Source organism: Citrus sinensis, chromosome 5 (assembly GCF_022201045.2).
Source record: "Citrus sinensis cultivar Valencia sweet orange chromosome 5, DVS_A1.0, whole genome shotgun sequence".
In the NCBI taxonomy this organism is placed as follows: domain Eukaryota; kingdom Viridiplantae; phylum Streptophyta; class Magnoliopsida; order Sapindales; family Rutaceae; genus Citrus; species Citrus sinensis.
The window spans coordinates 3,181,103-3,253,191 of record NC_068560.1 but is presented as its reverse complement, the minus strand read 5'-3'; the positions used below and the strand labels follow the sequence as shown (position 1 = coordinate 3,253,191).

At 32.3% G+C, this 72,089-nt stretch overlaps 3 protein-coding genes, 2 long non-coding RNA genes and 1 pseudogene across 5 annotated transcripts in view; 2 read left to right on the top strand and 4 right to left on the bottom strand.

Annotated features, from left to right (window-relative positions):
- The window catches only part of LOC127902673 (uncharacterized), a 2,015-nt gene extending 432 nt beyond the window's left edge, over window positions 1-1,583 (bottom strand). Inside the window, exons 1-2 of the mRNA XM_052442410.1 lie at window positions 1,254-1,583; window positions 1-511 (exon numbers count right to left, since the gene is read on the bottom strand). The exon at window positions 1-511 is cut by the window's left edge and continues 432 nt beyond it. Coding sequence (XP_052298370.1) covers window positions 1-511; window positions 1,254-1,300 — 558 coding nt within the window. The 5' untranslated portion in view covers window positions 1,301-1,583. The remainder of the gene's footprint in view (window positions 512-1,253) is intronic.
- A 17,178-nt stretch (window positions 1,584-18,761) lies between these two features.
- On the bottom strand, window positions 18,762-19,214 carry LOC112497492 (histone H3.2-like; annotated as a pseudogene).
- A 5,117-nt stretch (window positions 19,215-24,331) lies between these two features.
- LOC127902084 (uncharacterized) lies at window positions 24,332-25,412 on the bottom strand. Its single transcript, XR_008054558.1, has 2 exons — window positions 24,926-25,412; window positions 24,332-24,798 (listed from the first exon to the last, which is right to left on the bottom strand). It is a non-coding gene; the product is annotated as an uncharacterized LOC127902084 (long non-coding RNA).
- A 10,821-nt stretch (window positions 25,413-36,233) lies between these two features.
- LOC102629987 (tetrahydroberberine oxidase-like) lies at window positions 36,234-38,109 on the top strand. The gene has a single exon (XM_052440512.1). It carries the CDS (start codon window positions 36,454-36,456, stop codon window positions 38,107-38,109), a length of 1,656 nt encoding a protein of 551 aa, XP_052296472.1. The 5' UTR covers window positions 36,234-36,453.
- A 721-nt stretch (window positions 38,110-38,830) lies between these two features.
- LOC127902026 (uncharacterized) lies at window positions 38,831-39,717 on the bottom strand. The gene is made up of 2 exons (XR_008054431.1): window positions 39,014-39,717; window positions 38,831-38,917 (listed from the first exon to the last, which is right to left on the bottom strand). It is a non-coding gene; the product is annotated as an uncharacterized LOC127902026 (long non-coding RNA).
- A 478-nt stretch (window positions 39,718-40,195) lies between these two features.
- On the top strand, window positions 40,196-41,899 carry LOC127902076 (berberine bridge enzyme-like 23). The gene is made up of 2 exons (XM_052440507.1): window positions 40,196-40,200; window positions 41,095-41,899. Exons 1-2 carry the CDS (start codon window positions 40,196-40,198, stop codon window positions 41,897-41,899), a joined length of 810 nt encoding a protein of 269 aa, XP_052296467.1.
- Window positions 41,900-72,089: the final 30,190 nt, after the last annotated feature.

Genomic DNA, 72,089 nt, shown 5'->3' with positions numbered 1-72,089 from the left:
TTAACTAGTTTGATTACGTAAGTAATTGAAACATGGCGCATTTAAGTTGAACCAATTCCTAGTCTTGGTGAAAACCGGCTTGATGAATTTGTTGTAAATCCGACGAACAGGATCCATGATCAATCTGCCACCTTGAAAGACAGCAAGGAAAATAGCTGCGCAGAGCCAACCAATGCTCAAGATGACATAACCGATCACGCGTGGAACAAGGATCGACACCAGTGAGAGTGTAGAAAGCAATCCGAAGACGACAGCAATAAGGCTATAGACGTTGGAAGAAATATCGGTATCAGCAGCAGCTGAATTAGAATTTGATTGACAGATTCGGGAGTTGAAATCAGCAACAAGTGCAACGCAGTACACTCCCATCCCCACAAGAAAAGCCGACATGTTTATGGCATACTCTTCGAACAAGGGCTTGTTTGTGCCTTCAACGTTAGCAGCCACGAGATTGACAAGAACTGGAATGACAAACCCGAAAACAGCAGCGTAGGAAAGGAAAATTCGGTCCCTGCAAATCACAAAAATACCGCAGAGAGTTATATTTTGCTCCCCAGAATCTTAGATTATTCACTTCAATGTAATTAATTAAAAGAAAACATTTTCGTAGTAGGGAGAGAGTAGAGCAATTAATTATATAAGTTAACTCTTGTTAGCCCTTTCAGTCACCCTCGCCTTCGTCCACCCAGGGGCGAAGCTAACAACATTTTTCTAATGGGGGTTAGATTTTTTTCATAATCAAATGCTTTTCTATGCGGATCCGTGCATCTGAAAATTTCATTAAAAAAACTGCACCGATATTATCCGCATCCGACAGCGTCAAGCTAGGATGAGCTTTGACTCGACGGCTGACATAAGAATATTTAGCCTTGAGCCGCTCTTATCTAAGAACCAAGAGTCAACTCCACCCGTACTATCCAACTCTAGGTCACCTCCTGGCCTGGCATTCATGGTCAATGTGAAAGCCATCATCATCATGACCTCTGATCCCCCGCGGAGGCGGCGACTCACCAAAGAATCCGGTCTTCGATTTGCCGATGCCCGAAGCCCCGAGCTCGACGAGCCGAACCCAACGGCGTGACACCCGACGGCACCAAATTCCTCATCGGTCGCCGTAACATAAGGTGCTGGTGATGAGTCGTAGCCGAGTTCATAATCACTCTACTTCACGAAAAGATCATGCCTCCGCATTTACAGAAAACTGAAAGGAAAATGATCATAATTAAGTTGACTGAGTTAGAAAAGAACCATACCCATTATTAGTATGACCACGGCAGTCCTCGCTGTTCGGAATGGGCATCACGTGTGTTTTTTTTTTTTTTTTTTCCAACTGACAAATAGGGAGTTTCTGTTTGTAATTTTTTTCCTTTTTTTGGGTTCAACTTAATCACTCCTATTTATAGTACGAAGGTGCCATTGTGCCATGAGCAGAAACAGAGTTGTCAACCCCCAGATTCTTGTTCATATATATATATATATTTTAATAGTTGAAACTGAGTTGTAATTTACATAAGATTCACAATGGATGGAGGAGGGATTAACGTTTGAAGATTCGATGCTTTCAGCCAACGAAAGACAATGGATGGAGGAGGGAGTAACGTTTGAAGATGCGATGCTTGCAGCCAACGAAAGTGGAGAGAAACTTGTAGCATCAGAGTATTCATCACCAGATCGGCTGTCTTAAATTATTACAAGAATACAAAAACAAACCTGATGTAAATTTTTGTTCCCTTCTTTCTTTTTACGCGTAAGTAGTGAACTTGTTGAGTTTGGAGTTGGGTCCATCATTTTTTTAATTTAGTTAATTAAAACAAAGATAACTATCGGGACATTCAGGGTCAGCAAATGTGCCCCTTATTGAATGATTAATTACAAGTGGTTTAGTATAAACAAGTTTAGCGAATCCACTCCATACACAAACATATTAAATAAACAAGGACTTTGACTTTGTGTTTAGAAGGGAAAAAAAAAAAAAACGCAAAAGTGCAGCAAGTAATGGCGGCTTCAACTCACCGGCCAACACTTTGCCTTTGTGAGGTCCCCCGTTAACGGTTATGAGTTAATTGTATTGGAATCCACTTTGGAAAGTAAAAAGACATTCTTCATCTCACAAAAGCACAAATTGCAAATCTTTATCAAACCCTTAAAATCACAAAAAAAATTCCACAATCTCCCAAAATTGTCACGTAACGTGCTCTCTTTGAACACGTTAGGTGATAATTTGAGAAATTTAATTAAGAAATTCGAGAAAGTTTGCATGGAGAATGCAAAGATATATAATTAGTTATTAGAGCTAATTTTGAAAGTAAGATATACTACTAAGTTCGTAGAGCCTTCAACATTAACAGATCAATATATTAAATTATTAATGTGCACATAAATTCTTGACGAATAAGGGAAAAAGTTAAATCAAAGCAAATCCACGAGAACAAGCCAAATGAGAAAAAAGATGGGATTGGATAATTTAAGTTGATTAATAAAAGAGGAAATTTGATTTTAAAAAAAGAGATAAGAGACAGCGTTGAAAGTAGAATGAATTTTAACTAGGAAAAAGATGGATAAGCTACTGGGTTAATGGGAACATACTAAAAATGTACCAAATTATCTTTTTATAAATTTCATAGCCGAAACAACTGAAGACATCATTGTTTATTCAATTTATACATGTTTGGCCAATGGGCTTGTATCCTATTGGCAACTCATGCCTTCAAAATTCAAGTCGTAATTTTTTTTTTTTAAAAGTCAAAGGTAGATTTCTTTTGTCAAAGGTAGATTTCTTTTCTGCCAATACAGATAGAATAAATTTTCTTTTTTTAGAATTTTTAAGGATAGAGAAATCTATCTAATCTAAAGTTGTCTCAGTAGATCTTTTATTATAAATATCGTAACCTAACATACAAATAACAAAAAATAATACATTCTTGCTTTGAATAAATGTATTGATAAACCATGTACTATATGTATTGATGTTGTTGTTTATTCAATGCATTCGTCATTTAAAAAAATGATGGTCACAATCATACACTATTATTTATGTTTCCTCAAGATTGGTCTTTTCCATAAATAAACAATTTTTTCATGGTGCTGGTGCAAATAGGCCGCACGAGATGTAAAAGGCAATAAAATAAAAAGGTCATGAGCTATCTGACTAGGCCTTTGCTACTATATTAAAAATGTTTTTTAAAGACATTATAAAAATTTAAAAGAAAAAAACAGTGACCAACCGATTTATGATCATGTATTTTATGTTTATTGCAGGAAGTTTTAAGTTTAAATGGTATTTATGTCTCTTAAATGAATAAAATAATAATTAAATGTAATCAAATAAAAAATAACATAATAATAAAAAAATTAGTTTTATATTAAATGACAGTAATTTCAAGTTTGATGGTATTGTTTTCATGTTCATTATACTTGATTGACTTAATTAAATGATTGTAGGTTTATGATCCTATGTTTCATTTTTATTACTGTAAGTTTCAATTTATATTGATTTCATGTTTAATAGTCCCAACATCAAGATTAATGGCATGTGTTTCATATCTATTGCACTGTGATTTGCATGATTTTTATGATTGCAAGATTATAATCTTGTGTTTCATGTCTTTTGTAGTAAGTTTCAAGTTATATTAGTTTCATGTTTAATGATACATACGTCAAGATCAATTACTATAAAAAAACTGATAATAGATGACCGGAAACAACTATCATAAAAGAGGGCGCATGACAAACAACTTATCCGTCATCTATGCCATTGTTTATGACATAATTTTTTCCATCATAATTTTATGATAGTTTTTAGTAGTCACATGTATATCACATCACATTTGAGAGGGAAACTCAAAATTATTTGAATTTTTTTCATTTCTTTTTAATTTTTTGGGGAAAAAAAGGTATTGTTTCAATTAATATTATTTTAAAATATTTATTATTTTTATTTTTATTTATTATAATTTGCATTTTTTTTATTATTATTGTTGTAGTTTCATGAATCCCCAACTACGCAAATTTGCTTTGAGAAATTAAAATTTTAAATCTAAAATTAATGTAAAATATGATATTAGTAATAAAAATCCAATAAATATAAAATAATGAAATATAATATATATTCAAACTTCAATTTTCATTTAACCATACAAACTATAACATCCACCCAAAATCTGAAATTTCCTAATAAAAGTTATGCACATGAGAAGCATCCCCTAAAGACAGTAGTATTTGGCCCAAATAGTACGGCTGGAGTAGAGCCCAAATCTGTTGGCCCAAATCAATTAGCTTTCATTTCACATTTAATTGGTGATAAAGGGTTATTATGTGAAAAATTGTTTAATTTAATTATAGCCTCCCTCTCTTTCTTTTGGGTCCGATGCATGTTCCACGAACTTCCCCAGCGGAAAATTTTACAACATTTACTTATTTGTGCAACTGGATAAGATGGCACAAAACAAGAAAGGGTAAATTCTCATTTAGTTTTGAGTTAGTTTTTCAGCTAATTCTTGTATTTTAAAGAATTATTTTTTTAAAAAAACTCTTCTCTTCTTGTTATATCTATAACTATTGGATCAATAACATAAATGAAAAATATGAATGGACTATATTTGGTTTTTAGGATTAGATTATATTAGATTGAATAATAGATAATATTGTCTTTTGTTTGTTATAAATGTCGGATATGAGTATGTTAAACTTAAATTAATAAAGCTGATAGTATAATTATCTTTAAATTATGCTACTAATTGTTAAATTTTTAATATTTAATCTTCAATATTATTGTACATTAATAATTGAATAATTTTTATGTTTACTATTCAATACTGATTTAAATATTTTATTGAATAAAAATTTGTATATATGATCTTTATACAAAATACTGGTGTAAATAAATTATCTAATTAAAATTTTGATATTAATCTTAAATAAAGTACATGTTAAAATAAGTTAATGAATACATTTAGATACTTAATATAATATAAAATTCTACTTTAAATAAATTAGGCAATTTATTTTTTAAATTTAAGAAACAAATGTTAGATTAAATAAAAAGGGAAAGGCAAGTAAAGAGCTATCCTAAACACATCTTGAAAAGAGGATGATTAATTCTGGAATAATACGTGGACTAAATAGCTAGCGCTGGTGGTAGCCAAACACAACTTACCCGTTAAGTGACATTAAACACGCAAAATTTAGGGGTGAACATGGCTTGGGTTAAGTCAATTCAAAGTAAACCATAAAAATTTAAGTCCAACCCAAACCAATCCAAATATTTTTAACCCAATCCATTTGGATTTAGTTTGAATTTTATAATCAAAATAGTTTTTATTTTGATAAATTTAATTATATCAAAATAATTATTATTAATTATTAAATTAATATTAAAATATGAAAAAATATATAGGATAAAACTTATATATAATAGATTTTATAATAACTTCGTCCTTACATATTAACCATATTACAACATAAATTCTAACAACGCCAATACAAATTAAAATAAGATAAGATATCTCAACTCAAGTATCAAAACAATTCATCAAAATTAAATTAAATCATTCAAATTTATAAATTTAAATCTTTCAAGAAATAAATATAAGATTTATTATAATTAGAAAAAGCTCCAAAATTTTAAATGTAGTAAGAAAAATTAGACATGAAATCTAATTAGATTTAAATTTAATTAAAAAATAACAATAGAATCATATTTTATTTAATAAAATGTTATAATCAATTACATTTTAAATTTTAGTAAGTTACAATACAAATAGGATTTATATTAGAGGATTTCATAAAGTTATTGTCTTAATTATTTATTAAAATATTAATTTAGCTTTTTAAATCAAGTTGAGACTTTAAAAAATTATTGTATAATAGTGTACTGTACAACCAATTACATATGTATATGCCCTACGCAGCACTTCTATTATTATTATATAATGATAATAATTATTAGTATAATTGTTATTATATAATAATAATTTTAATAAAAAAATTATTATTAAAATATTAATTTAACTTTTTATTCGTTTAATTTATTTTTTATTGATATGCCACCTTAAATTTATCTATGACATATGGGTAAACTATAACCAAACCATTATGAAATAATTTTTTACGTAAAACCCCAATAACTTTTTACATAAAAATTCAAATTTAACCCATTTCATATTTTATCCAACGCCAAACCAAATTTATTTAGTTTGGATTCGGGTAAACGTTGTGGGTTTATTTCCACCACTATACGCAATAATCCCAAGTCAAGCCTCCGTGTATAGGGGTGGGCAAAAAAACCGTAGTGTTAAAAAAACCGAACCGAACCGACGGTTTTTTTTAATTCGGTTCGGTTTTTATTTTTTAAAAAAACCGAATATATTGTTTGTAAAAATAACCGAAATGTCGATTCGGTATTCGGTTCACTTAGCTGAACCGAAAAACTGAATTATTTTTTGATTTTATTCAAATCAAACATGTGTTATTTCTCTTTATAACATTATGATTATGTTTATATAGATGAAGTATTGGAGTTTGGTTATGTATTTTGAAATTTTAATATTTCATATTTTGGGAGTATCTTATTAATAGTTAGTAAGATATTAGTGATAAAATGTGTTTTGAATACTTTGTATTTATTGTTAATATTTGTAATAAAATTAGGATAAATTAATTGTTGAAAAAAATTATTACATTCATGAGGCCCAATGGGCTAAAAATTTAAAAATTCAAAATAGGCCCAATAGGCCGAGAACCAAAAAAACCGAACCGAACCGAACCAATCCGAAAAGAACCGTTTGAGTTCGGTTCTTATTCGGTTCTTTTTATAAAATAACCGATTTAAATTGGTTCTACTTAATTTCGAACCGAACTGAACCGTGCCCACCCCTATCCGTGTACTTAAAAAGTGACTCCGTTTATTTTAAGAAAAAAGCGGGGGGCTAAAAAGATATTGTCATGGATCTTTGTTGAGTGGGGTCAACTTGCAACGACACATGTCAGATACGGGTTGGTGTACGCGAAAGTAGAGGTGGACTAAAAAGATATTGTAACGGATCTTTGTTGCGTGGGGTCAGCTTGCAACGACACACGTCAGATACGGGTTGGTGCACATGAAAGTAGGGGAGTAAAAAGATATTGTCATGGATCTAGTTTAGTGGGGTCGGCCTCCACCAAAAAACAATTGAGTTAAACTCTATTGTCAAAAAAAATGCTACAGGGGTTCGCCAGAAGCATACTCACCAGAAAGGAAGAAGAAGAAGAAGAGTTGCATTCAATATGACTCAAACAAGCGGCCACTGCCATCTTCATCTTCAACAACAGCACTTTAATCCTTCAAGGTACTTAAGAACACTTTCATTGCATTTTAAAGTTTGGTTTTGTTTAGTTTGTCTGTTTTCAGTTACATTTTAGAGCTAGTCCTTTTCTTTTTTTGGTTATTATGAACTAAACTTTTCGTTATAGTTCTTTCTTTTAGTCCTCTGATAAGGAACAAAACAACTAAATTATATTTTTAATTTATGTTTTCCATAATAAAGAGCATAAGCTTGGTTACCAGTATCTTGTGACCTTCAGAGTAAAGGCTTGAACTTGATGGTCCCTTGTTAGACTAATGTATGAGATTTGTTCTTGCATTTATCATAATTTACTTTAACTAAAACCCCCTTTTTTATATATCAATTGAAGAAAGTTAAATTTCAGAAATCGTGGCTTTTTTTAAGCCCAATAACCTTATTTTCTCTTCTTTTGGGGTTTGTACAATTAACCATTTTCTCCTTTTCTTTTATTTTGTTCTCTCTGTTTTGGAAGAGCGTGTTGAATACATATGAGCTAATTTAAGCCCAGTAGTATATATGAGATTTGTTTTGGCTTGTTTGCTGCTGTTGCTATTGTTGTTGCTGTTAGAAAATTGATGGGTGAAGCAGACACGCAGCTAAAATAAAATTAGAAGAAAAATAAAGAACAAGCACAAAAGAGAACACTAGAAAATTACGTGGTTCGGCTTTTAGCCTACGTCCACGGGTGAAAACAGAAGAAAATATTTTACTAGTAAAAAGGAGTTACAAGTATTGTAGTATTTTAACTCACTTCCCAAAACCCCAATACACCCAATCTCTCAAATTACTATAACAAAAGCTTATAATTTCAAGCTCTCCAAACTCTCTCTCAAAAATGCTAAATTGCTCTTTCTCTTAATGGAATACTTCAGCTCTTCATCTGCACTTCTATTTATAGCAAAATAGTGGCCAAGAAAATCAACGATTTTAGCCCACCAATTTTGGCTTCAATTTCGTCAATCCACGCGACTTCAATTTGTCAATCTAGCTTTCAAATTTTGTGGGCTATGTCCTCCATTTTCTTTGATTTGCTGGCACCAAAGTCAAGTACCAAATTTGGTGCTGACATTTAGGTGATTGCATTGACATTCTCCCCATGGTTTGGCACCGCCCAAGACTTTGACAGTTGCCACTGTTGTCGTTCTCGCTCTGTTTTTGCAGAGCATGATGAATACCGTAATTTAGTTATTATAATAGTAATAATATGAAGCAATATCATATTCAAATACACCACATGACGAGCGACAGATGATCAATCAACACCCTTTAGGGCCAGCTTGGGAATGCTGTACCTTTTAAAATAATTGATGTTAGTTGTACTGTACAAATAATCAGTTGTTAATAAAATCAATTAAGTTTTAGTAAATTTTATTTTTAAAAGTACTATGAATTTTGAAAGTAATTATGGATGTTTGGTAAATTTTACTGTTAAACTACTGAGAGAAAATAAATAACTAAAATATTCATAATATAAGATAAAATTTACTTATATATATAAAAACACGTACATATAATATTTTTAATTGTGTATTATAATAATTTTTACTTAAAATAAAATCTAATCTCCCACTTGGATATTAGATTGAGAATCAATCAATCTCCACATCATCCTTTCTGTTTCGCCATAATCATGTTGCCTACGTTTCTATTAGGCTACAAGAGGATCTACTCTAGGCAAACTTGTCAGTATTGATTGACTTGGTCAAAACATCTACTAGGTTCTCCTTCGTATGGATTTTCTGTAAATTCACACTTCTGTCTTCCACTACTTCTCGAACGAAGTGATACTGAACTCCTATGTGCTTTGTCCTGGAATGAAATGCTGGATTCCTTGCAATGTGCAAGGCATTCTGACAGTCACAAAACACATAAATTTTCTCTTGTTTGTGCTCGAGCTCCTCTAATAACCATTGTATCCAAATAGCTTCCTTGCAAGCTTGTGTAGCGGCCATGTACTCTGCTTCTGTTGTAGATAAGGCCATAATGGTCTGCAGTTTTGAAACCCAGCTTACAACTGTTCCCACAAGTGTAAACAAATAACTAGTAGTGGATTTTCTTTTATCAAGGTCTCTTGCAAAATCTGAATCCATATAGCCCCTGACAGTAAACTCTGATCCTCCATAACATAATGCAACATATGAGGTTCCTCTGATGCATCTCAGAATCCTCTTCACAACTATCCAATCCTCTCCACCAGAATTCACCATGTATCAACTAACTGCTCCTACTGTTTGTATAATGTCTGGTCTAGTACATATCATAGCGAACATCAAACTTCCCAATGCTGATGCATACGGTACTCGAGACATCTTCTTCCTCTCTGTTTTATTGCTAGGACATATACTTGAGGATAATTTGAAATTAACAGGAAGTGGAGTAGAGATTGACTTACAATCTTGTATGTTGAAGTGCCGTAAGATTTTTTTCAAGTAATTCTTCTGTGAAAGCCAAATCTTCTTGTTATTTTTGTCTCGATGAATTTGCATTCCTAGAATCTTGTTTGCTGGTCCCAAGTTCTTCATTTTAAACTCCCTAGCCAACTGTGCCTGTAATTCTTGGATTCGATCTTTGTTGGGGCCTGCTACCAACATGTCATCCACATACAACAGTAAAATAATTAAATCATTATCTTCAAACCTTTTGTAATATGCACAATGGTCTGAACTGAGTCTGTTGTATCCAAGGCTCATGATGAAGGAATCAAATCTCTTATACTAACACATCGACGCCTGTTTGAGACCGTATAGAGATTTATTCAACCTGCAAACCAAGTTTTCCTTTCCTGTTTCTGCAAAACCTTCTGGTTGGAGCATATATATTTCTTCTTCAAGTTCTTCATGAAGAAATGCAGTTTTCACATCTAACTGCTCAAGATATAAGTCAAATGTATCACACATCGTCAAGACTACTCTGACTGTTGTGAGTCGAACTACCGGAGAAAATATTTTGTTAAAGTCAATACCTTCTTTCTGACCATATCCTTTCACCACCAGTCTTGCACAATACCGCTGCGCTTGGTCATTGCCATCATGTTTGATCTTATAGACCCATTTATTACCAATGGCTTTTCTTCTGTGTGGTAATGGTACAAGTTCTCATGTCTTGTTCTTGTGTAGAGTTTCAATTTTTTCCTGCATTGCTGTCATCCACAAAGCAACATCTATGTTGTTTAAAGCTTCATGGAAAGTTGAAGGCTCTCCATTCTCTGTTTGAAGACAGGATCTCTGTGACATACTCCGAGTGCCACGTTGGCGATCGTTTCTCACGAGTTGACCGACAAATTTCTGGAGCCTCAAACTCGACTGGTTCTTATTCTTCGTGTTATGGTGCTGCTTCAAAAGAACTTGAATCTTCTGGATTATTTTCCACATATACCGGTATAGTCTCTGACTTTTCTTTTACCCTGTTATCATCCTCATCTCTCCTTTGCAGTTGATCTTGTATAAAGATAACATCTCTACGGATGACAATCTTATGGGCAGTGGAGTCCCACAGACGATACCCCTTTACTCCATTAACATACCCCAAGAAGATACATCTTTTAAATTTTGGATCCAGCTTTGTTCTTTCTTGGGCATTGTACATTACGTATACAGGACATCCAAACGCATGTAGGTAGAAATAATTAGCTGGCTTTCCAGTCCACATCTCCATCACTATCTTCAGCCCAATAGCTGTAGATGACGATCGATTTATTATATAACATGTAGTTTTGGCTGCTTCTTCCCATAATGAATTGGGTAGACCAACAGTCCTCAACATAGCTCTTATCCGTTCTGTAAGAGTTCTATTCATCCGCTCTGCCACTCAAATTTGTTGAGGAGTGTATGCCACCGTGAACTGCTTCTAAATACCTTCTTGCTTATAGAAAGCAAAAAACTCGCCGTCCGTATACTCTCCACCATTATCTCTCCTCAAGCACTTGATCTTTTTACCAGATTCAAGTTCCACCCATGCTTTGTATTCTTTAAACACTGGAAATACATCTGACTTTTTCTTAATTGGATACACCCAACATCTTCTAGAATAATCATCAATGAAAGTCACCATGTACTTTACACCTCCTATGGATATATCCGGTGATTTCCAAACATCAGAATGAATCAAGTCTAGAATGCATTTACTTCTAGTAATGGATCTACTGAACTTTAATTTATGCTGCTTACTTGTAACACAATGTTCGCAAAATGGTAAACTTACCGATTTGAGCCCCGAAAGTAATTTTCGCTCAGAGAGAATCTTCAAACTTTGTTATGACATGTGGCCAAGTTTGAAATGCCACATCATTGTTGATTCTTCCCCATTTGACGTGACACACGCATCAACCTCCTGTAATATTTCTCCTTTAAGCATGAATAAATTAGCACCGATCTTTTTTGCCTTCATCAATACAAGCGCGCCTTTAATGATCTTTATAATTTCATTATCCACATGAGTTTTGTACCCATTGAAATATAAGTATGCAACCCAAGAGGGGGGGTGAATTGGGATTCTAAAAAATTATTCAATTTGTAAAGAAAAAGTTAATGCAAATATAATCCAAATTCAAAGCAATAACAATTAAGTTGATCACAATATAAAAAGATAAGGGAAGATGTATTCAAACACAGAGATTTTTACATGGTTCGGCCAACCTCGCCTACGTCCACTCCTCCAAGCTTTACGGGCTTGAAGATTCCACTAAGCAAGCCTCCAAGGCTTCAAATGCTTACACTTGACTTCCAAGGTGTCAATAAACCTTTACAACAAGAGATTATCCCCAATCTCTTAACCCAAGTGTATCCCAACACTTACAATCACTCAAAGTAAAAGATTACAAATTGTTTTGCCTCTCACAATATATAAGATTACACAATGATGCTTAATATGTGAATAGATGAAGCAAGAATGTGTTCTAAGCTCTATGAAGATTGTATTCTCGAATATTTGCTCAATGGTCGTGTTGTGATCAACCCTCTTTGAATTTGAATGAGCTTATTTATATCTGGAGCTGAAAATCTAGCCGTTACAAACTGTCGGTCAGAAAACGGTTCGCCGTTAACCCTAAATGGTTAACCGTTTGGCTGGTCAAAAGTTACCGTTGGGCCAAATTTCAAATAAACGGTTTGCCGTTTAGAATTAACCTTTCGCCGTTAAGTTCGAGAGACTTGCAAGATGAACATCAGTTATCCGTTTATATTAAACGGTTAAGGATTTGTACGAAGTGACTTTTCTGGATATTATCGGTTAACCGTTTGTCATAAACAGTTCGCCGTTTGTCTCCAGTAACCTACAAAATGAACATCAGTTATCCGTTTACATTAAACGGTTAATGATTTGTATGAAGTGACTTCTCTGGATATTATCGGTTAACCGTTTGTAATAAACGGTTTGCCGTTTGTAATAAACGGTTTGCCGTTTGTCTCCAGTAACCTGCAAAATAATTCAGCCTTATCTGGTTTCGTTAAATAGTGCCAGAGGAGGACAACCTTCAATTCTGGAAGTTATTGGTTAACCGTTTAAAATAAACGGTTCACCGTTAAGTTCCAGTAGCCTTTCCATCTTTTGTGTTTTCCCGTTTATCATAAACGGTTAGAGCTTTAGGTAATATGTTGCTCTCTGGTACTAATCGGTTAACCGTTTAAAGGAAAACGATTTACCATTTATTTCTAGAATTACATTTTAAACCAGATTTTGTAGAGAATCTTTTTCTAATTTGAAAGTCCATCTTTTATGAAAAAATGAATGGAATGATTATTAAGGCTTTCGTTTATTAAGAAATAGCTCCAATATTTTTATCAAAAACCATTTAAAATTTGTTATCATCAAAATCAATATTATTAACATATTCATGTTAACACCCATGACTATCCATTTGTCGCAAAAACAATAGATTTTTCTTCAGGCCGTTGACATGTCGTACCTCCCCAATTGTGCGAATTGTACCATCAAATATTTTTATTTTGATAGTACCAATACTAGCGATCTACAAGACATGATCATTACCCATATATATAGATCCTCCTAAGATAGGTTCATATGTGTGGAACCATTCTCTCCGAGAGGTCATGTACCAGGTAGCTCCTGAATTTATAAGCCAGACATCAGATAGTCGTTTTCTGCCTTCTGAAACAGTTGTTGCCTCGCTATAGAGAATTTCGCCATCATCCGAGATACTTGCTACACACCCCTGAGCATTTGACGACTCAAGGTCTTTACCCTCTTTTCTCTTCTGGTTACTCCAACACTCTTTCTTGATGTGCTCTTTCTTGCTGCAATTGTAGCATTTAACATTCTTCTTACTTCTGGATTTTGATCTACCATGATTTTGACTCCCACTAGGGTCACATTCTGTTGATCTTTCTCTCGTCATCGATAGCGCCTTCGCTTGTTGCGAACTTACTTGTCTGTTTTTTTTATTTTTCCACCTGCTCTTCTCATTTAATACGAAGGCTGTAGTATCGTCGAAAACTAGACTATCCATTATATTGTTGTTCGTTAGGTTGATGATGAGTTGATCATACGAATTTGGTAGACTTTGAAGTAGAAGCTCTGCACGTTCATTCTCCTCTATATTATGACCCAACGTTGTGAGTTGTGAAAATAGAGTCTTCAAGGTATTGATGTGGTCAGTCACCATTATAGATTCCGCCATTCGAAGAGTATAGAGTTTCTTCAAGAAAATTTTGTTGTGTAGTGACTTGGCCTCGTACAATTTTGTAAGAATATCCCATATTTCCTTCACTGTATTTTTCTCTGCCACACTGGATAATACTTCATCTGTAAGTGTCAAGTGTAGATCAGAAATTACATTGCCATCTATCTTGTTCCACTTGTCATCAGTTATCTCTATGAGCCTTTTTCCAATTGCTGCCAAGCAATTATATTTCCTTAATACAGCTTTCATCTTTATTTTCCATAATGAAAAATTATTTCAGTTAAACTTCTCAATTTCATACTTCACCGCCATTTTGTTGATAAATACCGCACACAAGTTAATGTACCACCTTGAATAGTTGTGAGTATGTGTGAAAATGTACACTAGGAAAGTTCCCAGGAAAGACTGGAGGGGTCACAATGGTCCCACTTAAAACCCAGACTCCTTAATCTCTTATCGCATTTGTGACAGAACTTTCTTAAACATGTACAAAACCACACAGTTGATTTACTCACACCACTATTCCCTGCTTTGCACCGTAAAGTTCTTGGATTGCTTCCATCGTTTCTTGTAAACAATACCGTATACATTAATAGTATTGAATACGCGAACAATACCGTATATGTGAATAGTACCTTTACTTGAATAGTGCCCAACTCCAAAAAAATACAACCAATAGCTCTGATACCACTGTTAGGAAATTGATGGGTGAAGCAGACACGCAGCTAAAATAAAAATTGATAGAAAAATAAAGAATAAGCACAAAAGAGAACACCAGAAAATTACATGGTTCGACTTTTAACCTATATTCACGGGTGAAAATATAAGAAAATATTTTACTAGTAAAAAGGAGTTATAAGTATTATAGTATTTTAACTCACTTTTCAAAACCCCAATATACTCAAACTCTCAAATTACTATAGCAAAAGCTTATAATTTCAAACTCTCCAAACTCTCTCTCAAAAATGCTAAATTGCTCTTTCTCTTAATGGAATACTTCAGCTCTTCATCTGCACTTCTATTTATAGCAAAATAGTGGCCAATAAAATCAACGATTTTAGCTCACCAATTATGGCTTCAATTTCGTCAATACACATGGCTTCAATTTGTCAATCTAGCTTTCAAATTTTGCGGGCTATGTCCTCTATTTTCTTTGATTTGCTGGCACCAAAGTCAAGTACCAAATTTGGTGCTGACATTTAGGTGATTGCTTTGACATTCTCCCCATGGTTTGGCACCGCCCAAGACTTTGACAGTTGCCACTGTTGTCGTTCTCGCTCTGTTTTTGCAGAGCATGATGAATACCGTAATTTAGTTATTATAATAGTAATAATATGAAGCAATATCATATTCAAATACACCACATGACGAGCGACAGATGATCAATCAACACCTTTTAGGGCCAGCTTGGGAATGCTGTACCTTTTAAAATAATTGATGTTAGTTCTACTGTACAAATAATCAGCTGTGAAGAAAATCAATTAAGTTTTAATAAATTTTATTTTCAGAAGTACTGTGAATTTTGAAAGTAATTATGGATGTTTGGTAAATTTTACTGTTAAACTACTGAGAGAAAATAAATAACTAAAATATTCATAATATAAGATAAAATTTACTTATACATATAAAAACACGTACATATAATATTTTTAATTGTGTATTATAATAATTTTTACTTAAAATAAAATCTAATCTCCCACTTGGATATTAGATTGAGAATCAATCAATCTCCACATCATCCTTTCTACTTCGCCATAATCATGTTGCCTACGTTTCTATTAGGCCACAAGAGGATCTACTCCAGGCAAACTTGTGAGTATTGATTGGCTTGGTCAAAACATATGCTAGGTTCTTCTTCGTATGGATTTTCTGTAAATTCACACTTCCGTCTTCCACTACTTCTCGAACGAAGTGATACTGAACTCCTATGTGCTTTGTCCTGGAATAAAAGGCTAGATTCCTTGTAATGTGCAAGGCACTTTGACTGTCACAAAACACAGAAAGTTTCTCTTGTTTGTTCCCGAGCTCCTCCAATAACCATTGATAGACCAATGATGTGTCATTTCATATATCTTATATCTCATCATATTGCATGCATGAAATATCCCTCAAAAGGAAAAAGAGTCTAAGCACACGACTCAAAGTGTAATGTAAGATAATTACTTTCTTGAACATGTGAAATTCAACTAACTTTATGCGATATAACTCGCAATAAATATTTACCACAAATAGAAAACTCTCAAATCCATACTTGTAAGTTGAAAATTGCCATAATACCCTTAAAGCTGTAAATTACAGTTATACTAAAAAATTCCATACTTCACCTCAATAATTAAATTTTCATATCTTATAATACTAATAAATCATCCACATTATCAAGAATCTCATTAGTAACCATAAACTACTTAAACATAATGTAAAATTATAAACTAATTACATATCGAATTGGGAAAAAGGTAGGGGCCATGTGTCTGTAATTCTACAATGCGTTGTTGGGGGCCCTGTGCACATAAAGTAATCCACCAATTACAAAAATTAGCTTGGGACCAACTTTGCCTATTTGTTGGAAACAAATCCAATTATTAATAAAGTATACTAATCTTTAAGTTAACTTCACTCCCATATAATCAAACTTCAAATAAGATAAAATGACCCCCCTTTAGTGAGAAAACTAACTTGAAAACTTGAATCACTTCCCTTTCATTCAAATCATCTCTTTATACTTCCTACACTTGAATTCTTCTCTAATGGATGCTCCTAAATGAATTTAGAGATAGAAGGATTCTAGAATAGCTCCTAAATCATGCTTGCCAAGGCCCAAACTCAAATTTTAGCTTAATGCCCAAGCTTGATTTTTTTCCCCCATTTTCTTCCTCTTTCCCGTCACTCCTCTTCTAAAAAAATGGATGTGAGGATGTGATTTCATTTTTTTTGGGGGGCTTGATAATATGAAACAAAAGGGCTAATGGGCTTAGCTCATACTTATGTGATAGTTCAGATTTTTGAAGTAGTTTAAGCCCAACACTAAGCAGCGACGATCATGTTTATTGTCTTTATAATAAATTTGCCTTGTCTCTCTCTTTCTACATTACAATCAAAATTCTCATATGATAATGAGCAAGAGAAGGGGGAGGAGATTCAATAATGAGCAAGTCCGTAAGCATGGCCCCATGACAGTAGACTTGATAAAGTCGCTGGACCCTTTTGAATTTTGATGCTACACTTTTTATCTTTTTGTGTGGAAAATTCTCATTTACATGTGCATTAATTACCATCAAAATTCGTGTATATATATATATATATATATATATTAAATCAACAGTCTATCTTGTTTATTATATAATGAATTAAATAATACTTCATTGATTAATTTTATATTTACTCAAGTTCTAGAAACTCGTTCTAGAAACTCATATTATCAGAGTTTATCAACCATAGAAGTGAAACCAAGATTTTGATTTAACAGGAAACCATAATTATATCAATTAAAAGATTTCCAAACTATTAATTTATCAAAATTTGTCTGCAGCTGCAATTTATATATTTACCAGTAAGGGAGTGACACGCCAACTAAATTGTCACCTCAAAGAGAAAACCCCACAATCTAAGAAGACCAATCATTATAATTACGCAAGACAATAAACATTGAAGCCATCGCCGCCACCACAACCATTCCTCTTCCCACTCGTCACAAATGGAGAATTATGCAGTCTATGTCTCTCTGACTGCCAGAGGTTTGTTTATATATATAGAATAATTAACAAGAAAAGAAACTCCTTTAAGAGAGTATGTGTTTATTTATTATTCTTTGTTGGTGTTTATGATGTAATTATAAGTTAGTTAGGACCCTCTTCTTATTTTGGAACATCAACCTTATGCGTACCTTTACTATGAGAGGAAAAAATAATAATAAATTATTTAAGTATATTTCTTTTTCTTAAAAAAAAGTATATTTCTTTTTTTAAATTATTAATTTACTTTTGAGTTGACTAGCTTTATACATTGACTAAAAATTGTAGATAGAAAGTTTTGAACTTAAAATATTTTAGAAAATGATGTTTGTCCCGTGTCAAATCCTGAAATAACTCAAAACGGTGTCGTTTCGTTCTTTTTTTTTCTTTTATACGCTTTGAAACAACGACGTTTCGGCACTGGCACGCTTGCATTAAGAGTCAAGGGAACTAAACTTGGGTATGAGCTAAAGTTTAAGCTTGCAGAGCTCATGGAGGTAATGGGAATACCAAATATTTCAGACATCTTTCCGGTACTTTCATGGTTTAATTCAAGGTGAAGAAAGGAGAACAAAGAAGATTTCTCTATGATTTTAATATATTAAAGCTCTACTATTGAAAGTGTAGAAACAAAGTCTGTTGTTAACGGTGAAGAAGCAGCAGCAGGGAACAATATTACTGAAGGAAGTAATAATGACTTCTTGCAGTTACTCCTGGAGCATCAAGAAAATGAAGACAACGCTTCATTAGCTCAATCCATTTTAAGGACCTGCGCTTGGCGTGTGGGATCACTAAGAAAAAAAGCCCTCAATTCAGAGCTCTACTGTTTTCATTGTATTGGAATTTTTTTCTTTTTTTCCGCGCTATTTATATGCAAAATTTGTTTCAACGATGAGAGAGCTCATAAACTACTTGCTTAAGCAAATGAAAGTGCCCAATAATTCAATTTTTCAAAAACAAGACTTCTAACATTCAACAGACATTTTCACAAGCATTTGGAAGGCACAATCTAAACAAATAAAGAAAAATTCAGTTTATTACATATCAACATCTCAAAAGCAAACCCTAACAACAAAAACAACTCATTAAAATGTTTACATCCGTCATTTTATTCAAGCCCTCTCGCCTCTGATTCTCCTTGCAAGCTGGATATCTTTGGGCATGATAGTGACCCTCTTAGCGTGAATAGCACAGAGATTGGTGTCTTCAAAGAGACCCACCAGATAAGCCTCGGCAGCTTCTTGAAGAGCCGCGACGGCGCTACTTTGGAACCTCATATCGGTCTTAAAGTCCTGAGCGATTTCCCTAACGAGCCTCTAGAACGGAAGCTTCCTTATCAGAAGCACAGTGCTCTTTTGGTACTTTCAGATCTCTCTCAAGGCCACTATTCCCCGCCTGAAACGGTGTGGTTTCTTCACTCCTCCCGTTGCTGGAGCGAACTTTTCGAGCTGCCTTAGTGGCCAGCTGCTTACGTGGTGCCTTTCCTCCGGTGGACTTCCTTGCTGTCTGCTTCATGCGAGCCATTTTGTGAAAGTGTGTTTCTCCGGAACCAGTGGGAAAACTTTAAAGTGATGGCAACGTGGCGACGGAAGACATGTTTAGGGGATAGTTGTTTATATAAGATAGTAAAGCGAGACGTTTGTTTCTGTGAGTTCTAAATCTGGACCGTTCGAAGGGCAATGGGTGTTGTTTCGAAGGGCAATGGGTTCAAAGAAAGGGCTTTTGTTTTGCGTTTTATTATTCTCTAAATGGTGTCGTTTCAAAGCGGAGGAAGGAAAAAAAATTAGAATGAAACGACGCTGTTTTGAGTCGTTTCGGGGTTTGACCCGGGATTTAACCCGTGGCAAACATCAACGCTGAAATATTTTTGTAAGTCTTGCGTGAGTCTGTGGCTTGAAATTAAAAGACATTATTAGCTGGAAAGTTAAAATACTTTTAACCTTTTCTTACCTCATGTTTACTTTTTAAGGTGAATTATTTTGATATTCTTTTTGGAATTTTAATAAAATTATATTTATTAAAACTATTTATTTTTCCATGAATTCATATTATAGTTACTTGGTAAAATATTTTGAATGAAACTAATCTTAGAAAAGAATAAACCTATCTTAAGAGGCCCCATGCATTAATTATTTGGAAAAAAAAAACGAAGAATTCAAGAAAATCTTGTTTGTTTTAAGAAGGGGTTTGTTTAGGGATGGCAATTGTACCCGCAAATCCGCAAATCCGCCCAAACCCACCCGCCAAAACCCGCCCGTTGCGGGTAATTTTACCCATTGCGGGCGGGTTTAGTATTATAAATTAAAACCCGCACATGGATGCGGATGGGTTTGGTATTAACCTTATATCCAGTGGATACCCGCATGGATATCCACCAAACCCGTAATATTTTTTTCAAATATTTTTAATTTAATTTTAATCTAAAAATGTATAAAAAAAATAATGTCATTAATTAAATTACCAAATAGCCAAACGCTCAAAGTTGTGTATGTGTGTATGTGGCCTATATCCTATTCTAAAGTCATAATCTAAAGAAAACTAAAAGCATTTTCCTTCGAATTAGTATTTGAAAATATTAATCTTAATTATTATTATAGGCATTGTGTTGGATGGGTGCTTATGGTGGTGAATGAAATGAATATCTTCTCTTGGAGCTTGTTTTAAATGATAATATGAAATGTAATTATTATTTTTAGATACTAGTTTGTGTTTTTTAAATGGATTTGTGTAATTTATACTTAAATTTGAGAATTTGTGTTGAATTGATGTGGAAATTTTAATTTTTCATTTACATTATTTAAATATAAAATTGAGTATGTTATATGGAATTTGAGGTTATTATTATAAATTTATATATTAAACATTTGTGATTTTAAATACGGAAACCCGCAAAAAATCCGCCGGATACCATTGCGGGTTTGGTAATTGTTAAAACCCGCTGCAGATGGGTTTTTGTAAAAAAATTAAAACCCGCTGCGGGTTGCAGGTGGGTTTGGTAATTTAAATTTTGTGCGGTTTTGGGTTTGGTAATGACAAACCCGCTGCGGGCGGTGCCCATTGCCATCCCTAGGTTTGTTCAGGACGAGCGAATAAGGGTTATTTATATGTAATTAAAAAAGGTGTCAATCGAAATTATGTGACATTTTAATTGTCGAATTAGGACTGTTTAAAAGAGGGGTTTTTAGAGAATAACAAAAGGGTGCAAATAGCACAAACCCATCTTTCTCTGAAAAAGAGAATACTCTTTGTTATTATTGTATTTTTCTGTCATATAATTTTGTTATTTACTGAAAGCTTGCTTATTTTCAGCTTGTTAAAAGGCGATCAAAGGTATTCTTTCTTGTTTCAGTTAAGGCAAAATAACTATACGAGGAGGCATATATATATTACTCCCAAATTTTCTCTGTTGGCTTGGAAGCTCGGGATATGAAAGCTTGTTTCGGCTTCCCCATTGTACGATATCTTGAGTACCATTGACGGTTTCAAAATTTTGGGTTTGGATTGAGTGTGATTACATGCTCAGCATTCTTCATTTCCCCAATGACAGGCTTCCTCTCTCTCGGCCTTTGATTAATTAATGGGAAAACTGTTTATTGATCATGGACAAGATGACAAATATTTTATGGGGCATATTTGAGGAAATAATTAACTATTTCGATTTTGAATTTGTCCCAGGACATTAAATCCTCCATTTATTTATCTTGGAGTGTCTAACAGGCAAATGTATATATGTACGATCAGTGGCATATGACTTGGTATATATTCAGGAAATATTATTGAAATAAATATTTAGAGAATATTTGAGACAAAAGAGCTTTCTGAATGAACATTCAAGTTCTTTTCATGAACCCTTTTCGAAAAAGAAAAGAACGGGTTGTTTCAAATTAACTATTTCGTAGCTACAGGAAATATTTCGTAGGGAATGTTGTGATTTTCTGGGGTTTTGATAAAAAAAATTTATATTTGATAAAAATATAATGATGAAATGTCTTATATAATGTCAGAAATGAGGAACATACCTTCCATGTCCAGCAATCCAACAAAATTTTTATATTTGATAAAAATTTCTGGGCTGTTGTGATTGCCAGAAATTGGCAATGGCTAGCAGCGGCGGAATCAAGATTTTAGCTCAAGGGAAGTCAAAATATAGAAATCATAAATTTGAGTGGGCTAAAACATAAAATCTCTAATATTGAGAGGACCAAAGATGAGTACTAAAATGAAGAAATCATATAACTGGGCGGACTTTAAACATAAAAATAAACAAAAGGGGGCCAACTGTAACTCATGTCTAGGAGTTTGTAAATTTCAGTTCAACCCTTATTTTATGTGGAAAATTTTCCAACCCACCATAAAAATTTGGGTGGCAATGGTCCCTTAGACCTTTAACCGATGAAATATTTCTAAGGATGTAAAAATCTCTGCGGCCCGTATCTGTGGGGCTCGATTCATTCGGGCTGTTTTAATTATCACCCATAAGTTTATACCAGCTTTCATAGAAGAGTTTTAAACTTTGGCAGTTGTAAATTAGTAGGATTAAAAATCGTATATATAAGATCAATAAAAGTCTAAGATTACTATTTTTATTCAGCTACAATAGTGAAAGAAACAGATACAAGTTCATGGTGAAGGCTTATCAAAATAAAAGAACCACAGAAAAAAATTAATTAGTTAATTGTTATCTAAAGCAACTGAAAATGAACCAAATACTATACTGATTAATTAATCTCGGGGCCAAAACTATTCGTTTTCAACTTCAATGCTTTCACTATCTTTTTTTACCAAGTCATATCCTTTTCAAATATTCTGTTGGTCAGCGCTTGCATGTTTCTCCACTTGTAATAAACCTTCGAAAGTCTAATATCAATTTTCAGTATATTTTACATATATAAATATCTTGATTTACAAATTAAGAATAAGTTGAAGTACGATAATCACAAATTAACTATTTCGCTTTTAACTACAGGGGATAAATATTATTTGTTTAAATTTATCAGTAGAAGTACGATAATCACAGATATTGAACGGGCTGTTTCAAATTAACTATTTCGTAGCTACAGGAAATATTTTTCATGATTCATGATTGTCTGACGATTTGGATTACAAAAGTAGATATTACAGTCACATATCCGGTAGCCAGGGAAAATTTTGTGTTTTACTTATATCTTTAGAGTAGGCTTCTTATTGAGTCTACCGGTGCTGACTAGATGACAAACTAGTTACCCGATATTTCGGCTACGGAGCCCGAAACGAATACCCGGCCTTTCTTGGACCAGGACCGGAAGTGGACTGAGTTTCTTCCATAAACCAATATTTCGGTTCTGGTATCGGAAAGCGAAACGCTAACAGCTTAAGCGTAGGGAAAGCTAGTTTTGAAGTGAAACCAGTGGATAATTTTAACTCCCTATGTCAATGTGCAGGAGATATGATGTTACTTTATTTAGTTCTCAATCTATTTCCTTGCATGAGGCAATTAACAACGAGTTAAGAATTTAAAGTAAAAATCTTTGAAAATTTAAAACTATAGCTTAAAGGTGGAGGCGACCGCTTTTGGTGATGAAAATTACTCTGCATTCTCCTAGGGATGTGGTGGGAAGTGGGTATAAAGAAGACGAGGGAGAAGGGGAGAGTACCCACTTGTTATAATGGGTAGCCAAAATTTTTTGAGGTACGGTACATTTTGAAAAATAACGTATAATAAAAGTAGTAGTGTCATGTTGGTCCTTAATTAACACAATTCTTTATAATTTTTGTAAAATCAATGATGATATTTTTAGTCCCTAACAAAAATTCATATATTTAATTAAAGAAATTAAAAAGCACTTGCTTATATTAAAGCCAAGACCAAACTAAAAACATAAAAATCAATTTATTTTATCATATAATGTATTAAAATATGTGTTTTTGGTTCTTTTATTGTGGTCTTAACTTTATTACAATAAGATATACTTGATTGGATGATTATATGAGTTAGGCTATTTAAATTTAAATTTGTGACATGAAATTTTGGCACAAATCTTGAACTATTGGTTTTTAAAAATTCAGTGATAGATGAATAGCCGTCATTAAATGCTATTATGACTATCAACATTTATTATTGAATTGCTTGAAATCAATGGCTCAAAATTTATGTTAAATTTTTAAGTCAAAAATTTTAAGTTAAAGTAACCTCACCCGATATATACTATATTGTTGGCCTTATGAGGAGTCACCTTTAGGACTACAAAGAGATAAAGTTAAATGATTTATTCCATTCTTCAGGCACCAATTAATTTTCAAAGAAATATGGCAACCTTGACTTTAAAACTCCATAGCTAAGCATGTTGAATCTAGAGCAATTCAACTATGAGTGATCTACTAGGAAGTTGCAATAATATGCTCGATCCAACAAGTGGTATCAAAGCTTGGTCACATGTTCAGTAGGTGGGTTAGCATAGTATCAACTAGCCAGTGGTGAGCTAACATTATGGATGGTGAAGGTTGGATTGCAAAATGAAAAATCTTATATTATTGGATTGGTCTATGGATCTGTGTGTTTAGATTCAATATAAACAATCCAAACAATATTTTTTTCTTTATTTTTTAAAAGAGCTACATGTCACTTTTATATTTAAGTGCTAAAAAATAGAACCTAATTTTCCTTAAAAAAATATAACATAACTTTGTATTACTATAAGGATGCGTTTGGCATCCAGCATTACACAGCATTACCATCCCGCATAGCATTAAATTAATACAACCCTATGTTTGGCTAAAAACTGATTTCGTATTATACCGCATAACATTACTGCTGTTATACAGTTAAAGCCGCATTAACTAAACCCGTGGGGGGTATCGGGTTTACGCGTGATTGCTTATAAAGAGAGGAAAAAAAAAAGAGTAATATTTTTTCTTCTTCAAAACACGATTAAGCCACAGAACGCATCTTCTCTTTGCTTCCATTCTCTTCTCAAAACCCAATCTATCGCCGACACCGGCTCAGCCATAACATTTATCACCGACACTAGCACGGCAACAGCCACTTTGAGTACTCGATGCTGTCAATGCCGTCAAGTTCTCCCGCGCGGCACCCCTACTCCAACATCTCTATGCCGCGGGTCCGCAGCCACTGCACGATATCACAACAAATTCATATTAGCATTTTTGCCTTTATCCATAACTTGATGATTTTAAATTATAAAAGCCATTTTTTAAAAAGATAAAAAAGAAAAATCAGATCCTTGTGACAGTGTTACTTATTCTTTTTTGCTTTTTTTCTTTTCTTCTTCGGAAGAAAAGGATTTAAAGGGAGGAAAAATGATTTATCGACAAAATAAATAAATAAATAAATGAAGGATGCAAAGAACCGAAAAAAAAAAAAATTGTGGAATGATAACAAGGGGAGAAAAAAGAAACAGAGGAAGAAAAGAACAGGGAAGAAATTAAAGAGGGTTGAAGGTTGAAGATTGAAGATTTTGTCCTGTAAAAGAGGGAGATAAAGAGATAAGGATGACGTGTCAATGCATAGACACAACTTGTGTTTATTATTTTATAATTTTATTTTACCAATTTTTTTATAGAATTTATTTTACCGTTTGTTTTATTAAACAAGCAAATTATATATTAATTGTTTTGTCATTCATTCTTATTAAATGTATGTTTTATTCTTTATTTATATTGTGATAATTTTTTAAAAGTTATTTGATTAAATTATGTGATTCAATCGTTATTTCAAAGGATATATATTTGGGAAATGCTAAAAAAGAAAATATTATGTCACCGAAAATTTTAGAATTTGTTAGTTTACATATGTTTTATGAATAATTATAATTCTTTTTTACATTTATAATACAAGAAATTAATGTAAAAGTTTTAAAATTTAAAACTTCTATATTTAATATATTTCTAAGTATTAATAAATATTATTTTATAAATATATAATATAAATTAATCACAAAAAATTAATACAGTACAGTGCAACACCAAACATAGTATAATTAAAAATTAATACAGTACAGTGGAACACCAAACATTGTACAACATTATTGTAATACAGTGCTAATGCAATACAGCATAATACAATACACCTGCATTAAAATAATGCAATACAGCATAATACAATACAGTGTACCAAACGCACCCTAAGTGTATAATAATACTGAGTATAAACTACGAGTGCCACCAATTTTTACTTTCAATTTTCAAATTTCAATTGTTCTTTAACCATGTGATAATAAAATACATGAATTGTGAAATATCAAAGCAGTTGATCTTTTTTTTTTCAATTGATAGTAATTAGAACTCTAGAAAGTAATTGATGATTTTTGTTTCAGATTTTTATTTCAATAGGATTGATCGAATCAGATTAATTAAATTGGATTTCACCCTTTATTAATTTGGATTATATTAGATTTTAATTAGTAATTGGATCATATTGAATCCAAAAAAAATGATGGATTGGACTTGCATTTGACAAAATACAATCGATTTGAACCATTGAACACCCTATTGTTTAATTTTTTATTATATTTCTTAATGTTGCGTTGATTTGTTGTGGGATTATTTTCCTTCGTTGTTATAATAATCCTTTATCTTTAATGATTAAAGGTTTAATAATAATAACATATCTTTACTTTTATTATAATAATCCATTATCTTTAATGATTGAAGGATTTATTATAATATCTCAAAAAAAAAGGATTTATTATAATATCATGTCTTTAGGTTTATTATTATTTATGGTTTGATTTTCCCTATAAAAGGCAGTGTGTTTCTGGTGGGAACAGATCATAAGAGTATGAAAACATGAACTGAATTAGAGCATTTTCTCCCTGTGAATTTCATTCTCCCAATTTCTTTCTCTTTCTCCCTGTGAATTTCATTCTCCCAACTTCTTTCTCTTTCTCTCTAATATATTAGTAATTGTAACATCTCTTTCGTTCTTTCTCTCTCACCTTATTTTGATCATAGGTTCTAGCCTTTGATCTTTAAATCTTTTCACTCAGCATAGTTTTTGTATGCGCATTTTAGTTGCCTGGGTATGCATATATTTTCTCTATAAGCTTTATTGATCAGAAGTTCCAAGTGGCAATTAAAGCAAGAGTACGAGCACCACAATTTTTTCCTCTTCTCACTCTTTACAAAAGGAAAATTGTAGTGTCTCCCACAATCACAGATTTGTTTAAAATGACTAAAATTTCTTAATATTCCCTCTTTAATTTCTAATATACCCTTAATTTCACTGGTTAATGTTTTGATACAACAATAAACAATATATATATATTTACCAGTAAGTTTCATTAATAAAACACTAGTGATAAAATTATAAAATTCTCCCCCGTAAAAAAATCCATGTTGTTCTTCCAATTCCTCTCTTTTTGTTTTTCAAGCTCAGCTCTGAGCACAGTATCTAAATCTTTGAAGTAGTAGTAGGTGTGAAACCCTTTAAGAGGACCGGGATTGATGACTTGGCAAACTACTTAACAGCTTTTCCAGCATCAATTTTCAGTCGTATAAAATGTTTGTTGGTAAATATATTTTCTTTAGCTCTTCTAAATAACTACGTGTGTGTGTGTGTGTGTGTGTGTGTGTGTGTAATATTGGCTTCGAAGCTTCTGTAGTTAGTGGTGACTGAATATCATGGTTGTTTCAGCTTGTAGCATCTTTATCTGTACATAGTTTTAACAAAATAAAATATAAATATTTTAATTTTTAAATTTTGTAGCAAGTTAATTTTTATTTGTAACAATTCAATTAAACTATAATTCTATAAATATTTATTTATTTATAATTAATTTTAATAATAACAATAAAAAGTTATTATTGCAATCCAATCTAATCTTGAACTACACCTACCAAATAGTACATGTTAATATTAAATATAATCATATTCTTAAAATAATAGCACACTTATAACTTTAACAAGTAAAAAACTTTAGTTTGAAGCATTTGATGCTGGTTTTGGCTGCTCTGTGGAGAGGAAGGTAGTGGAGAATGATGTTGTTATTACGTTGAAACAATTCCAAGTCTTGCTAAGAACCGGCTTCATGAATTTGTTGTAAATGCAACGACCAGGATCCACGATTAATCTGCCACCTCGATAGAAAGCAATAAAAGCAGCTGCGGCAATCCAAGTCATGCCTAAGATGACATAACCAATCACGCGTGGAACAAGGATGGATACCAATGAGACCGTAGAAAGTGATCCGAAGACGACAGCAATAAGGCTCCAGATGTTTGAAGAATTTTTTTGATGAGTTAGGGAACTTGTATCAGCAGTAGCAGCAGCAGCGGACGAATTTGCTTGATGGATTCGGGATTTGATGTCAGCATCAAGTGCAGCGCAGTACCCTCCTAGTCCCACGAGAAAAAACCACATATTTATGCCATTCTTCTCCAACAAGGGCTCGCTTGTGCCTTCAGCATTGGCAGCCACAACATTGACAAGAACTGGAATGAGAAACCCGAAAATAACAGCGTAGGAAAGGATAATTCGGTCCCTGCAAATCACAAAAACACAGCAGATCAGAGTTATAATTTGCTTCCGAGAATTGTAGAGTATCCACTTGAATGTAATTAATCGAAACACCTTTTGTGATTTTGAGAGGATTTGCTCTTTGAAGAGCATAATACGATAAAATTCGTAAGCTGCGCACGGGAGAAGTTATTGTCTACGGTTTGCCTCTATGATGCGGTCCTGGAGAGACGTGAAGTCCTATAAAAAATGGAAAAAGCCCTACCTTTGACTGCAGTTTGAACTATTAATTTATATAATTGGAAGTAATCAATTAGATTTATGATAAATATTTTTGCTGTAGTGAAATAATACAAAAATTAAATAATTATTTTTTTTAGTATTCTCAGTCATCTTTATTACTGTTCTCTCTCTATATATAGAGATAAATAACTCACTTCTTAGTCTTCGACAACTTTAGGTGTGGAATTAAAATCCAATATTAAAATTTAAGACGAGTTTACAATATTATAAATTGTCTTTTTCATGATTTTACAACATTTTAAACTATAAAAAAAATCTATTTATAATGTTATAAACTCGTGCCATACTTTTAATCCTGTAGTTCGATTGAAATTTTTTTGGGTATATATAAATACACACACACTAATCCTGTAGTTCTTCTTTCAACCCAACACACAGCTCACGATTTTCATTATCAATAACTGAAAAGAAAATGATGACAAGTTAACTGACTTAGAAAATAACCCTACCCATGAGTATGACCACGGCAGTACTCGCAGTTCGGAATCCGCATCTTGTGTCTTGTGTTTGTTCAACTGCAGAAAATAGAGAGAGTAATTTCTGTAGAGGAGGAGAGCAACAGGTGAGACTAAATTCGCAGGGACTCGTTACTTATAGGGGGTGGGTCGACAAATGTGCCCCTTGTTGTGTGATTAACTTACGTGGCAAGCATTAGCTATACTACAAATATTTAAATAGAAAAATTAAATATAAAAAAGGAAGAATGAAGTATAACGTCATACGATATAAAAGGACAAGATAATCAATTAACATTATAATACTGCAAAGTAATATAATTCATTTCATCTTCTGTCATCATTCAGTTTCTTTATCATTTTTCATAAAAAAAATAAATAAAAGCTGCATTTGAAGAGGTGGTGTTCCTGTAATACTATTTTTTTGTTCAATCTTTGTCACACACACACTACATACATACATACATACATACATATATATATATATAATTCATTCTTTCTCGTATTTATACGAGCTCAAACAATAATGATAATATGTATATACATATATCAAATATAAATAGACAAGAAACAATACTTCATGAGTGTCAAAAATCTTCTCATTTCAAAGATTCTAAAAGCACTTGATCCTTAACCACCAACCAGCAGTATGTTTTCTGGTCAACGCAATGGTCTTTTTAGTATTTATAACGACAGATGGCAGCACCTAAAGCGCTTAATTCTAGACATTAGATCGATTCATTGATGTATTCACTAGCCCTAGGATCATTCTTGGATAACAACCCAAAGTGTATAGAGCCTTCAACTCTAGATCGGCTTTCTTAAATTATTAATGTGCATGGAAGTTCCCGGCGACTGGAGAAACAAAAGCTTTTTTCCTTTCTTTCTACGGATTTGTATTTTTCTTTTCACTTTCTGTTTTAGATTATATTATTCTATCTTAAAAAGTTGCATATTCCTTATAATATTCTTTACTGTTATTACTTAAGTCTTTAGTTGTTTTTAAGTCACTCATGATATCGTTGATGTTAATTAAGACAGTAAGAGCTATTGAGATCGAGTTCGTCAATATTTCTCAATGCTTGTAAACATATTTGATGTTAATATTTCTCCAAGTTTATAAGCGTCTTTGAAGTTAATATAATATTGAAACAATAAGAGTTGGAATTATCAAAGTTTTTTTTTTAAATCTATCTCGATGGAATAAGGAAGTATTATTAAAAAGAAAAGTACTTACTACTAATTAGAAGAATACAATAAGTTTTACCTTCTCAAAATAAATTAAATATAAAAAATTCAAATTAAATGACTAAGCTTATATTCTCTTCATGATTTAAATTTAGGTGGCAAATTAAAATTTAAGTTGAGACTACTTAAATAAGAATTGATCAAGATAAGCCAAATCTCAAACTTTGTTAGATCAGAGACTTGATGTAATGTTTGTGATTCAATTTCTCATAGTGATTATTGATTCTTGGAGCTTTGATTTTGGGAAATCACAAAGAAGCTTCAGTAGGGTTTGTCCTGTCTGTGAGTTATCCATTAACAATCTAAATTTAGCACGCAAAATAACAAACCTTTTTTTTTTCAGTTCAATTAAACTTAAAAAAGCGAATGAAAAGAAGTGAACTTGTTGGGTTAGGGCCTGGGTTTGGGTCCATGCGGAATTCTGTTCATGTGTTACAAGCTAACCAACTTCAAATTAGTTTTAAAAATATATACCGAATCCCTTATTGCTTGGGATGAGTAAAAAGATTTTATTAAACAAAATAAACTTCACTCTTATTGATAAAATAGCCTAAAGGTCTAGATAATGGTAAAATACCGATCAACACCCCCCCAACAGAGACGGCGACGACTGCCAATGCGATGACGCGGAGCAAATTAAAATCATATTCTTGTGTTCACTCTTAATTTTTCAATTTTATTTTTTCCAACGCAATTAAAATAATATTGACCCTATGACTCAATTTTCTGGCTCCACCTCTAATCATGACAGATGCATGAACCTTAAATAGAAGAATCTAAAGACTGGTTGCAGCCTTCTTTGATAAGTTAAGAAAAATGTTAAAAAGAATAAAAATTAATAATATAAGTTATTATAGTAGTAATATATTATTTTAATTTTTTCTTTTAAAATATGAGCAAAACTATAATGCAACTGTAGTATCATACTACAGCTGCACCCAACCATTAAATCTATCCTTCAGTTGTCACTATAATTAGATTCAATGACTAGGTACAACTGTGGTATTGCACCATAATTGAACCCTTAAAATATATGTCATTATAGTTCATTTGATTAACGTTTTGTCCAATTTTTCTTTTTCTTTTTCTTTTTCTTTTTTTCCCTCGCAATATCGGTGTTCTGCAATTAGATATTCAAATCCTGGAAAAATTACAGAGCCAAAATTTTCCAATTGCCAATCTGCGGGGAGATAAAGGTGGTGGGGTAAAGGAGCTTTTTCTTCTTATTTTGACCGTCTCTTCTTTCCTCGTCATAGCCGATTAAGTAGTAGGAGAGTGCAAATGCAGAGGGAATCTTTGAGCGTCAGAAAGCTTAGAAAATTTTGGAGAGAGAAAGCCGCAACTTTTGACATTAATTTCTTCTTGTTATATTACTAAAAAGTAAAAACGACAAGGACAGCAAGAAGAAAACTAGACAAGTGCAAAAGATAATATTTTTAAATTAATTATATTACTAAAAACGTCATGTGTGGCGTGTGGGACAATGATTAGGAGGACATGACGGTATTTCGCTCTTTAAATTTTCTTGGGTTTATTATTTGCTTTACATGCTATAAATTATCAAAGTGGGTTATTTTAACCTATTTAGCTTGCAACTTCCGTAAAACACAAACATAATAAATGGAAAAAAAAATTATTAATCATGCAAAATTAGAAATCATGAGCTCATATGATAGAGTCTCTATCATAGATAGGGAAGGCTCTCAGACTAAAGAGAATATTTGACTATGAGTCATCGCGAAGAAAGAGAAAATAAAATTTAACTTATTTAGCTTGTAACTTTTGTAAACATAAACATAATAAATGAAAAGAAGATATTAATCATGCAAAAATAGAAATCATGAGCTCATATGATAGAGTGACTATCATAGAGAGGGAAGGCCCTTGGACGAAAGAAAGAGAATTTTGTACTATGAGTCATCGCGAAGAAAGCGAAAATAAAAAATAAAAAGATAAGTTGTGACTCGTGAGTTTTTATTTCAATGAAATAATTTGAACCGTGAGATTAAATCAAATAACTTAAATGAAAGGAAGAGGGTGGGGTTGTATGTGTGTATATAGTCTTTTTCTAATGAGAGTATCCTCATTCTTTTTCATAGGGATACACTGTTAAAACGTGCGGTTTGATAAAGTCAAATTTTAATGCTATTAAATCACATAATTTTATATTGTACTAGAAATTAACTCTATTAAGTTGTATAGTTTAACAGTGTCTCGATAATTAAAAAATACAGGCATTTGCAGTAGAGAATGATATTTTATACATACATACATATACACATACGTATATATAGAAATGTTCTAATATGAAATTTTAAAGTGCGCGAAAGTTCAGAAAAACGCATAAACCGTGGGGTTTTAAAGGTTTAAAATACTTAAACCACACAGTTTTATAGCTTTCCTAGACTTTTCCTACACCTTAAGATCTCGGATCAGAAAACTACTCTCTCTCTCTCTCTCTATATATATATATATGGATCTAGCTATGGTGCAACGGGTACACCATACCCTTCTTTTTGTGTTTTTGTGCTGCAGATCTCACACAAATGTAGATTAAAGGGCAAGGATGTGTTTGTTTGTTTATTAACAATACAATCCCTGATATTTGCTGAAAATTTAGAAAAGTTAAAGTTTACAAAATTTTGTGCCAATATCTTTTTTTCCCAAATTCTCTTAACACCAATCACTAATCATCATCATTGTGTTATAGTACCTACTTTTGCAAGTTATAATCAAGAGATCAAACATGTCAGATGCATCAAAGACAATAAAAATTAAGACAGATTTTGAAATCTTGTTAAAACTCTCATTTTTTTTTTATCATTCGTTGAAATATTCTTTTTACCTAAGAAAAGAAACTCAATAACATAATAAGAGGAGTTTTACTAATATAACAACAACAGCAACAACAACAACAACAATCCAATTATTAGAAAGTCCTAGAGTTAAGATTATTTAAGGAGAAAATAGAGAGACACATGGAGGAGAAGAAGGAAAGAAGACACGTAGTAAAGCATAAAAAAATTCAATTTACTTACAGCTGAATTTCATTGTATGATTAATAGATTATGTGTACAAAAATGTATTTATATAATTTTCTTTTATATAAAAAGTTCAATTCATTATTGTTTATGTGATATAGGGCAAATGAATCTTAAGGCAACAAGAAAGTAGCTTTAATGACAATTTCAAGTTTCTCTTATTTATTACAATTGATTAATTACATGTTTAATTGAAAAAGGAAAAAAAAATTGGGAAGAAAATAGAGGCGAGGGATTGAAGAAAGAGGAAAAATAAATTACTTTAATAAACTGCAAATATAGAAGAGATTAGGGGGTGCAGTCAAAAAAGACTAAAAGAAGGGGTACGGTGCACGCGTTGCACCGTAGCTCAATCCCTATATATATATATAACAAAATAAGAATACCACTAAAATAAAATAAAAGATTTTAACATATTATTAGACCAAAAGAAACAGAATACAAATGTAGTGAAATCTGAATTTTTTTTTTATATTTCAGTGATATTTTCACTATTATCAAGGATTTTTTTACTAGAGAGTGTATGTGTGCCACAAGGGCCTTTTAAACAAATTAACTTTTTGTAGTCTATATGTTAAAGGGTGATCTCAAATTGTATGTGTGGTCTCGAATTTTAAATAGAGGGTTACTTTTTATAGTCTATCTGTTGAAGTGTGGTCTCAAATTTGAGACCGAATCACAATGTCGTTTATCGTGTGCATCTCTCGTTGTTTTGTCGTCTATTAATTTGTAAACGACCTGTCGATATAAGTCTGCTTATAAACTTGTTCAAAATGACATTGTTATACGTCATTCTACCAACTTAATTAAGTGATGCAGATGCATATTGAATCATTCTTAGTCGTCGGATTGATTTAACACATCTTATAAAATAGTGATGATTGTTCGCAGATAGGATCTCCTTTATTTTATTCTATGCGCCCATACCACACATCACAGGTTTTTCTTCTCCTGCAGAACATTGTTGTTTTGGATAGAATTATATATATATATATGATACACTCTTACCTAATAATCTTCGTTGGGACTCTTACCTAATAATCTTCGTTGGGCGGTTGGTAAGAATGATAATAGTACTACTGGCACCCCTCAGATATCTGCTTAACCCCATTGATTAATATTGTAAGATCCATTATTGCTCTAAAAATGCCTTCCTTCTAAACAATGATTTCTCTCACTCCCAAAGAAAAAAAAAATCAGAAAATTCAATTTTTGTTTTCCTCTTCTCCCTAATTGTGGAGTTTTACTACCCACCATCCACAAATTTACGGATGATAAACGTCTTCAATGCCAATCATTGATTTTAATAAAAAATACATTAACTAGAGATTAAAAACTTTAATGATATGAATAACTAACCTTTAAAGAATTACAAAAAATAGATTGTTATGAAATTTAAGCTAATTAATTGGAAACATGAAATTTTTTCTCTCGTAATGATATTTTGCAGGAAACAAAAAAGTGTGGTTTTGAAGAGAGTTTTAAAAGAGGGAACGTGGCTTAATTAGATTTATATTCGTCTTTGATTGTAATTGGTCTTACCACCTGAACACCGGTTTATATAAGTTTTTCTCCTCGCGATGATACAATTCCCCTCACCCCCCCCCCCCCCTCCCCACAAGAGAAACGAAAAAGTGTTTTGACAAACCTAGAAAATTTATATGCAAACCGCAATTTTTTATTTGGGTGCTTTTTTAGTAAGATTTATACATTGGATCAAGAGCTTTATATAGAAAATTATAAACAGCCCAAAAAGAAAAGAATCCCAATAAGAATGGGACTATTGGCACCGCTTTTTATCTTATAAATCCGCACACTTTTGTAATCACAATAGAGAACAAAATAAAAATCTAAATAAACCTCTACATTTCTCCTTGAAAGAGAAAAAAAAAAAAGTTTTCTCCCTCAGCAAATTCTTTATCCACACCTGAACCCACATGTAAGCATTAAACCTTTCTTTTTTTTTTTTTTTTGCAAATTCTTTGCATCTTTATCAATCTCACTCAAGTGTCAAGATAAAATGGATTTTAAAATGAAGGTGAGTGCTAATAGTAATGAAAAAAAAATTTCAGTATTATTTTATGGAGTTCACTTGAAAATGGGTTCCAAAATTAAGTTGACCGAGTTAGAAAATAACCATACCTATTAGAATAGTGCTAGGGAGAGAGAGAGAAACGAGAGAATCACGAGAGAAATGCTGCCGTTTGGCTTCTCGTTTCTCTCGCCAAAGGAAACAATAAAAAATTAAAAAAATGAATAAAGAAATGGGAAACAGTAAAAGAAAGAAATCCAAACCTTATCTCTAAAGAATAACTTCGTTGTTACAGTTACAACAGATTAAGTCATTAAGAAGCAACAGTTGAAGAATAACACAATGGGCAAAAATAAAAACTGCTACAATGACCAGTGACAACCTAATAAAAAAACCCAAAGCATAGAAATTATACATTAACAACAAAAGAAAATTTTTATGAAGCTCACTTGGTGCAGTATCATGGGTTTGTTAGCAAAATCAACCAGCGGTTTAGGGACACTGAGGGTCAAAGGCCTCAACCGTGTTCCAAATTCTCCAACAAGAATAAGCACTATCATGCTGATACCCTTCACAGCAGAATCTTGTCATCTGAACAAAAATAAATTCAACTTGGCAACAATGCCAGAAAGAGCAAATTTAAAATAAAATCAAAGAAAACGAATTCACAACAATTAATCTTGCTATCCAAAATGCATAAAACTTAAACGGAAACCGTTAAGGAATTGATCAAGAAAGTGAGAGGTAAGCAGTGAGATCAATCGAGAGAAGATGTACGAATATAAAGACTTACAGAGAAGAGTGAGTTTTGGCTCGATCAGCGTTTACCGGACGAACTTTCAAGCAAACGAATTTACAAATCAAAAGAGAGTTAAATTTTATAATTATTATTAATTATAATTTTTGGCGAGTTGGCGTCTCGCTTCCGTATCTAGCATAATGCTGGCATGACTCTTTTTTCTTTGAGTAGTGTTAGGGAGCGAGAGATAAGGTTTGGATTTCTTTCTTTCACTGTTTCTCATTTCTTTATTATTTTTTTATTTTTTTATTATTTCCTTTGGCGAGAGAAACGAGAAGCTAAACTACTGTCGTTTCTCTCGTGAATTTCTCGTTTCTCTCGCTCCCTAGCATTTTCCTAATTAATTTAGCTTTTGGAGTGGCAGATCCATGTGTCCATAAATAAGGGGTGTCTCTTGTGTACTCTTTTGCACCTAATAAACATCAAACGAAAATGAAGTCTCCCTGCTCTTCTGTCATCCCATTGGTCTTTGTTCTTCTTTTATCATATAATAGTTGGGTTAGTTATGCCAACGTTCATGCAACTTCTTCAAAGCCGGCTGATCACCATAATGAGAATTTATTTCTTGATTGCCTTCGCTCTGATAACTCCTCCATTTCTCAAGTGATTTACACCAAATACAGCCCTTCATATTCGTCCGTCTTGAGCTCTTCTACACAGAACTTGAGGTTTTCAACCCCAAACACCCCAAAACCTCAGGTCATCATCACCCCATTAGACGTATCCCAAGTTCAAGCAGCCATTAAATGTTCCAAAAAGCAAGGCTTGCAAATCAGGGTTCGGAGTGGCGGCCATGACTTTGAGGGTCTATCTTATGTTTCTCATGTCCCGTTTGTCGTCATTGATTTGATAAATCTTTGCAAAATCAGTGTTGATGCAAAACAGAAAACAGCTTGGGTTCAATCTGGGGCCACCCTTGGCCAACTCTATTATAGAATTGCTGAGAAGAGTAAAAATCTTGGCTTTCCAGCCGGAGTTTGCCCTACCGTTGGGGTTGGTGGACATTTTAGTGGCGGAGGATATGGTATCATGTTGCGTAAATTTGGCCTTGCTGCTGATAACATTGTTGATGCACACTTGATTGACGCCCATGGCAGATTGCTTGATAGAAAATCAATGGGCGAAGATCTATTTTGGGCAATTCGAGGTGGTGGAGGAGCTAGCTTTGGAGTCGTCGTTGCATGGAAACTCAGGCTGGTCACTGTTCCATCAACTGTGACTCGATTCACAATTACAAGAACCCTGGAACAAAATGCAACAAAGATTGTTCACAAATGGCAGTACGTTGCAAATAATCTTCATGAAGATTTAGTGATCGAAGTTGGCTTAATCAAGATGAATTCATCAATGTTGGCTGCATTTTCATCCTTGTTTCTAGGTGGGGTTGATAGGCTCCTTCCGTTGATGCAGGAGAGCTTCCCTGAGCTCGGTTTGAGGAAGGATGACTGCACAGAAATGAGCTGGATTGAATCAGTCCACAATCTTGCTGGATTCGATAAGGGACAGTCCTTGGATTTGTTGCTTGATAGGAATGCTAGATCCAATGGGCTTGTTGTGAAATCTACAACAAAAAGTCCTTTCAAAGCAAAAGCAGATTACGTCAAGCAGCCTATCCCTGAAAATGCATTTGAAGGAATATATGATAAGTTTTATGAAGAAGAGGGAGAAACGGCTTTCATTGTATTGGTTCCTTATGGCGGGAAAATGAGTGAGATATCAGAGTCTGAGACTCCATTCCCACATAGAGCTGGTAACTTATACAAAATTTTTTACGGAGTTTCTTGGGGAGGAGATGGAATATCTCAAAGACATATTGACTGGATCAGGAGCTTGTACAGTTACATGACGCCGTATGTTTCAAAAAATCCTCGGGAAGCATATGTCAATTACAGGGATCTTGACATCGGAATAAATAACCCAGGATACACAAGCATAGAACAAGCTAGCATTTGGGGCAACAAATATTTCAAGAACAATTTCAAAAGGTTGGTTCATGTGAAGACTATGGCTGATCCCCATAATTTCTTCAGAAATGAACAGAGTATTCCACCACATACATCTCGGAGGAATAAAAACGATGGTGATTAAATATTACTTTTGGGTATCTTGAAGTGTCCCGAATAGCTAATAACTAGACAATATTGTATTATAAATTTTATTTGTACTGTTGTTTAATAAGATCTGACTCCTAGTTTATTTAAAATTCATGTCAAGAGATCCTTTATAGCAGTCAGAAGAACGAAAATGGCCCCATAATATAGTAACTGATCACAGGCATGAGTACTAACAGGGTATGTAGCATAAGAAAATTGAAGGATCAGGGAAATTTTTTAAATATCTTCTCTATGGTAGAGAAGACGAAACCTATACGTAGCAGCAGCAGCCAAAAATTTGCATCTAAGAATCTTCTTTGACCAAATATCTGGTTAATAGTCAAGGTGGATTTTTTATCTTAATTTCAACAAGTCATGGTTAAGAAAGTTAAGTAGATAAGACAATCAAATAGATTATCTACCATCAAGAAAAACACCAGTTTGGATTACAGTTGGTACACAATTCCATGATTGGAGGATGAGGCATTTGGATTCAATATTCACGAGACAAAAGTAAACAATAAAGTTCTCCAAGAGCAATTTTCTTTCGATAGAAAAAGTTTCAGTCTATGTCTTATTACTTGCAGGTTGCCAATTAATCTCCTTCTATTAAAATAAGAAGCCAAAAAATATTGCAATCGATTAGCACCAGCCAGACCATCCAATTTTGAGACTGGGTTTGTAAGAGTAACCAACCAATAATATGCTTTGGGAGATTAAGAAAAGAAAATAACAATCAATATCCGAAAAAGCAGTCAAAGCCAAAACATGAAATTCGGTCCAGATAGATACTCACAAACAAGCTGCAAATACACAAATAGAAATAGCTCCACATCAGATGCCAACCACAAGAAATAAAACAAATTAAACCTGATGACACTAAGCGGCGACAAGCTTACGTCTTCTTCCCACGCCATTTGAGCGAATTGGTTCTTGATCAACGAAGCAGCGAATTGGGACAACGGAGCAAGATATCGCAATCGCCGTTTCCATTTAACAATTTTCTTTGTTTTTTTTTTTTCGTCTAAATTGTACGATATAATCCAAGTTATAGAAAACAAATTTTAATCGCTTGGGTCGGCAAAATGGTATGGCTGAAAATGCCTCCACGCTGTTGATTGTTATATCCAATGGTCAGACATGGTCAAGGACCTGAGCAACAAAGATGTGCAATTAAGAAGGACATAAGTGAAGCATATTTTAAAACTTCTGCCTTTCTAGCCTCTTTCAACAAACAGTAAGGATTTTACCGATAAAAACCCCGCAGCTTTAAATCACGCTCGAATGACTAGCGTAACAAGACATCTCGAAAAAGAAACAGAGTAAGAAAGTTTATTCATCAATTTCTTAGATAGTTCATTCGTGTCATCATGAAGGGATTAGGTTTCTTGTACCTGTGAAAAAATTGATCTAGATTAATTGGAATTGATTTTTGTTGACAAAATTTTTCTTCTATATTTTTTTTTTCATTTTTCTTGTCTCCTCTTCTAAGATCTATATTAATAATGAACGGAGATGAAAGAGCTATGTTAAATTCAGTATTTTTATTTTGTGACTTCATTCAATCAATAATGTTATTTTCACATTATTGAGAAAAAAAATGAAAAAAGAATACACTAGACACATATTGCTATCTTAATATTTTCATCCTAAGTTTTAATATGATATTTATTTATTTATTTATTTTTATTAAGATATTTATTTATTGGATGGTTAATTTTATAACTTACATTATTAGTGAATAATACTAATTGTACCAAAAATAGCACAAAAAAGAGCAAGAGTAAAAAGAAAAAAATTCTTGTAATGAACTGCTTTTTTTTTTTTTTGGTTGTGTAGTTTTTTCTTTTCATTTTTTTGTCTTCTACACTTCTAGTGATGGATTGCTATTTTTTGTGCACACACACTATTGATGACAATTGGTAGGGGAGGGGATCGACAAATCTGTACCTATCCCTAATAATCTCGTACCCTCCCCGTCCCTGTCATAATTGTTTGCGAGAAGGGGATGAGGAACCCTGAATAATAAAAGAGGATGCTCGAGAGTACTCAATCCCCAAATAAAAAACAAAAAAGAGAACATGAGGTGGGATGAGGATTTCAAGGAATCTCAATTCTTTCCCCGAATAAGATATTGGGTATTTAATTATCCTGATCCCTTTCCCAAATAACAAATTGGTTAAACAATTATCCTTATACCCTTTTTGAATGGAAAAAATTCTTGAGAACTCTTGCCACTTGGAGATTTTTTATGTCCTTACATTTATTAAAAATTAATTATTACTACTATTATTTTTACCATATAATAGTTTAATGTCACCTCATTTGAAATATATAATTAGGATATTGTTTGACTGTATCATTATTAAAAATAAAGATAAAAAAATGTAAAAGTAAGAAGGGAAGAAGAGAGAGTTTGTCAAATAGAGACACACAAATAACATATATATTAATTACATAGGCAAGCAAATCTTCTGATAGCATTCAGGGAGAATACTTTCAATGAGGCTACGGAGAAGGGGGGGGGGGGGGGCTGGAGAACGGAGAAAAAAATATACCTTTTGGCAATTGAATATGATGCGCGTTATGTTGTGCGGCAAGATCCAAAAAAAAGTTGTCAAAAACATTGTATCCAAATCAAAGTTTAAGGTCATACAACATAAAAACATATTTGTTAACTAAAAAGTTTCTAACTGAACTAGACCCTATATGAATTACGAAATAAAAAATAAATTCATCTCAGGTAATGACTAATCCTGAGGTTAGCGAAGTGATAGGCTCTTCGATCTACTCGGAAATCTGAATACCTACGAAATTTAAAAAACGGAACCTTCAGCGAACTTGACATATTCTTTAATTTGCCAACAAGCAATTAATATATACACCATATAATTTTAAATGTTATCCGTGTCAGGATTTTCCTGTTGCTACCTCTGAATCATCATAAAATATATTGAACATAAGTGTATGAATCATCCAGGAAAATCGAATGTGGTCAATCTGGTGCCACTCTTGGTCAACTTTATTACCGAATTGCTAAGAGAAGTAAAAATCTTGGTTTTCCAGCCGGAGTTTGCCCTACTGTTGGGGTTGGTGGACATTTTAGCGGCGGAGGGTATGGTTTCATGATGCGTAAATTTGGCCTTGCTGCTGATCATGTTGTTGATGCACACTTAATTGACGCCGAAGGTAGATTACTTGATCGAAAATCAATGGGTGAAGATCTATTTTGGTCTATTCGAGGCGGTGGAGGAGCCAGCTTTGGAGTCGTTGCATGGAAAGTCAGACTAGTCACTGTTCCATCAACTGTGACTCTATTCACCGTTATAAGAACCATGAAACAAAATGCAACGAAGATTGTTAACGAATGGCAGTACATTGCAAATAAGCTTCATGAAGGTTTATTTATCGACGTCGTCTTAATCAGAGCGAATTCAACAATGGTCGCTGCATTCAGTTCGTTGTTTCTAGGTGGGATTGATAGACTCCTTCCATTGATGCAGGAGAGCTTCCCAGAGCTTGGTTTGAAGAAGGAAGACTGCACAGAAATGAACTGGATTGAATCAGCCCACTCTCTTGCCGGATTCCAAAAGGAAGAGCCGTTGCATTTATTGCTTGACAGGAATTCATCTAGCAGCAAAGGGTTTTTCAAGGCAAAATCGGACTATGTTAAGCAGCCTATCCCTGAAAGCGCCTTTGAAGGTATATATGATAGGTTTGCTGAAGAAGAGGGACAAATTAAGCGCTTTTATTGCGCTGATCCCTTATGGTGGGAAAATGAATGAGATTTCAGAGTCTGAAATTCCGTTCCCTCATAGAGCGGGTAACATATACAAAATTCTGTACGTAGTCGCTTGGGGAGAAGATGGAGCATCTCAAAGGTACATCAATTGGATCAGAAAATTGTACGGTTACATGACTCCATACGTTTCAAAAAATCCTCGAGAAGCATATCTCAACTACAGGGATCTTGACAGCGGAACAAATAACCAAGGATACACAAGCTACAAAAACGATAGCATTTGGGGCAAAAAATATTTCAGGAACAACTTTGATAGGTTGGTTCATGTGAAGACTACGGTTGATCCTCACAATTTCTTTAGAAATGAACAAAGCATTCCACCACTTTCGTCTAGAGTGCCGAAGAAAATTGGTGATTAAATTTTATTTTTGGGAATTTTGAAGTGTCCCTGTGGATTACTTGTGAATTTAACGTAAAATTTCAGAATAAAATTATTTTCAAGGATATCTACGTGTGTATTGGCAAATAAATTCTGCTTTGTAATGATTTGCCGCATGAACTTTCATGCATATTCTAATAAATCTCATCCGTTTTATTATGAACAAACAATTCTTTTCTTCTCTTAGTTTTCCCTTTTTCTTCCATTTTTCATCTTGAAACAAGTGCTAATACAGATTTATTTATTTTTTATTTGATGGGATATTTGTCATTTTGCTAAATTTCTTTCTCATCAAAACAAAGTACCTGAACCAGAGTAATGTGCATTTTTACCCAACTTCAAGGGGGTGTAAACCATCATCCCCAACCTTTTGATGTATAGTTGTTCTACATATGAAATAACATAATCTTCGTATCATGATTAGTCAATTTGCATCACAGCAATCATAATTTAAGAAGAAAGCCGATTAGCCGTGTTCTCTGTTACAGAAGCTGCTATTGCTATCTATCCGGGATTCAAGTCTAATTAATGTCTTACGGGAAAACCTAATTGTAATAGTTAATTTCTTATTAGCTATGAGTTAATTAAGGTGAGTCATATGACGTGAAATATTACAAATGTGACGTTGTGTAATATAAATAAGTGGTATGGTATTATTGTGTTGTCTTGTATACATGTTTCATTTGGTATGGTATTTTTTTTTTTTTTGAATAGATATATCTTCCAATATATTAGTGGGAGTTCATCTTAACCAATCAGTGGAGATTTGTTAGTTATGCTCTCTAGATCTTCGGACTAGATTATAAGTGTATGTATCTAAATTCTTGGTATACTTTGTAATATATTTATATGACTTTAGTTACTTATCTTAGGTATATCACTTTGTCAAAAAGGGAAAAAAGAAGAAGAAAAAACCATTTCTATGTGTATGTTTACTTTACAAATTAACTTATCATAGCAATGCAAAGTTTTTTTTCTTTTTGAAACACATGACTTAATCTCTTTCTGGTATAATGGTATTGTAAAAAAAAATTGACTATAAAATAAAACATGATTGTGTGTGATGACTTTTGAAAATATTAATTTTGAAAAAATAATAAAAATATTATATTTTTTATTAAATAATTATGAGATAAAATTGCCTTAGTTTCTAGTCCAAAATAATGACACCAATGAGGCCTGAATTAATTCTATGTCAATTCAAGTATATTCGAATTTCATATTAAATGAAAAAAAAGGCTCATATTTTAAAATAGAGTAGAGTTGAGCATTGAATATGCTTCTAAAATCTTTAATAACGCCACTTTTGAAATTATTCATAACATACCTTCTAAAATATAAATCCATATATTAACATTAACCACTTCCTATAAATTTTATCCTAATAATATTTCTTTTTTAAATTACATACAAATTATATATTATCAAATTTATCTCAATATTTTCTTCTTACTATATATTTATATTTTCATAATTCTAAACTATTGTAATTTTCTCAAAAATTATTTTTAATTAAAACTTAAAATATAGATATAAATTTTGAAACAGAGTGGGTGTAAAACAATTGTTAAAACTTAAAAGAATAATTTATCTGAATATTTAATTAAATTTTTATTCAAAACAAAAATTGAATTAATTTGTGTAAGATTATTTAATTAACTTTAATGAAAAGGGATTTTAAGAGAAATTTTGAGGGATGTCAAAATACCTGCTCTTCAAAATCAAACGTAAAAGAAATATGGTCTCAAGTCTCCTTCATTATGAGGCGTATGACTGTGGGCCTTGTCGCGCTAGTCTATTGTACTAATGAGATTGAAAGTTTGGGTTTTACTGGGCTTCCTCTTCATAAACTTTGACTACTTAATTTTTTCGTTGAGCTTTGCCACCCCTCCAAAATCCTTGCAAAAACCGTACATTATTTAACAATTATAATAATTTATTTTGACACTCCTTTTCATTCGAAAAGTTACCCTTATTGACTCAGTTTATCTAACGAGTAGTGCTAAACGTTGGGAAGACTGAGAGAAACCTGAGAGAAATGACAGCTTGTGCTGCCGTTTTGTGCGTGTTCTCTTGGCCCCACCCTCCACGTTACTTTATTTAAAAAAATAAAAGAGGACTCATCTCTCCAGCACCAGAAACTCCCGTATCTTCTCCCTCCCCTCAATTTCATCGGCATCATCGGCACTCTCTCTCGTCAACGGCATCGTTACCAACAGCCACCTCTCTCTCTTCAGCTTGTCACGACAGACACCACCAGTCCAGTTCGTCACTTCGTCTGGATCTCTCCATTATTTCAAGTTTGTTTCCCCTATTTTTTTTGTTCTAAAAAACCCAAAAAATATTAAGAACAACACCTGTATTGATTTCGATTTTTTTGATTCCAAGTCAAAGGGGTGCTTGGCTTTTAATTATACAAGACAGAAGATGAAACTAAATTTTGATGTTGATGAAGAAGAAGAAACAAAATTAATAGGAGGAAGAAGAAGATAATTGTGATGATGATGTTGTTGATGAAGAAGATGAAATTGACGATGGAGAGAAGTAACGAAGAAATTGCAGAAGAGAGAGAAAGAAAAAAGAGAAGAAGAAGAAGAAGATAAAAGAAGAAAAAAACAAAAGAGGAAAATTTATTATTATTATTATTGTTGTTGTTGTTGTTGTTATGATTATTATGATGATTATTATTATTATTATTAACAATAATTTTTTAATAATTGTTATTTTTTATTATTATGGAATTCAATTTTAAATAACTTATTCTGATTCTCATTTTTCATTCTCATTCCATCTCATTTCTGTCCATTCTCGATTACTGATAAGTAAACGCACCATAACTTATTTTTGCTCATTCATGAGACTGAGCAAAACGTGAATGCATATCACTCCACTCCTTCCTTTAGCACTCTCTCTCCCTTCTTCATCATAGCATCGTCTCTCCCTCCCTCCCTCAGCACACTCCACTCCTTCCTCCAGCACTCTCTCCTCTGACTGCAAATCACTCCAGAAATTTCTTGGTAATTATTTGGTAATTATTTGGTAATTTCTTAATTTGGTAATTATGTTGTTGGTAATTTTATTAGTAATTAATTATTTGATAATTATTTTGTTGGGAATTATTTTGGTAATTAATTATTTGGTTAAGTTAAAAAAAATGCTTAAAGTAATGCCTTTTGCAAAAGTTAAGTTAAAAAAAAAATGCTTAAAGTAACGTGGGGGTGGGGCTAAGAGAACACGCGCGAAACGACATCACAAGTTGCCGTTTATCTCAGATTCTCTCATCCTTCCCGATGTTAAGCATTTTCCTTTTTTTAATACTTGTTTTACTTTATATGTTCTCTTTTAACCCTAGGTTAGTTTGTAACTTTTTCAATTTTATTTTTCCAACACAATGAAGATAATACTGACCCCTATGACTCATTTTGCTGGCTCCACCTCTATTCATGACAGATGCATGGATCTCACAAAGAAGAATCTAAAGAGCGGTTGTTAGTGAATCTGATTAATTGTGATGAAACAGAGGAAGTGAGCACATGATTGTTAATGTGTGTTGTGCTGTAACAGATTAGCTCCCTGGCTCAGTTTGTTATAGCTAGCTAGCTGACGTGGCTCTATCTGTTATTTTGGTTACAAGAGCTACTACGTGCATGTGTAACAACTTAGTTAACAAAGAATTGATACCTGTTATATAAGTGTGTAAATACATTGATTGATTAAAATATAAGAATATAGTTTCCAGTTTATCAACATTTTCTTTCTCTTTCATTTTAACTTTCTCGTTTACCAAACACAAACTCTGTTTTATTTCATGGTATCAGAGCCAACAATGGCAAGCATCACTCAATCAAATTCGTCCTATAGCTTTGTCACACCAATCAAGTTAGATCAAAACCATTTTATTCTGTGGAGAACACAAGTTCTGGCTTCGATTAAAGGAAATGGTTTAGAAGGTTTTATTAATGGCGATATGAAATGTCCAGAGAAGTTTATCTCGTTTCCTAGCATTGGTGAAGCTTCAACCTCTGATGAATCACGATCAGAAAATCCTAAGTTTATTGCTTGGATGAAGACAGATCAACTCCTCTTGAGTTGGATGATGTCGTCCATTCAGCAGAGCTTACTATCAACTGTGATTGATTGTGCAACTTCAAAGCAACTCTGGGAATCACTTAACTGTATGTTCATTTCTCAGTCTCAAGCACGAATTCAAACTCTTAGAATGCAGATCCAGACAATTAAAAAAGGATCTATGACTATGGCTGAATATTTTTCTAAAATCAAACGTATAGCAGATACTTTAGCCTTAGCAGGGAAACCAGTTGAGCTAGGTGATTTTATTATGCATGTGTTGACTGGTCTCGATTCTTCTGATTATGAGTCTTTGATAACAACAGTTTTAGCTAGAGAAGGAATTATTACTGTAGATGATTTGTACTCACTACTTCTGAATCATGAAACTAGAATCGATCAAAAGAAAGGAAAAATTGCTAATGATATCATGCATCATATGTCTGCAAATGTAGCTAAAAAATGATCATATTCTGGCAAAAATAATAATGGATTTCAGAAGAATTCTGGAGGTAATTTTGGAAATGATAATAATAGTTCAAATTTTGGTGGTTATAATGGAGGTTTTAACAATAATGGAGGATCTAAGTTTGCTGGTGGAAGAAATTTTTCTGATCTTGTTTGTCAAATATGCTTCATTCCTGGTCATGGAGCAAATAGATGCAAAAATAGGTTCAATCCTTCATTTGTTCATCAGAAGAATTTTGGCAGAAGGAATTTTAGAGGACAATTTGGTAACAAGCCTTTTAATAATTTTGGCAGAGGGCCAAATTTTTCTGGACATAATTTTGGAAATGGTTATATGCCCAGAGGAGTTCCTTATCAAGCCAATATGGCTTACTCAGATTCTGGTTTTCTACCTGGGTATACTCCTTCTAATTACACATCTGGTTTCAATATGCTTGCTCCTGGATACTTTCATGGAATTCCAGCTCCTAGCTTTGCTCATAACTCCTCTCCATATTACTCTGGAAATTTTCCAAACGGTGTGCCTAGTACCTCAGGACCATCACCTCAAGCAACTTGTGCTGCCAATCCTGAGGTTGCTGAAGATCCCTCTTGGTATATTGACAGTGGAGCAACCAACCATATCACAAATGATCTAGGTAATCTTGTTAATCCTAAAGTGTATGTTGGTAATGAACAGCTATATGTTGGTGATGGAAATGCTTTGCTTATTAATCATGTTGGATCAGTGAAGCTTACTACAAACACTGCTGAATTATTACTTCTTAATCATGTTTTACATGTCCCTAAAATCACTAAGAACTTACTTAGTGTTTCTAAGTTGCTTGCTGACAATAATGTTACTCTTGAATTTGTTGGCACCTATTGTTTTGTTCAGGCCAGGAGCACAGGGATCATATTGCTTGAAGGAGTTGCTAAAGGGGGTCTCTATAAAGTTCAAAGTCCAACCTCTCATTCTCAGTCTGCTGCTGTCAATACAATTCATTTTAATCAGAATCAGTTTCATTCTCTTTTTGCTTGTCTTCCTCAGGGAAATAAAAATTCTTGTTTATCAGCTATAGCAACAAAACCTGCTGATGTAAATCTTCTTCATAGAAGATTAGGGCACCCTGCTGCTCATATTTTAAAAACAATCCTCAGTACACGTACCCAGTTTGGCAGTTTCAATAAAATTCAGAACTTACAATTCTTTGATGCTTGTCAATTTGGAAAGAATCATATGTTGCATTTTAATTCTGTCCAAACTAAAACTATAGAACCATTACAACTGCTTTATGCAAATCTTTGGGGTCCTTCCCATGTCACTTCCACTCAAGGTTATGTCTATTACCTGTCCATCTTAGATGATTTTAGCCGTTTCACTTGGATCTTTCCATTAAGCTCAAAGTCTGATGCTCTCACAGTATTTGCCAAGTTCAAAACCTTCATTGAAAAACAGCTTCAAAAGAGTATCAAAGTGGTTCAGACTGACTGGGGTGGGGAATTTAGATCATTCTCTTCTTTACTCAGTACCTCAGGAATTCATTTTAGGCATCCTTGCCCTCATATTCATCATCAAAATGGAAAGATTGAGAGGAAACATAGACATATTGTTGATATTGGCCTTACCTTGCTAGCCCAAGCACACCTTTCTTTAAAATTCTGGTGGAATGCCTTCCAAACTGCTGTTTACCTAATAAACAGACTTCCCACACCAGTCTTGAACAATATCTCACCTTATCAAAAGCTTTTTCATTAAAAACCAGATTATTCTACTCTTAGAATTTTTGGTTGTGCATGTTTTCCATACCTAAGACCTTACAACAGACACAAACTTGAATTCAGAACTAGCAGGTGTATTTTTCTTGGGTACAGTACTAACCATAAAGGCTATTTGTGTCTGCATTCATCTGGGAGGACATACATTTCTAATCATGTAGTCTTTGATGAAAAATCATTTCCTTATGTCCCTAGTCTTGATTTTTCCTCAGTCTCCATGTCTTCTCAAACAGATTCTGTCCTTCAGTCAGACTCTGAAAATCCTTCTGTTATTCATCTTCAAACTCCTTTAGCAGCTACTTCAACATATGACTCTGCAGCTCCAGTCTTACCATCTCCTCAGGTATTTTCTCAACACTCATCTCTGCTATCAGATTCTACCACAAATACTTCAAATCATACTTCAGATCCTTCCCCCCATTCTTCAAGTCATACCTTAAGAAATTCACCACCTCACATTCTTCCTGCATCATCCTCTATTGGCCACTCCATGGTCACAAGATCTAAAAATGGCATTTTTAAACCAAAAGCTTATCTCTTAGCACTTCTAGCTCAACCCTCTGAACCTACATCTGTTTCTCAAGCTCTCACTGATCCGAAATGGTTAAAAGCCATGCAAGAAGAGTTTCAGGCTCTCCAAGCTAATCATACCTGGGAGTTGGTGTTACCTAAAGCCCCTGTCAAAGTGGTGGGCAATAAATGGGTATTTAGAATAAAATATAATCCTGATGGGTCCATTTTGAAGCACAAAGCACGACTGGTTGCAAAAGGATTTCATCAAGTCCATGGTATTGATTACACTGAGACCTTCAGCCCAGTGGTTAAAGCTTCTACTGTCAGAGTTGTTTTGAGCATTGCAGTCATGAACAATTGGATCCTCAGACAGATCGATGTGAACAATGCATTTCTAAATGGAATTCTTGATGAGGAAGTTTATATGGCACAGCCAGAGGATTTTGTTAATTCTCAAAAGCCTCAGCACATATGCAAACTCAGGAAAGCTATCTATGGATTAAAGCAGCAAGAGCTTGGTTTGCCAGATTCAAAACAGCCATGACTTCTCAGTGGAATTTCCAGCATTCAAAGTCAGATAATTCTCTTTTTTACAAAAGAGAGAATGGTCACTTACTCCTAGTATTGATATATGTTGATGATATCATCATCACTGGTTCTAACTCAGCTAGAGTTCAACAAGTAATTCAAGATATGCAGCACACTTTTGCATTGAAAGATCTTGGGGAACTTAGCTATTTCTTAGGCATTGAAGTCTCCAAGCTTCATAATGGTATTCATCTTTCACAGGCTAAATACATTGCAGACATTTTGCTGAAACATGATCTGACACACTGCAGTCCAGTGTCAACACCTATGTCTACAGGTCAGTTTCTCACTAAAGCCTCAGGCACTGACATTGCAAATGTTTCTCAATATAGAAGCATCATTGGGGCATTACAGTATGTTACACTCACCAGGCTAGAAATTTCATTCAGTGTCAATAAGCTCAGTCAATTTTTTTCTTGTCCAAAATCTTCCCATTGGGAGGCTTGCAAACGATTATTAAGATATCTTAAAGGCACAATTCATTTTGGACTTCAATTTTACAATTGTGGAGCTCTGCAAATAAACTGTTTTTCAGACTCTGATTAGGCTGGTGATCGTGATGATAGGAAGTTAGTGGCTGGTTTTGCTGTGTTTTTGGGTCCAAACTTGGTGTCATGGTCTTCCAAGAAACAGTCAGTTGTATCACGGTCAAGTGCAGAAGCTGAATATAGAGCTCTAGCTCATGCTGCTTCAGAAGTTGTTTGGATAAAGTCTTTACTTGCTGAGTTGCAGGTTCAGCTAAGCACAACACCACTTATGTGGTGTGACAAATAGAGTGCTATTGCCTTAGCCTATAATCCAGTCTATCATGCTAAAACAAAGCATGTTGAGCTGGACATTCACTTCGTCAGGGATAAGGTGGCATCAAAAGAAATCGATGTTTGTTTTGTGCCCAGTGAAGATCAAACAGCAGATGTCTTAACCAAGGCCCTTACTTTCAATCAGTTTCATTACTTACACAGCAAACTAAATGTTCAACCCAAGCATTTTCGTTTTAGAGGGGATGTTAGTGAAACTGAAAATGAGTGAAGCAGTAACAGCAGCAGAGAAAGAAAGTTATGACGGAAGAATGAAGGAACTTTAGTTTAAGAGGGGATGTTAGTGAATCTGATTAATTGTGATGAAACAGAGGAAGTGAGCACATGATTGTTAATGTGTGTTGTGCTGTAACAGATTAGCTCCCTGGCTCAGTTTGTTATAGCTAGCTAGCTGACGTGGCTCTATCTGTTATTTTGGTTACAAGAGCTACTACGTGCATGTGTAACAACTTAGTTAACAAAGAATTGATACCTGTTATATAAGTGTGTAAATACGTTGATTGATTAAAATATAAGAATATAGTTTCCAGTTTATCAACATTTTCTTTCTCTTTCATTTTAACTTTCTCGTTTACCAAACACAAACTCTGTTTTATTTCAGCGGTTGCATCCTTCTTTTCTAAGTTAAGAAAAATGTTAAAGAGACTAAAAATTAATAATATAAAATATAAAATTTTAATAATATAAAATATAAAATTATGTGGTATATTATCGTGTTAATTTATTATTTTATCGTTTTCTTTTAAAATATATGTCATTATAATTCATTTTATTAACGTTTTGTGAATTTTTTTTTTCAGTAATATCGGCGTTCTTCAATTAAATTTTCAAATCTTGGAAAAATTACAGATTAAAAATTTCCAATTCCTAATTTGCGGGGAGATAAAGGTGGTGGGGTAAAGGAGCTTTTTCTTCTTATTTTGAGCGTCTCTTCTTTGCTCGTAATAGCCAATTAAGTAGCAGGAGAGTGCAAAGCTTTGAGCGTTAGAAAGCATAGAGAAGTTTTGGAGAAAGAAAGCCGCAACTTTTGACTTTAAGTCAGATGTGGCGCGTGGGACCATGATTAGGACCATCATTATTATTTGCTTCACATGCTACAAATAACCAAAGTGGGTAATTTAACTTATTTGGCTTGTAACTTCTGTAAAATACAAGCAAATTAAATGGAAAAAAATTTATAAATCATGCAAAATTGAAATTATGAACTCATATGATAGAGTCTCTACCGACCATTGCGAAGACAGAAAATCAAAGGATAAAAAGGCAAGTTGTGACTCATGAGGATTTATTTCAATAAATTGATTTGAATCGTGAGATTAAACTAAATATCTTAATTGAAAAGGTGTATAGATAAAAAAATATAATATTAAATTTATTGATTTTTATTTTTGTATTTGAGTGAGAATAGTACTACTAGCACCCCTCTTTGAGTAAACTCCATTAATTAATATTGTAAGATTAATTGTTGCATAAAAATGCCCTTCTTCTAAACAATAATTGCTCACTCCCAAAAAAAAAAATTCAATTTTTATTTTCTTCTTCTCGTTGTGGAGTTTTTACTACTCATCACCGCCCGCAAATTTACGGGCGATAAAAATTTTCTATGCCAATCATTGATTTTAATCCAAAATACATTAAATTGGAAACTGAAACTTCAAAGATATGAATAATTAACCTTTAAAGAATTAGAAGAAAATAGACTGTTATAAAACTTAAGCTAATTAATTGGAAATACGAAATTTATACAAACAAATAGCAGCATATTGATTACTTTTCTACTAGGCTTTTTTCATCAAAGAGTAGATATCTTAAACATGCATCCATTACATCCCTCGACATATATCCCTACACGTGACAATATACAATTGACCAAATATAACCATTGACAATTTGACTCATAACTCAACTGAAACTCTTGGTCTTCCGGGTGGGGAAGAGATTATTAATTAGTTTGATTAATTAAGTGGCTGCGGTAATTAAAATGTAGCACATTAACTTTTAGCGAAGACAAAGACTTCAGGTTAAAACTTAAATGCAGACTAAGCATTTGATGCTGCTTTTGGCTGCTTTATGGAGGGGCAGAAAGGGAAGGATGTTGTTGCTTCGTTGAACCAATTCCTAGTCTTGGTGAAAACCGGCTTGATGAATTTGTTGTAAATCAAACGACCAGGATCCATGATCAATCTGCCATCTTCATAGACAGCAATAAAAACAGCTGCGAAGATCCAAGCAATGCCTAAAATGACATAACCAATCACGCGTGGAACAAGGATGGACACCAGTGAGATTGTAGAAAGTGATCCGAAGACGACAGCTATAAGGCTGCAGATGTTGAAAGAATTTGTTTGATGAATTGGGGTATTTGTATCAGCAGCAGCAACGGACGAATTTGCTTGATGGATTCGGGATTTGATGTCAGCATTAAGTGCAACGCAGTACCCTCCTATTCCCACAAGAAAAAACCACATATTTATGCCATGCTTTTCCAACAAGGGCTCGTTTGTGCCTTCAGCATTGGCAGCGATAACATTGACGAGAACTGGAATGAGAAACCCGAAAACAACAGCGTAGGAAAGGAAAATTCGGTCACTGCAAATCACAAAACTACAGCAGGTCAGAGTTATAATTTGCTTCCTAGAATCTTAGAAGATTCACTTGAATATTCACGTGTGTGTATTCTCACCCACGGGTGTTCGCATGATTTTTCGTCCCGATTTGAGATTTCGTACTAGTATGAAATCCTAAATTTGTATGAAAATTCTTGCGGCGCCCGCGGGAGAGAAAGACTTATACATAATACCTTTCTCCCTTATATTAATGTAGTAAGACTAAGAGTTTATTTGTTAACATCTGAAGTCTGAAATTTTATTATTTTTAGATCTTTTTCAAAATTTTCTTGTTTGTTTTTTATAAGTTATGTTTGATTTTTAGATGTTTATATTTTAATAGAAAAAGTTAATATTTGTGACTTTTATCCAAATAAAGAAAGGTCTAAATGAAAAGTAAATATTGTATCCCAAAATTTTATCTATTGAATATATTTATTTTCTTAACTATAGCACCTAATCCCCTTTTTGGTTTTGATTTACTATGACATAAATGCCAAATAGCTATGTTGAAAATGTTTTTTATTTATAGAAATAAATAAAATGTCATTTATATTCAACTATTAAAACATAAAAGTAAATATGTCATCGTGAGTTTATATTTAGACTAATTTAGATTTTAAATAACATTTAGACCAATTCAGGTTTCATACAAAAAAACAAACGCTATATTAAAATGTATGTTTTTTTTTTCTATATTTTAATTTATCCTTCGCTTTAATAAAGTCAACAACGATGTGCGTATAAAAAAATGTATAAAAAATAGCACCCCATTACTAAAAGATGAAAAAATTACACTACTAGATGAGAATTTCTTTTGTCTTTTATACAAAATTTGTTGATAATTCCTTACATATAGTATTATTCTAATAAAATATGGGATCTTATAAGAAAATCAATGTTGAAACTGTACAGTGTAATAATTAATGAGAAAATAATGTTAATTTTTGAATTAACACTGTTACATCGTATTATTTTATAATATTTTGTTATTGTTGTGTCAGATCCTTCGGTTCAAATACTCTATATATGTGTATTAAATCTTGCAGCTCCTAGCTAGATCTCCTTTTCTTTCAACCTAGCTCACTGCAGCTCACGATTTTCACTCTTTATTTCTCCACCCAACGGCGCCGAGCCTCGAGTCGCCACACCCAACGGCTCTGGGCTTCCACGAGCAATGAGTCGTAGCTGAGTTAATAATCACTCTTACCATACTAAAAGATCAAGTTAACAGTGAGAAAAATTAAGCACATGTATGAATCGGCATTTACAGATAAGAGAAAAGAAAATGATATCACAATTAAATTGACTGAATTGGAAAATAACCATACCCATTAGTATGACAATGGAAGTACTCGCAGTTCGGAATCGGCATCACGTGTATTGTGTTTGTTCAACTGAAGAGAAATCAAGAGAGTCAATATCTGTAAAAGAGAAGCGAAAAGCAACAGCTGAGACCAAATCGACAGGACTCCACAAATGTGCCCCTTATTGTCTGATTAATTACTTGTGGTAAGTGCAAGCGATGCCACACAGGTTTAGTGGATGGTACTCCATACACGAACATGTTAAATAGACAAGGACTTTGCGTTTGTGTTTAGAAAGAACAGTGAAAAGTGTAGCAACTAGCAAGTTATGGCGAGACTTCAACGGCCAGCACTTTGCCTTTGATTGGTCCCACGTTGACGGTTATGAGTTAAATTATTTTGGAATCCACGTCGGAAAGTAACAAGATGTTCCCCGTCACACAAATAGACAAAGTGCAAATCTTTATCAAACCCTCAAAATCACATAAAAATTCCACAATGTCCTAAAATTGTCACTTAACGTATTCCTTTGAACACGTTGGGTGATAATTTGAGAAGTTTAATAAAGAAATTCGAGAAATTTTGCATGGAGAATGCGAAGATATGTAATTAAAGATTAGAGCTAATTTTGAAAGTAAAGCGAATATTGGAATTTTTTTTTTTGTAGTCATAGTTTAATGGCGCCAATCATATGGACATATTTATATACATATATAATTATTTTTTAGTGCATATGTTCTCATTTTTTTTCCACATGTAAATATATTTTTAAACTGTGCAGTTTAATAAAGTTAGTTCTTAATTCTTAATTTAATATTATATAAACTTAGTTCTTAATTCTTAATTTAATATTATTAAATTATTAATGTGCACGTAAATTCGTGGCGAATAAAGAAACAACAATTAAATCAAAGCAAATCCATGTGAACAAGCCAAATAAGTAAAAGGACGGGGTCCCGTAATTCAAATCGATTAATAAAAGTGGAAATTTGATTTTTTTTTAAAAAAGAGAGATAAAAGTTGGCGTTGAAAGGAGACTGATTTTTAATTCGGAAAGAGAGTCACGTGCATGGGAAGATACTGTTGTTTATTCAATTAATACATGCTTAGCCAATGGACTAGTGTCCCATCAGCAAACCCTGCTCTCAAAATTTAAGTCTTAAAATTTTTCTTTTAATTTAAAAAATTAAGCGAGGCAGATTTTTTTCTATCATTATAAATAGAATAGATTTTTTTTTCAAAATTTATGACAATAGGGAAATCTCCTAGACTTGTTCTAAAGTTATCTCAATAAATTTTTATTATAAATATTAGTACATTATAATAAACATATAAAAAAAATTAATAAATTCTTATTTTTAATAAATGTATTGATAAACCCTGTACTATATATATTGACTAGGAAATAGAACCGTGCTTCGCGCGGCTTTTAAAAAAGAATTTAGTATTATCTTTTTTTCTTACTTTGCGCGCACTTAATGAAACTGATAAAAAAATATGAATTGATTTTTTTTAAAGATGACGCAGCCTTATAAAATTAATGTTATTTATGAAAGTTAATTATTTTTTTTGTTAACTTTAAAAATATATATTAATGTGTATAGTTAAGTGTACACAACCTTTTCATCAATAAAAATTATATTCACACTAATCAATTCTCCATTCTTCTTGGTATTAATAGGCTCCCACATCATCCTACAAAGTCTAACCCTTATCGTCCAACTATCTTTATCATTGTTCAACTCATGAAGAAAAGAGTACTCCATGAAGCACACAATACTAAAAATTCAAATAAGTCAAAAAATAAAAACACAAGAACATTTCTAAAGAAGATGTTGGTTAAATAATAAAAAAACTCAAACATAACAAATTTTAAATACTTAATGTTTATAAAGTTTGAATAAGCCAAAAGACACTAAACAAAAGGTTGCATAATTAAATATAAGATTGTGGCATTAAAATTAGGCCCTAATTGCATTGTTAAGGAAAGATGAAGGAACCTTCATTTCTATATTAATTAATTGATGTATTTAAGCCATTAAAGTTTAATTGTTGGCATAATAAAATAAAAAAATGTTTCAAGACTTATAATTAATTATTATTAATGGTTACATATTGTTGAATTTAAATAGAACAAAGGAAGAGACATGTAATCTTTTGTAATCTAATAATTATTTTTTTATTTTTAATATTTTCTAATGTAATTTTTTTAATCTCAACCAATTTATTAGATAATAGAGAATACAAGAAGATGAGAAATAGTGATGCCATATTACCTCTTCTAGTCATAGCTTTATATATATACTACGAAATAGAACCGCGCTTCACGCGGCTTTGAAAAAAAAATTTAGTATTATCCTTTTTTCTTACTTTACACTTGATGAAACTGATAAAAAATATGAATTAATTTTTTTTAAAGATGAGGCAGGCTTATAAAATTAATGTTATTTATGAAAGTTAATTATTTATTTGTTAATTATATATATATATCTATATATATATATTAATGTGTATAGTTAAGTGTACGGATCTTATACCTATTGTAGTTGTTGATAAGTTTCAAATTATATTCAACTTGCTAAATTGTTATAACTTTTATATCTTTTTTTTTCCAACTAGCTCCAACGATCTCAATATCACCCACACCACATAAACTTCCGACAACATTTGTAATATTATGGAAAATAACATAAATATGTTAAAACATAAGGATCAATAATTTCTAATATACACTTAAAGATTAACAAACATTAATAATTAAAAAAATATCTCAGAGGATTGTGTTATCATTCACACGTATATCAACCAATAAAAGTTAGAAATGTTGAATGCAATAGAAGTATCCAATGCGGTCTTCGGAAACCGGGTGGTTTAAACAAAAACAAAAAACAAAAAAAAAAACTATTAGCTAGCAATATAAATAAAGAAGAAACGCAAGATAAAGAATAAAATGAGAGAATATATTATAGAGTGATTTTATTCATTCCAAATGTGTGTGTACAAAACAAAAAGATGAGCTCTCCTTTTATAGTTACATAATGACTCCATGAAATTAATGAAAAATTATGGATCATAATTCCTTGTGAGATAGTGGGAGTTATAGGGAAGCTAAATGTTGCTAATTGGAGATAGTGGGGAGACTAAGAGATATATGTTATGAACATCCACATTTATTTTAATAAATTTATAACACTCCCCCTTGGATGTTCATTGCAAAGAATATGCCTCATTAAAACCTTTACATAATTGTTATTGTATAATAACAATCAAATTAATTATGAGAAGATGAAAAGACAAATCTGAAAGAAAATTTCTCTTTTTATTAGGTAATATAAAATATACAAAGATGAGAAATAGTGGTGCCACATCACCTCTTGTAGTCTCAGCTTTATATATATACTAGAAAATAAAACCGCGCTTCACGCGGTTTTGAAAAAAGAATTTAGTATTATCTTTTTTTCTTACTTTACACTTGATAAAACTGATAAAAAATATGAATTGATTTTTTTTAAAGATGAGGTAGCCTTATAAAAAATAAAAAAACTATTAGCCAGCAATACAAATAAAGAAGCAACACAAGATAAATAATAAAATAAGAGAATATATTATAGAATGATTTTATTCATTCCAATTGTGTGTGTAAAAAACAAAAAGATGATCTCTCATTTTATAGTTACATAATTACTCCATAAAATTAATGAAAAATTATGGATCATAATTCCTTGTGAGATAGTGGAAGTTATAGGGAATCTAAAGGTTGCTAATGGGAGATAGTGGAGAGACTAAGAGATATATGTTATGAACATCTACATTTATTTGAATAAATTCATAACACTCCCCTTTGATATTCGTTACAAAGAATATGCCTCATTAAAATCTTTATATAATTGTTATTGTGTAATAACAATCAAATTAATTATGAGAAGATGAAAAGCCAAATCTAAAAAAAAAATTCTCTATTTATTAGATAATAGAGAATATACAAAGATAAGAAATGGTGATGCCACATCACCTCCTCAAGTCCCAACTTTATATATATAGATAGATAGATAGATAAATATATAGATAAACGAGTACTAAATTACCACACCATCCACTATTTATATGAGTGTGTGTAAATTACATATAACTTAAGGACTCTTATATTGATATTGATGTTTATAAATAAATGATTGTCATCATCATCATCATTTTATTCCTCCTCAAGACTCTTCGTTTCCACAAATAGGCCCCACGTGTTAGTGATGTTGATGTTGATATCCACGTGTCGTGATGTTGATGTTGATATAATGGTGCCGGTGATGTTGATATCCACTTTGCAGCGTATGATTGATAAGCCTGATTACAGAATATGCAGATGGAGAATGCTACGTTACAGAATCTGTAACGTACACACCCAATGGGAAGCAGCACACGTGTGCTGATGTGCTGAGGAGAGAGATAAACCGTCAAATGCAGGCAATGGGAGTCGGCTATAGTTGGATCTGTAAGTTACAGAATCTGTAACTTAGCCAGCTCCTATGCAGAATAAGCTTCATGATCTCAGTGGCGGCTAAGCATATCAGTCATAAGTTAGTTATATTGGCCTGGCAAGGTTGTTATAACAGGCTTGATAGCTACCAGCTTAGTGTGTATGTTTGTGAAGTTTCTAGAAAAATCTAGTGAGTAGATTCGCGTATGCAATCATCCAAGTATAAATATAGTAGCATAGTAGCTTGGATTCATTCATGTACAAGTTGTTAATGAATAAAATTTGAAACTATTTTTCGATCGTTTTCTCATTCATTTTCTCAGTAACCAAACATATTTTTAGCTCATTTCAACACCACGAAATCTAGAAAGAAATAATAAAAACAACAAAAATAAAAAGTCATGACCCACCTGACGACCATCATTTCATGAGATCCTTTTTCATATTAACGGCAAAAGACAAAAGTTTCACACTCAATGGGAGAAAATGTTTTTTTATTACTTACTTTTTAGGGAGTTGCATATTTCTTTTCACTTTCTGTTGTGAATTCTTTTTCTTTTTCTCACAAATTTTGAGACTTTCATACACCAGAAAATGACGCTTAGGTCTTTCGTTTTTTTTTTTTTACAATTTTTAGTTCTTTATTTATATTTTAATTATTCATGACATTTGGATTTTATTGGTTCCGAAATGCACGCCCAACAACGTGTCTGTCTCTTCTCTCACTGAATGACTGCTTGAAAATTACTTTTACGATGCTGAAAATTTGGAATGGACGACAGAGCCGTCCCTCACCAAGATGGAACCTGGCGGAGGCTGCTGGTCCAAGAATGTCATTTTAACTATTCTTCAGTTGCCACGTACGCGCAATTGAAAAAGTACAGATCCAAATTTAACTCTGCTCTCACTGAATGACTGCTTGAAAATTACTTTTACGATGCTGAAAATTTGGAATGGACGACAGAGCCGTCCCTCACCAAGATGGAACCTGGCGGAGGCTGCTGGTCCAAGAATGTCATTTTAACTATTCTTCAGTTGCCACGTACGCGCAATTGAAAAAGTACAGATCCAAATTTTGCCCACTTTATGATTTGATGGCGAAACGTCTCCAACCAACTATTTTGATTCCTTATTATTTGACCTTGACAAGAACTGATACAAAAAATATACGTCAAAGGAATGGAGTCATGATAAGGACATTAGTCACATCAAGGACCCCAACCCAAATTTTATGTTTACTCAACAGCGCACACGAATTTTTGTCTCTTCTATTATTATTTTATGGAATATTATCATTTTACTACTAAAGTTTTATTGACATATCATGTCAATACGAAAGTTTGTCGAAAAATACATTTTACTACTAAAATTTTGTGCCGTTATCAATTCACTATCATTTCGTTAACAACGTTCAAAATTTACTGATGTCATAAGGGCATCAAAGATATTTCCAGTTGTAAGAATAAAATTATCTATTAATTTGATAGATAAATTATCATTTTACTGCCAAAATTTTAGGGGAATTATTATTTTACTACCGAATTTTTAAGGGAATTGTCATTTTACTACCAAACTCTTGGGGGTAACTCAATTTTCAACTCAATTTTCGTTAAACATTAACTTTTTCTTAACGGAATTGTAGTAAATTGATAACGGCACAAAACTTTGGTAGTAAAATGTATTTTTCGGCAAACTTTGGTACTGACATGATATGTTAGTAAAACTTTGGTAGTAAAATGATAATTTCCTTTATTTTATTTGACTTAAACGTCACTCAATACTTTGTCAATCATTACATCAACTATATCATTACATGGATTCACTTAAGTTACACATAATGCAACTTATAATTACTCAAGTGTGCGGTGTGAGAAGTTCACTCACTGTTCATGTGAGTGGTGTAAGTTATATTACATATAATTTAATATTTATCTTATTATATATTAATTTTTCACTTGGTACAAATTAACATTTTCATTTCTTGGAATGGCTGTCAATTAAATGAGTCATTTAGCTTGTAACTTATTGATGTTGGACAGTTTTAGAGGTCCAAGATGGTAATAGCATTTTGAGTTTCTTCTATTACAATTTGATTTGTCTTTTTTAGTGTTTGTACTATTTGAGTCATATTTATTGTTTTAATTTTAATTGGGATTTCAATTTGTTCGTTATATTAATAAAAATATTTTAATATAATGATTTCATATGTTTGGCATCCCATTTTAACTTTTTTTACTTCCGTAATAAGATTAGAGGGGCTTTCTTTGTAACTTCATTTTCCTATGTATCCTGTGTGAATTGAGCCTTTGTGTGGATGATTAATATTGAATGCAGCGGAACCAGAGTATGGGAAACTTGCAAACATATATAACTTCTATGGAATCTAAGAGAGCAATAATAATGATATTATAAAATATGAATTATAAAATATGGTATGTCTTTTTGGTCCCAACTCCCAAGGCAGTAGGTACCATTGAATAAAATTGTTAAATTAATTAACTGTAATCTTGTCAATCTCAAGTGACTTGAAATTTGATTAACTAATGATGCGACATTATTTTAGTTTAAATTTAACACGTTACATAATTGTACCTTTTTAATTGATCAAATTGACCTAAAATATGACTTCAATACATTTTCGTAATGAAGCTATATTTAGAGTAATTTGCACATGAGTATTTTGTTGATTATGTTATATTTTATAGAATATTATTTTAGAAATCAAATTTAGATTACACCCTTATTATTTGCTTAGATATAAACTAATGTTATCTTGCGCGAACAATTGGTTGGGTAACCAAAAAAAAAAAAAAAAAGTTATACGAAGAACAGTTCATAAATTAAGTGAAAGAATGTACTGCTTATGACAGTCCATTAGTTAGTATTTCTAGTACTGCTCTTGAAATTATGAATCCAGAAAAATTGATGACACTTGTTAGTCTTATCTTATTTCCTCTCAGTTCTTCAAAATGAATTTTCTGAGGTAATACATGTAAAATATCTAGAAGTGCTTCTTTTGGTAAAACTATATCGGACACGTGTATACAATTTTTTTCGAGTTAGGAGAGCACTTCTGGAAATGTACAATAAAAGCTCTTTCAAACGATTATTCAGTAAAGTAGCTGTTAAGCTGTTGGGTCCAGCTACTATACCCGTGGGGTTTGGTACCCCATTCTTTTGTCTTTTTCAAATCCACCGTTGGATTTAACGCAAAAAGTTGTATAATGGCTTAGATGAGATTATTCGGCCATTAACATTAAAAGCCCTTTTTGTTCATGCAAAATAAGAAAAATCAAAAGTTTTATAATTATGACGTATAAGTCCACAATATTTTTTTTTCCTCTATTGAACTAGTTTTCAAATTAAATGACTTATTCTTGCATTTATTAATATTTATTTAAATTAACAAATTTACTTATTAATTAATAAATTAACTAATTTATTACATAGTTAAACTATGTATATTATTTACTAACCATAATTGATGATAAATATAAATATGATATTTTTTAATTTAACACGGCAACCAATTTCCTCCCACCCATATGAGTAGGGTTCAAACCCCATGACTTTTTTCTTTTTCAAACAAGAGATTTTATATCTCAAGTAGATGAAATATACAAAATACGAAAATAAATTTAATTTGATATTCTATGTAGTTAATGTTTTATTTATTTTTTGTAACATAATATTTAATTAACATACTAATAATAATATTTTAAATTACTAATAATAATAAAGTGTTAGTTTATGAATTTGTAAAATCATTTTTGTTTATTTTAGCAATGAGTTTTGTATTTTTGGCTGAGTTTTTGTCCTAAAATAAAAGAAGTAAATTTAATTGCACACTTACATAAATTGATATTTGTTACTCCACCCCAACAGTTTAAATAAGTCATTAGCACACATCCATATGATTAAGATCTTTCATTAACTTAACTGAGAGAAGGCTAAAAAAAAATTCTAAACAATTACTCTATTTGAAAATAATTTAAATATTTCTTTAGTACAAATAAACTAAAAATAAGTATTTTCTATTATTTTTTCTCTCTTGCTAACATCGCACATGGACAACTATAGAAATAGCAATTCAGCACATGTCTATCAATTAATAAATAAGTCAATTAGTATAATTAATTAAATAATTAATTGTGTAAAAAATGGGTTATCATATTAGGAGTTTTAAAACCAAAACCAATATAGTTATTAATTAACTTGACAGATAAAAAGAGAAAACCAATCCATTCAAGTTGGATACCTAAGTATTTGATCCAAATAGATTGGATAATATCCATCCAAAATTTTCCGAATTTGATTTATCCGATATCCATCCAAGAACTCGAATATTATTAATATTTAAGTGTATGAGACTAAAATTGAATATTGTAATTAGTATTTAAGTTTTGTAAATTAAATGAAAATCCAAAATAACATTGCTAAAAATTATTGCACCGTCGATGACAACATTGACGACACCATCACTAAGAAATAGAAGTGAGTGAACAGAAACACAAATAATATAAATTCAAAATTCTCCAATCTATATAATGGTGGCAATGTTGCCGGATAAATGGATGTGTCGTCGATAGATACACCTTCTAATGTAAACACCTATAGCAAGACCTCATGATTAGACGACTTTTCAAGGTTCATCACCTTTAACAACCAAGTTGGCGGTCTCTAAATTGAAAAAAAGTGGTAGTGCAATGCAACTCATTGTGTTTTTGTGATGTAGTTGTGGTTGCAGTTATTTTAGAAGGGGTGTGCAACTCTACATATCACCATTTTATGGTATTGAGACTATCATTGTGTAGATCATTCAAATTCACGTCTAATGATAACCTTCATGGCCCCTTTCAGTTAATAATGTCATTGTAGGCGAAGAAGCAATTGACACCCAGTGATTGTCTATATTTTTTAATGTAAAATATCTTTTTTAATTAATTAAAAATAAGATTAGGAAAAAAATTTAATTACCTTTTAATATTAATCATTTTAGGAACTGAAATAAAAAAATAAGAATTTTTTTTAATGTAAAACACATTAATTAATTTTTAGATTATGAAATTCATAGTGATTTATAATAAAATTAAATATCCATGTTTACCCATGAATATATCAATATTCATATTGGATAATTATATACCTACACATGGATGGATAATAATTATATTCAACAAAATTTTGTCATTCCTAATTGACATGACTATGATCAATAAAATAATTGTGTCATGTTGACCATTCAAAAATATTTTTTTAATGTTATATTCATTTTGGATTTATGGGTCACCGTTGGACAACAGCACCATGGCCATGACCAATTTCTTTTTTATTTTAATTTGTTAGTGAAATAGACTTTTTTTTTTTTAAATTCTAGCAATTTATGTTAAAGGTGAATAAAATTGGATTTGAAAAGGTTTATATCAATCCGATCAGATTTGAGGTTGATCAGGTTGAGAAAAAGGTCATTCTAACTCAAATCGAATTTAAAATCTGACCCGATCTGTTTGGATTGGACCGGATCAAAATATCGGTGTGAAATTAGATCAGATCGGGTCAGGTCAATTCACATTAAATATGAGGTCAATTCACATTAAATATGAAAAAAGCAAAGGCAAATTTGGAGAAGAAGCAGCAAGCTACTGGTGAGCCAAAAACAACCAAAAGAAGACCGTTGAAGTGTCAAAAACACCCAAAAGAAGTCCAAAGCCTGGTGGCAGCAACTAGTTTTCTTGTTTTCCATGTTTCTCACAACCTCGTGAGAATAATTAAATTAAGTTCAAATTATATTTATACCAGTACCTATAGAAATCCTTCAACATTTTAGCAGCTTATTTTGTATAAAAAGCCTTCCATTTCCGATTGACTTCATCCACAATCACTAAATATGGAGAATTAACATAATTTTTGAGGAATCATACAATTATTTTTTAAAGTTTTGCTCAATGGACTTCTACCAATAAAAAGTACACACTAGAAAAAATATGGGTTGGAGCTTCGGGGAACTTGGCGAGGCGGAGAATCCTATAGAAGCGGTTGCGGTGGTTGGTGATTCGAGTGGCAACAACAGTCATGGTGCAACAGATCCGGTCGGAAAGTCACGGGCTTGCAATGGCTTCGCGCAATTGTCAGTGATTGCCAGTTGCATCTGTATTTGCATCTACCTTCTGTTGTGCCGTCAGTGGCCTTCGATCTGTGTTTCGTGTGTTGCCAGCTGCTGCTGCTGCATGTCTGTGATTGTGTGGTGGGACTGCTGTTGTTGTTGTGTTGTGTGTGAAGAGAAGAATATAGTGAGATTGAGTTGGATCAATTAGAATTAGGTTTTGTTTTTTTTTTTCACTTAACTTTTCTTTTGGTCCAATGAAATCTAGATAACTATCCAATTAGGTTGAGTAAATAATCTGATTCGAATTCTTTTTTTGGATCGAATCAAGTGGGATCGGGTTTGATCAAGTTATTTCTCCCTTATAATATGCATTGGCTTCTCTACATATATTGTAAATTGTAGGTGTAGGACTAATATGTGAAAATTTAAAAGTTTTTAGTTTTTTTGTTTTTATAATAAATTACAGGACTCCATTATAGTTGACTTTAAAAAAAGACAAAAAAGGGTACCAAACCCCGGTTGCAAAGTAGTTTTGCCCTGTTAAGCAAACCAAAAGTAGGAAATTTACAGAACAGTAAATTTATTTGAGTCCCTGTTTTCGGTAAGATTTATGTTTGGATCAATTAATGGGCTTTATATAGCATAGAGTCCTATAAAATGTTAGTTGCTTAGTCCTATAAATGGCTTGGAAGCTTCTTCTTTAGTCAGGGATGAAGTATGAATTAGATGGCTCATTTATGATCCAATTATCTTCCCCACCCCCCCTGTAACATCTTTATCTATCTGTACATTGTTTTAACCATGTGGAAACAACTAGGCAGTTTCTATTAAATTCTGTTAAAATTGCAAAAAAAAAAAATTATTATTATAAGAAAGAAAAATTTTGTTGTATATATTTATTGTATTAGAAAGAAATTGTTCTCTTATCGTCCTGGACATGCTCTTTGGGTTCCCAGATTGGAATAGGCCTAATCCTTTTTCGTCCATGCCTTAAATTTCATTCTTTTATAGATATTTTAACGTTTGTAATACGTTTTATAAAATTTATAGTTTATACATTTTGTTTTAATAAGATAGCGTTCGAAAAGTAGGAGTTCGGACTAAAATTTTTAATGCGTGTAATCAATAGGATAAAATATTTACGAATATTTTTTTTATCAAAATATTACACATTATTAATTTTTTAAACTCCCAAGCATCCCGGGCCCTGTCTCACTCCTGGGCCAAGGCAAACCTGAAATTTAGTGCCTAGCCCTGAGATGGGTCAGGTCATCCCATCATCCTCGGCCCAAGGTCTATTCAAACAACTTATCACATATTTTTTATGCTTTGACCTTTGTAATTTTGGCTCATAGAAGTTTTACCCTTGTAAACTTTGTCACTAATTTTTATCACACAAATTAAGTTATACATCTTATTTTGATGGTTTACAGTGTGCACAATTTCTCATCAAATATGTTTCAAGGTGTTAATTCAAATTGTACAATGAGCAAATAATGAAATTTGTTGGGCTACGCCGGGTTATAACCCAAATTAGCTTAAAAGCCTTATTACAAATTCGGCTAAGGAAATTGAATCAGTAATAACAGGAGGAATAATATAATAAATAAGTGTGCTATTTAGCCTTATCTCATCAAATCTTTTTTTCAAGCATAAAATACTAAAATTTGAAATTATTAAAATTTCTTAAAATTCCCTATTTAATTTTTAATATACCCTTAATTTCTCTTGTCAATGTTTTCATACACCAATAAACAACTTTTTTTATTTTACAAACTAATAAAATAGTAGGGTAAAATTAATAAAATTCTCTCTTATAAAAATTCATGGGAAATTATCATTCATATACCTTATATTTGCTCTGTTATAAAAAATACTACAACACTTTGAGGGTGTATCAATTGTCCACCCTTGGTTGACAAAATGTATCAGCCGACCACCAAACCGTTAGTTACCGTTTGAAAGTTAACGAAATTATAGTGAATTGATGATTTTACCCTTGAAAATTATCACTTGTATACCCTTAAATTCTCTTTTTATCACTTGTATACCCTTAAATTATCACTTGTATCATATGAAAAGACCAAATTACCATTCTGACGTCATCATACTTAAATGGCAACTAACGGTTTGGTGGTCAACTGATACATTTTGTCAACTTAGGGTGGACGATTGATACACCCTCAAAGTGTTGTAGTATTTTTGATAATGGAGTAAACTAAGGGTATACAAATGATAATTTCTCAAAATTCATATTGCTCCTCGAATTCCTCTCTTTTAGTTTTTCAAGCTCACATAACCCATTAAATGTATAGGATTACTAACTTGTCAAAGATAGGCAAATGAGAGTTATTAAGACACCTAAGAGGTATGGATATGTATTCTTAATTGCATATGCATTAGCAGCAACTCATGAGTTCTAAAAAGATGAGAAAGTTATTTTAAGTAAAAATGCAGATAAGTGGTACAAAGCTATGCAACAGGATATGGAATCTTCATACAAGAATGGTAATTGGGAGCTTGTAGAAAAACCAGCAACGAAAAAGAAGGATATGGGTTATAAATGGGTCTATAGAATTAAATAAGGCATACCAGGTGTGAAACCAAAGAGGTTTAAAGCTAAGATTATAATCAAAGGCCTTACACAAACATAGGGTATAGACTTTACAAAAGTTTTCTCTCTTATAGTCAGGCATGCCTCTATCAGAATCATCTTTTCACTTGCAGTTGTAAATAAAATGCATTTGGAACAAATGGATGTAAAAATTATTTTCTTGTGTGGTGAACTACAAGAAGAGGTCATCATAATGACTCAACCTGAAGGTTTTATGGATCCTATGAGAGCTTAATGGGCTTGTCTTTTAAATCACTATATGGTCTCAAGCAATTACGTAGGCAGTGGTACTTGAGATTTAATAGCTTAATGATAAAGCTTAGCTTTTAGAGATGTAGTCTAGATTTATGTGTTTACTTCAAGCTGATCTATTGTGAAATGATTTGTTTGGTTTTATATGCAAATAATATGCTAATTGCAAGTAAGAACATGGATCAAATAAAAACCTTAAAATAACAGCTTAAAGGAGAATTTGACATAAAAGATCTTAGGTTAGCCAAGAAGATATTGGGAATGAAATTGACCATGGATAGAAAGCTAATAGTTTGTTTCTGACACAAGAGGATTACATCAACAAAGTTCTTGACAAGTTTGAAATGACTAATTCAAAACTAGTCCAAACACCTCTACTAGCCAATTTTAGATTATCTGAACTTTAGTGTGCCAAAACTAAATTTGATAAAACTGAAATAGAGAATATACTTTATGCAAGTGTAGTTAGTTGTTTGATGTATGCAATAATATTAATCAAGACAAATATTTCATATATTGGTAGTATGATGAGTAGATTTATAGTTAATCTTGTGAACAAGCATTGGAAGGCAGTGAAATAGATATTAAAGTATTTAAAAGGAACATCAAAAGGTAAGGTTGTTCTTGGTGCTATGTTTAAGCTAAGCTTAAACTTAGCAGGGATCTGCAAAAGGTAATTTTGCAAAAGATATAAAGAGAATAATAGCAAGATTAAATCTAGTTTTTAGGAGGTCTCATAGTGTCAATTTGTGTTTTCTATCTTGTATGACTTGATAGTCTCCGCAAGATGACATGTCAATTTTGTGCTAAAGTATTAAAGATGACATACACCTCATGTCGGTTAAATACAGTAATGTTACACATGTTAGTCACATGCAATCACTTAAACCATTAAGGACATAAAGACATAAGTCAATCATCGCTTTGATCACTTAATCAAGTCACATACTTTACGCATGAGTCAAACACAGTCAATTGGTTGTTAACAATAGTTACAAAAGTGGGAAAGTTCTAAGTTTGGTTCAACAAACCCAGAACATAACTGATGAATAGACATCTTTCTAGGATTCTCTAGATTAATATATAAAGCCTTAAAGGCTGTGAATAGATCAATTCAAAAGCTTGATCTTCAATATTAGACTTGTAAGACTTGTTCTTGGTAATCAATAAAAATTGACGCTCTGTTCTTTAGTGGATGCAGGCATTTCTAGGCCAAACAAAACTTTGTGCCATCTTATCAATTTTCTTTACTTGAACTTTTTGTTCTTTGTTTGCTTATTCTTAATAAATAATTGGAGAGTTTAGTGAGATCTTGATAGTTTTAGATTGATTATCTATTGGTCTGGAACCACCAAAATAAAATGAAGATAAAAAGGTAAAAAGGACAATTACACACTATTGTTTGCTCAAATGTAAACAAATGTTATTATGATCAAACAATTTGATTAAAAAAAAAGTTATATGAAGAACACTTCGCAAATTAGATAAAAGAACATACTACTTATGACAATTTATTAGGCAGTATCTAGTGCTCTTGAAATTGTGAATTCGAAAAAAGTTGATGGCACTTTATTAGTTTTATTTATGATCGTTCAGATTCCAATCTAATCCACTCAATCCGTTTGATTTGTAGAAATCTTATCTATAAAAATCTAATATGTGAATTAGTGGATTAGATTAGATTGAAAATTTAAAAATCCATAGTCGGCGTATTAGATATGGATTTACTTCTTTAAATACGCAAAAATCTGTGAATCCACCAAAAACATTATTCAATTAAAAAATAAAACTTGTAAATATGGCATTAGTACTTACTAATAAATAAATAAATTAAAATGTAGTTAAATTAACACCATATTATATCTTATCTAATAATAATATAAAATAAAAAATAATTAAATAAGCAAATATAACTTCCTAAATGGAAAATTTAATGTACTGATCTAAACAAATGAAAATTTTTCTTTTTGGTGTAATATATTTTGAAATTTTGAATGTATTTTCTAGCTTTATTTAAACAATTATTTTATTTAAATCTTATTTAATTTTTAATTTCATCAGTAGGAAAATTATTTTTATATTAAAATTTGTTATTTAGTTAGTTCATGGATTGGACATAATTAAAAAATTTTAGTCTGTAAACCAATTCGCAAAGTGGAGAATTGGTTATGGATTTGGTCAAATCCGCATTCGATCCGTAAACGTACGGATTGGATTTGGATTGACTTTTAGTAATCCGTGGATTGGATTGGATTGAAAATTTATAATTCGTAAAATTGTGGATCGGACACGGATTGAAGTCCAATTTGTAAAATCCAATCCACAAACACTCCTAGTCTCATCTTGTTTCCCCTCGATTCTTGGAAATGAATTTTTTTCTTTTTTCTTTTTTCTTTTTTGAGGGAATGCATGTAAAATATCTAGAAGCGCTTCTTTTGGTAAAAATTACATCGGATACATGTACACAATTTTTCGCTTTAGGAGAATACTTCTGGAAATGTACAATAAAAGCTCTTTTAAAAGATTATTTAGTAAAGTAGCTAGTAAGCATACCAAAACTAGGAAATTTATAAATAGCATATTTATTTGAGTCCTTGTTTTTAATTAGATTTATAATGGATCAATGGGCTTTATATAGTAAAGGGTTAGACTATTTGCACCCTTCTAAACTCCTAATAAAGCCCGTTAATTAATGAGAAGAATTCATTGTTTTTATGCACACGCAAACTCTTCTAAAACTACCCCTGATCCAATCTAAATACTTTCTCTCTCCCACCTACAAAAACAATTTATATCAAATGAAAATAAAAACTTTGTTGATGAAGAACTTCAGAGGGGAGATGAGATTTCGCCTATCCTTTTGAATGCAATCGGAGGATCAAAGATTTCAAAATGTAGAGGAAACACCCTAATATGATTGATGGATATTCGCATATACGATTTATCATATTTTACAACAATATTATTCATTTTTTTAATTCAATTCCCATGCATTCCGGGCCCTGCAATACTCATGGCCTAAATTGTGTGTATGTTGATGATGTAGTTGATATAAATTGTAAAGAGCAATGATAGATGTCTCAAGTTTTTTATCCCAAATTTCATCTCAAATGATGTGTTATTTATTAAGTGATTAATAATTTTGTACAAAATCTAAGTGAATTAGTTATATTATTTGATCAACTAACAGATAAATGACACATCATTTAAGATAGTTTTTTGGAATGGAAAATTTGAGATGTGTAGCATGATTGACACTAAAAAGTGTACATTTAATAAGGATAAAATTATTAGTTTTTCACTTATTGTGTCGATTAATGCGTTCATTGTTTCTAAATTATTTTAATACTTCCCAAATATATTTTATGTTAAATTAATTCACAAATTGTTAATTTTTATCTTATAAATATTTTTCAAGAATAAATTGGAATTAAAAGTGGGAACAAAGAAGGACTGCTGGAGCAATTTGGACACATTATTGAGAAAATAAAATAAAAATGAAAATGAATAAAAAAACAAAAGAACAAAAACAAGTAATTGATTTTTCGTGATGGTCAAGTATGGTCACTTGACCATCACACATTTCAAAACAATGATAATGTAAATAATAATAATAAAATAATAAATAAATAATAAAATAAATTAAGTTAAAGCATTTGTTGCCTATAAAAAGGAGGCAACTGATCGGAGGCGGGGAGCTATTTTGAGGAGCTTAAGTCGAGAGGGAATAGAGCGCAGTTGAAGAATTTCTTTCTTTCTTTCTTTTCTTTTCTTGTTTCCGTTTGTAATCAACTTTCTTGTAATGTATTTCAAAAGTTTATCAAATAAATAAAGTGTTGTGTTTTCTTTCAATATGAGTGGCTAATTTTATTAAGCTGAGGTGAAGGGTGAAACTCAATGTTTCAAACTATTAAATTTATTATTTTCTCAAATGAGTTTAAAGTTTATTTTATTCTTTTCTAATTATTTTTATGTCATATTAATTTATAAATTTCTTTGGATCTGTATGGTATTTTGACATAATGTTGACACATTAATATAGTGTGGCACATTAGGTACTTTATTTCATATTTATCCACACACATAGTTAGTTGAGAATTAAATGATAGAATAATTAACTGGAAAAAGTGAGGCTAAAAATGAGAGAGTATTAAAATTATAGTTTAAATACCGAGAGTGGATCCCGTATCCTTAGCTTATTTTTAAATCAATTTCAAATAATTTC

Excerpts from the sequence above, each read along its gene's own strand:
- LOC102629987 (XM_052440512.1), top strand. The coding sequence starts at position 36,454 with ATGAAGTCTCCCTGCTCTTCTGTCATCCCATTGGTCTTTGTTCTTCTT.